This window comes from Mytilus edulis, chromosome 1, assembly GCF_963676685.1.
Source record: "Mytilus edulis chromosome 1, xbMytEdul2.2, whole genome shotgun sequence".
In the NCBI taxonomy this organism is placed as follows: Eukaryota; Metazoa; Mollusca; class Bivalvia; order Mytilida; family Mytilidae; genus Mytilus; species Mytilus edulis.
In genome coordinates, this window is record NC_092344.1 from 6,370,971 (window position 1) to 6,443,059 (window position 72,089).

Sequence of the window (72,089 nt, forward strand, 5' to 3'; positions counted from 1 at the left end):
ATGTTCAGTATTCGTACAGTTCCGTTCCCACACTTTCAATGAGATGCCAGTGGTTAGAAAAGTATAACATTTAACCATTCATTGTCGAAACCTGGCCGTCCATTAAATATCGGTATATGCCATCGTCGAATTTATACTCTGGAAAATAATTGGTTACTCTATAAGAATAAAATAAGCAATAATAACACTGTACTTTAATTTTCAAACATCCATCTACTTTTCCTCTCGTATGGATCGTACCTGTTATTTTCAATCAATACGTTTTATTGACGTCTTGTCGGAAATTGAAAGAATAAAGAGTTTTGATTGAAAATAAATTATTAATCATTGTATATAAAATATCATATTTCGTTGTTACAAACTTTGTATCAATACAGTTACATGTCCGTACCTGAACGTCTCTGATTCACTCGAAATAAATTCCATATACAGTAACAGCACACATAATATTGTCTATTTGATAATTGTACACTGCATAGCTATCTAACTTGTCATCCCAAACAGATCGACTACAAGTTATAATATCCTGATTTTTCTTTTCCCCAATTACAACAGAGGATATTATTTTGTATCTGTCAAAATGGAGTGCCTTAACTTTATCACGTATTTCTTCACTAATAACTTTACTCATTACAGCACAAAGTTTAGGGTTATACTTGTATCCTCCCAGTTTGTCACTGACTACACTCTTAATCACTGCCTCAACTCTCTGTGGGTCGAATTTCTTATAAGGTTCCATACGATATGTTGGCTCACGTCTTATTCCCATTCCAGACAGTCTGGAGCTCATCACACTCCCAGTACGGTTATTGTGAATCTTGTTGCTTAGCCTTTTTGCCAACCTTTTAGAAGCCAGTAATCCAACGAGAGAAGCACCTGCAGCGAAACCCTGTGGGGGAGTTTTCGACGCTGGCGTAGAACTTAAAGCCATACTACTTTCCCGTCTGAACAGTTCTGCATTTGGTGATTTGACTTGGGATTTTCTCAAATCCAGTCTTGAACTTTCCTTGCTTAAGGAATCCCCTCCTGAAGATGTCGAAGCTTTACTAAACATTGTCCCTAAAATCTGTTCAATTCTTCTCCTTATCCAAGATGTATGAAATTGGAGAAATGTATCCGGATGTATTAAATGTTTATTGGAAACAAATCGATATGTTTCACTAAATATGTATCGATCTTGGCTAGATGTCTTTTGTCCGCAGTGATTGGTTCAATGTCAAAGAAGATGAAAGTGTTTATAGCCGATCAATCTTACTTTTATGTATCTTTTTATTCAGTGAATTCGCACCAATACACAATGACAAATATATTAATCTAGTAAGGGTCCCATGGAGTTAGAAAATCAAAAATTCGATTCTTATGTTAATGAAAGTGGCTATGGAATCCAAATTGTTGAAGGATACACACAAAATGAAGTTAATTTGGATGTTTAGCTGTATAAATATAAATATTTTGCAATATAAATGCCAATTAAATCCCAAGTATTGAAAGTTTAAATTTTGATATTTACACAGAAAACAATACTGAGAGCTATTAAAGCCAATTAAGATGATACTTTAAAAATTGAAATTTTTAAGTCGGAATAAATTATTGATAATTCTAAAGAAAATACAGTATAGAATACCTTTTAAGATATAAGGATTAAATTTATTCGCCACAGTTCTACTTCCAGTATTTGACAAAAATCACGAAGTATCAATAATTAAATCTCTCTAAAATCTCGATATTTTAATCCCCTTGGAGTCTGTTCTATAACAAATATTACACGTTTGTATACATACGTTTTTCCACTTCCATGATTTTGCAAGGTATATACAAAAATATTGGTATACTGAAGGAGATATAAGCTGAATCACCTAGACTAAACAAGGGTCACTGGAGAACTCGTTTAACTTTTATTGTTATTTTTAAACTGTAATTGTGTTCTTGAATTGCTGTTTCTTTGACGCATACCCACATCTATTTTGTTTTGTTTATTATCAATTTAGCATACCGGTATATGATTGATTCAGGCTATTGGGAACTTCTTGTTTATTATTAATCTTGATTCGGGCTATTGGGAACTTCTTGTTTATCATTAATCTTGATTCAGGCTATTGGGAACTTCTTGTTTATCATTAATCTTGATTCAGGCTATTGGGAACTTCTTGTTTATTATTAATCTAGCATAGATGATTGATTCAGGCTATTTGGAACGTCTTGTCATTTACTATCTTCGAATTGAGATCTGCTATTTAACTTAAGAAGTGAATACACATTTTACATGTCAATAACATTATAATTTGTAATTAAAACAAATAACATTCAATAACAAAAAGTGATACATAGAAATGTCTTAATTAATTATTTACATTTAAGCAGTGGAAGGTTTTGATACTAAAATAATAAGATACCTTTGTGTTATTAACATTTCAATACAACCACTGTGCTTAAACGGCTGGGGGTAACTTAGGTTTGTAAAGAAATGAATGCTAAGTATGGTTCAGCAAAGTGACTCGACTGGGATGAATGTCTATCGAACAAATGAGACTGAATCTTGCAACGGATAATCATTCACATAATAGACTGAAATTCAAAACAGTGTGGCTGTGGCCATTGATTGACACATTAAATTCATCCATTGACTGGGACAATTTACGTGAACGTTTGTCTGTAACGACCACTGTTCACGACGTACATACGATAGACATTTAAACTGTGGGGTCACCAAAGGTTTCTTAACGCCTTTAATTATAAAATAATTCGAAAAATCAATCAGGAATAACCTTTATGTTTTGATTTATATAATTGATATAAATCAAAACATCGTGTTATTTCTCATTAATTTTTCGAATTACTTTATTGAGGTGTTGAGAACCTTTGGTGACCCCATAGTTTAAGTGTCTTTAAAAAGTACATAGTGAGCAGTGGTCGTTACATACAAACGTTCACCTAAATTGTCCCAGTCTATGGATGAATTTAATGTGTCAATCAATGGCCACAGCCACACTGTTTTGAATTTCATTCTAGTTATCAAAGCCGTTACCAGTCTTATAATTTGATACACCAGACGCGCGTTTCGTCTACATATTAAAGACTCATAAGTGACGTTCAGATAAAACTAGTCATAAAGCCAAACAATAAAAAGATCGAATGAAGAGCATTGAGGACACAAAATTCCAAAAAGCTGTGCCAAAATATACGACTTAGGTAATCTATGCCTGGGATAAGAAAATACACATGTTACTATCAACGTCAAAAGACGGAAATAAGTATGCAATACAATACAATACAATACAATACAATACAATACAATATTTTTATTTTCCAAATTAAAGGGCCCATTAAGAGCATAACATTAACTACAACATGACATAAACATTACAGAGTGATTAAAAAAACATAAAAATGCATGAGGAAAGAATCAGTGGTCAAGGGGAGATAATTATATCTTTTAGAGTATTTAAGTTAACTAATTTTCTGATTTTCTAAGTTGCAGGCCATTATCGAGGTATGCACATGAAATAGATAAACATCTGCTATCTTCATTTATCATGATCCATGAAAAAAGATCTTTTCTGTTTGAATTATCTAAACTGGGGTATTTTTTTTTATATAATCAGTCACATCTCTTCTGAGGTTATTATAAAGTGGGCATTCCAGAAGAAAGTGCATTTCATTTTCAATACAATTTGAATTAGTATGGAAGTTTTAATCAAACAGAATCAAATATAAATTTGTAACATATTATCAGAACTTTCTGAAATGTTTGAAACTTTTTTTAAGTATTTGTTTGTCCAAAATTCCTTCCGAAATGAAACAGGATACAAAAATATGCACATGATAAGCCTACACTAACTGTCACAAATAAAGAAGCCTACACTAACTGTCACAAATAAAGACAGACACAGCTATAATGATACAGAGGGAAAATATTCAATTGACATCACAAGTATTGAAACTTATTTTCGCCGGGGTTGAATTGAAGCATTGGAATGCAAACGCCTTAGAGAGATCATAAGTTGATATCTGTCGTAACCTTATGGACCTTTTTTTTCCAGTGACAGTTCTAATTTCCTTCCTTAGACTCTACAGGAATTACAATAAATTAAATTAAGTGTGCTTGTCCCTGATTTTCTTGAAACATTCGCCACTGGACATTAAGCAAACACGAATCAGTCAATCAATCATAAATAAATTTAGGTTCAAATAAGTATTTACTAACCTGTTCATCTAAGGTCGTTAGTTTTCTCGCATGAATAAGTTCACATTTGTCATTTTGGTGGTTTTTATAGCTAATATACTACGCGGTGTGATTTTTGTTCATTGTTGAAGACCGTATATATGCGGTGATCAATAGATCCAGAGGAGGATTTAAGAGGGTTTTCCTTCAAAGAGCTTCATACATACTAAATATACATTTGCATGTGTGTTGTTGTAATTACCATCAACACAGAGCAGAGGTACACATTACTCGCTGCAAGCTAAAGATGCCTCTTCACTGGTTTTGGCGAAATATTTGGCTAGATACCTTTAAGTTAACGCTTCATTTTTCAACAAAGAATAGAGATGTAAAGTAAACTTCAAACAGGCATACAGATCTAATAAACTGCTCGCAATGTCGAATAAAACAAGATCACATCAGTGTACCTGCTATAGAAAATTTAAGTTTAATTTTTATTTATTTTTCATTTTTTGTGTACGTATCGATCTGATGAGGTGGCTTTTCAGTGGATTTTCATAGTCACAAGTTGTCATAGTCTAATATGTTGTACTGTCTCAGGCTTTAAGGAGGGCTTGGCGCCAGCAATCATATCTAACTCTGCCACATTAAGTATGTGGCTGTCCCAAGTCAGGATCGAGCCTCAGTTCAATGGTTTCTTTCATTGTCGTTTATCATATTTGTTTTGTTGACAAGTATCAATCCAAACTTTGGCTGGTCAATGGTCCCGATTTTTCAAAATACTGGATTCTTATTTCTATAAATAATTAGGAAAGATGCAAAGGAATTTCGAAAAAAAGACGGGTAGTACAAGAAAAGGTAAGTTCATCGGATTTGTTTTCTCTCTATCGATTTAAAACAGCAGTATACTACTGTTGCCTTTATTTACTCTTTAAGTTGCCCGAGATGAATTATGACTAATAAAACATATTCAAATCTATTTATTTCATTTAGGTAAAATCGGTTTTTACTTGGGTAAAATCTATAAAGTTATGACTAACAATAAGAGATCATAATCCAAACACCGTGCAATAAAAAATCACACGGCTAATTTAAGTTTCTTAATTTACAAAGTACAAAACGCGTGAAGACAGTCACTACTGTGTAAATAAAATAGCTGGAGCCGGCAAAATAGACCTCTTATTTGCTATTTTACCGGTTAAGGCAACATAGTGCTTTATATATATTTTACTATTTTGCCGGTCTTATTCAAGAGATTATTGTAAATAAAATATGAAATAATCGCAATGACTCATAAAATTATGAAGAGCTAAAACATGTTTTGGAGAACTATGAAAAAAATATCTACTTGCAACGGTGGAAACGTGATTATAAAATTTAAGTAAACAACACCACCAAACAAAACCTTTATGATAACGATATATATAGTCTGTTGTGCAAGTGAGAAAGTGCTGTATTCCTGTCACAAAGACCACAAATCTTCACCGGTTGTTTCATCGTTATTCAATATCTCATGCAGTTCAATCAATTTAAACCAAAATTGATGGACACAGTGCACTATCAAGTGCTTTTTAATTTAATGCATACATATTACAGACTTATAGAGCAAATAAAAAGTGATTGCGTTAAAATCGCTGATCAACAAATAATAAACAACATATTCTTAACACATTATCAACACTGAAGTATTCATTCATGATATGATCTAATAATATATGCAGTTCTTGTCTGCGGTGTCAGCATTGACTTAAAATGCACCAATTTCTAACATGCAAGCATTACTAAAATATCAAATTAAAAACAATAATTTGATTGTAATCAAACTTCCAGAACTTATGGCATATTATTAAAATATAATGGCAATTTTGCTTTTGAATAAGTTTTAAAAGAGAAATATTGTTTTAACTGAGATATTACTTATTTTAAATACACGTTAAAGTTTATGTTTCTGCATTACTTTTTCTTTTTCGTAACTTATATACTGAAAAACCCTATCGGCGTTAAAATATGGAGCAAATAAAATCCAAGTCAAGTTGGCCTAAACGTGAAATTGGTCAAGAATTATCTCCCTTTCCGATTATTTCCCTTGACAAACAAACAAACCCAAAGCAGAATGGAGGTACTGGTCAAAGTCTATAACTATTTGTCACTTTTTTAACACCTTCATTTTCATGCAAGGAAATAATTACACAAAGTAAAATGCTGTCATACAGTTATTCCAGTAATAATGACTAATTTCGATGACCCATGCGAGATGAAAGAAGTTTTCTACTTTTTTATGTGCCACACTCAGTGACTTGTTTTTTGTCAAATTATACGGTTAACTATCCGCACCCGTAGAAATCACAAGGCTGTGGTCAGTAGCTAATTAGCTGTGAATTCCGTCCTGTGAAGTTGAATAGACAATGGAAATTGTGCAGTCACGCATATTTGAAGCATCTTTCAAGCCCGTACGGTGCAGTCCGGTGTATCCGCACACCTAAGACTTGTGACTTAAACATGTTAAATAAAACAAATTTTATTTGATGATGTAATTTTTTTAATGGAATTTGCCTAATATTGTAAATCACAGGATTGCAGATATTATTTAACTCTTGAACTTTATGAATTTTATTCTTTTTTATCCTTTCGGAATGCTAAAACAATAAAAAGAACAATTTTATTTGTGTTACTGTGTTGATATGACGAAATCAGCTAATGCGCAGTATCACCAGCCGTGTGTACACCGGGGACTCCACTGTACATTTCTCATTTAGGAAAAGGAAAAGAACTAAGTGGATTCCAGTTTTCATTTAGAATGCTATACATTGGAGCACTTGGTATAGACTGAGACTACTAGTATCGTCGTGTCATATGTTTTCGTATGTCATATGTTTTCGTATCAACCACATTTCGTCGGTTTCGACTGCATACGTGTACATTGTGGCATGTTTTTCTGTTTCTATATTTAGAACAACAACACCACTACAACTTGATATATTTAAAACATATTCAACGTCGCTTTTTAAAGACGTTAGAACAAATTAAATAAAACTGACCTATTTAGCCATTTTTATTTAATGTCAAAAATACGCATCACTAGAATAGTTGTGGAAAAAAATTCTGAAGGGTTAAAATAAAGTCAAGATATGTTTTTTGCAAGTCAGACACCGGATCTTCAAGACGTATGACTGTCATGTGTTTTTTTGGCCGTTTTAATTACAAACCATCGAGTTAAAATTAGCAGGGTTCTTATATAAAATGGTTGTTCAAAATCTAACTATTCAATATTTCATTGACAATTTTTTTTATACATCCTTGATACATGAAGATGAAAACAGTCTTAACTTTTTATATTTAATCATAAATTTTGAAAACTGCATTTTATTTTAGAAAAAATAATGTATTTTGTACAAACCAGGTGCCAATCTGAAATTAATCAAAATCTAAAAATTTCATCACACGAAACACCAACCTTACACTTTTTACTAGTAATTTTTTGTACTGAAAAGTATTTAATACTTTTTTTTAAGATTTAAGCGATCACCCGAACCACGACTTTAGAAAAAATGTATTTCCGGATTTTGTAGTCATTTCCTGTCCGTGTACTGATCCAATTTTTATTTCATACGAAAACATATGACGCCGTTTTTTTGACATACAAAAATCGCAAAGTAATCGGAAACAGTAAAAAATCGTAGAAATCATTGACAAAAAAACTAGATACCTAAAATCAATCTACAGGACATGCTTTTTAAATTTGAGTAAACACCTAAATAAAAACTCAACAGTAAAAACTGTAAGCAGTGAAAATTGTTATTAGTACGAAAACACATTACACGATGATACTATATTATAGTATTCTCAGGTTCAGATGTGTAAATTAAGATTCAGCAGGTGTTTTAGCATTTGCAGAATTTTATAAATTATATTTAAAAAAAACTTCTGGATATGATAGTGGGTCTAATTAGAGGGTAATAATGCCCTTTACAGTCAGGCGTCAAATGGTCATTTTCAGCTACAGTTAGCGTCAAATTGGTTAAAATTTTACCGTGATTTGTCTAAATATCATTATTGTTATTCGTCAGAGGTCTCAAACATTTATCGTTACCGTAATTTTTTGTAAAAACTTAACGCGATTCGTTAAAATCAGTTGATTATTTTAGCGTCTAAAAGAAAGTGTACAATTTATCGTCAGGCACTAAAAATTACTGTTACCTCATTTGGCAAGAATTTTTAACGTTATTGGTCATGAAGGTACCCACCGGTTAGATTACCTGAGTTATCTCTCCTTTTATGGCTAAATTAAAAAAATAAAATTCAATGAATCAAAACATATTTAGTATTTGTAAAAAACAGCTGTATCAGCAAGATTAAACGCATACATTTTATCATTCAAATGAGAAGTCTTGCCAATGAATTGCATTCCTTTCTCAAAATTTTCATATTTCTTTAAACATCTCAACTAATTGTTTTCTGCTATTTAATGATCAATGATGACAGAATTGCGTTTTTTAACCGTCTATGTAAGACTCTAATGGGTAGTCATTGAACATGTTGTAGTTAAGCGAATGTTGTTTGCAAGTGAATAATGTCAATATTGGGGAAAGAGGACATGCTTTAAAACTTTTGACTGCTTGATGCAGGTTTTTCTAAAATATTGCTACACAGAAATGAAAATGCACAATTGGGAAATATCTATTGTTGTAAATGTCAAAATAAGTAGTGGCGGTATGATTGCTAATGACTTCAAGACCCATGCTAAATAAAAAGTCATGTATCTACATGAAAACAACATTAATCAAAGCTTTTGTCATTTTATAAAATATGAAAAGTATGAATGACTGATTGGTAGTTGATCACTTAGCATCCAGTGGCAACTATGTTTTTTTCAGGATCTGACAACAAATTAGCAATAAATTTGATATGTAGGTCCTGCAAGGAAGGTTGACCTTAACTAGGCAAGAAACTTGGACTGCCATTGGAAAAATGATGACCTTTCAACAATGAGCAAAACATATCATGTAGGATGCAGTATCAGGTAGGACCCAAGCATGACAATTTGTAAAACAAATGGCCTGATAATATTATATTTATATGATACTCTCGCCAAATTGGATATTAACATGGTTGTATGAATATGATTGTACCCATTGATGACAAAACAAATAATATTGCATGTTATAATACTAGAAATCAGAGTGATGATATTGTAAAGAGTAAGGACACATGACTTTATGATTTGTATCAATATTCAAGGCACCAGTCTCATGTTGAATAGACAGATTCTTCCTTCCAACTTGTGAATTCAATAAACAATAGCTATTTTTATCTGTAGGTTACTGTGCTACATGCAAAAAGTGGAAAGGCATTGACAAAATTACAAAATGTGAGTATAGTGTTTATTATATACTTAGTAGTAATTACAAGTAAATGTGTCATAAATTCAATGACCATCATTCTGTATTAGTCATTCCAGATGACATTGGTACCCGTCACATGCTTTATTAAACCCCAGCAGATATCATAAACACCTGTTATAGTTATATACATGTGTATAATAAAGCGTATATAAAGGCTATTTCAAATATCAAACTCTTTATGAACTTTCAACCAATGTAATCCCTTCAGCAAAGCTCTCGTGGCTAATACAGAAACAGGATAACAAATATTTATTACATGTTTTGGACATACTATGTTCCTTTATAAATTATAAAGCAGAAGAATAGACATGTAACTACAATTCATGTAAATAAAGTAAAAGAATCATGTTACTTTGTATGCTTCTTCTTCTTCAGCTAAATGCAAAATCCACAATAGCAGATGTCAAAAAGCTGTACCAGGCTAAAAGTAAGTTCTTATACATTTTTATACTGCTTCTGACAAAAATCAAGCTCTATCAATGCAGGAGATTTTTTTTTAGTTTTAAATTAGCATATTCAATGATAAAGATTCATAACTAATCCTAGGGTATACACTGTTATCAAATATGTATGAAGCTTTTAAATATTTAATTCCTTTTATTTTTTCTCCAGATTCCAAGTTATATCCAACTAGACAAGCATTTAAAGCTGATCCAAGTAAGTAAAAAGAACTACCGGTAATATTTATTTATTTAAGTAGTGTTAGCATGTACATAATTTTCAAGCCTAGCTTTAAAAAAAATAGTTTCCAACTCATATGTTTTAATTTGTGAAACAATAAGCTCTATAGAAATAAAATGCATCATTAAGTGTAGAAAAAAGTCCATTATAAAGTAACTAACAGTTGTAACTGTTGTGTGTGTAACATAGTGGAAAAATAAAAACATTTTGCTGAGTAATTTTTTTTTTTTTTTTTTTTTTTATGTCAGAAAGTTGTTGCTTCAAGGAAAACTTTTCAGTAAATTTGTTATTTCTAGACATGTTACTACTTTGTTTATTATTTCTTGCAGAAGGAAAGGTGTTGAAGGATGAAGATATATTGGGAGATCTTGGACTAGCTAGTAAACCAACATTGTATTTCAAAGACCTTGGACCTCAGATAGGATGGTCTACAGTAAGTTTGATTGTATTGAAATTTTTTAATTTTGGCGATTCTATTATAAATTGGGTGAAAGTGCTCTATCAAAACATTAATTCAGCAGTCATGCAGTCATTCAGGGAGGGAATCTTTCAGACTTTTTCACTGTTGAACGGGGTTGTAGGCAAGGTGATCCATTATCGCCTTATCTTTTCATTCTTTGTGCTGAAATTTTAGCGTTAAAAATAAGAGATAACAAAAATATAAATGGAATCAAAGTTCTTGATGTTGAACACAAACTCTCGCAGTTTGCTGATGATACATCACTACTTTTAGATGGTAGTGAAGAATCTTTAAATGAGTCATTATTGGAACTAGATTGGTTTGCTAAAATTTCTGGTTTGAATATAAATTTTTCCAAAACTCATGTCATTTGGATTGGAAGTAAAAAGTACAGCACAGAGACACTTTGTACAAATCAAAATCTTACTTGGGGAAGCACATCCTTTAAATTATTGGGTGTTAATTTTGATGTTGATTTAGAAAAACTAGTTAAAATCAATTATGATGAAAATATTGTAAAAATAAAAAGACTAGTCAAACAATGGTCTAGACGTAACATTACTGTTATTGGTCGAATTACTGTTGTAAAGACACTTATGTTGCCAATTTTAAATCATTTAATATTGTCACTACCTAATCCAAGTGAAGATATTATTAAACAGATAAATGAACTGATGTATAAGTTTATTTGGAACTCACCAGTTCATAGAGTGAAAAAAGATGTAATACAAAAAGATTATTGTGATGGAGGCTTAAAAATGATTAATTTACATGCTTTTATAAATGCTTTGTAATGTACTTGGATTAGAAGAATTTGTAGAAATGATTGTAAATGGCGAAATATATTTTTGTCATATGTTGATAAAGATAGATTATTTAGTTGTGGTAATAGCTATGTAAAGCAACTACAGCAAAGTATTAAGAATAAATTTTGGAAAGATGTACTGGGTGCTTGGCAAATGGTAATTGAAAAAGAAATGAATTTGCACGACTGGGAATATTTTCTTTCCAGTCCAATTTGGATGAATAACCTATTCCAAATTGATAACAAACCAGTTTTTTTCAAAGACCGGCATAGTAAGGGTATTTTTATATGTAAATGATATTGTGGGGGAGAATGGTACCTTTCTAAATTTTTATCAATTTCAGGAGTGTTTTCAGATGGATATAGACATCATGAAATATAATAGCATAATTTCTATGCTAACTAAGACTTCCAAAAAAATTAAAAGGGGAGATTATAAATTAGTATCTCCTTTCATACCATCAGTTATAAAGACCATTCTCAAAAGCAAAAAGGGATCAAAAGATATGTATTTGGTGCTAAACAAAAACAACACTGTTCCTACAGGAGTAAAAAGATGGGAAGCAATTTTAGTTTTAGAGAATCAAAACTGGAAAAAGATTTTTCAACTACCATTTGCTATTACAAAAAATACTAAGCTACAATGGCTTCAGTATAGAATTAATCATAAAATTCTGGCAACAAATACATTTTTAAACAAAATTGGGATTGTGCAAAACCCATATTGTACTTTTTGTAAGACTGAACTTGAATCAATTGAACATATACTGTGGGATTGTTATTGTGTACAACAATTTATTGAGCAAACTGAAATGTGGTTTCTCCATAACGGTATTAGTATACCATTTACACAGGATATTTTTTTGTTTGGAAATTTATCACGAATGTACAAAGGTGACCCTCAAAACAATATTTTTCTCTGGATTAAACAATATATATATAATACACGATATTTTAAAGGAGAATTAAGTTTAACAGCATTGATTGAAAAAATAAAGCATCATTATATTTTGGAGAAGAAGATATCAGTTAAAAATAAATGTTTTGAAAAGTTTAATCAAGCTTGGTGCATTTACCAAGAGGCTTTACAGGATAATTTGGTGGATTAGCAACTATGAAAAAATTAGCAGACATCAAAATGATTTTTTGTTTTTTTTTATATTGGTTTTTTGTTTTTTGTTTTTTGTTTTTTGTTTTTTGTTTTTTGTTTTTTGTTTTTTGTTGCTTTTTGTTTTTTTTCTTCTTCTTAATCATCTTTTAATTCTTTTATTTATTAATTCTCTATATTTTTTTTTTGTATGTCCTTTTTAATAAGATACAATTATAAAATCCAAACAAAATGTTATTTTCAAGTTCTATACATTTTCTAATAGGTTGTATTATATTACATTTATATATATGAACTTATTGTTTGATAACTGTACTGTTGTATATTATATATGTTGGATAAAAAAATAAAAATAAAAAAAAAAAAAAAAAAAGTTTGATTCATTAAAAAATCATTATCTTAATTCAGAACAAAATATTAATTGATTTAATTTACTATGATTTAGTCGGTACATGTAAATGTTGTAATATTGAATAAAAAAAACAACAATAAAATTGACTAAGAGTTTATGCATGGTATAAATATTTCATAAAATTGCGAAATAAAGCATAAGTTCTCATTGAAACAAGATTTACAGAATATTGCTGAGCACATGCATTATTAAATAATAATCATAATAATCATAGGATAGGAATTCCTAAGAGACTACAGTTTTTACTTTCATTTGGGCAAGGACATTTTAGTATTATTCTCATGTAATAAAGATCTATATTTAGTATGTTTAATTAAACTCCACTCTGGATGAAACTTTTAAGTAATATATGTTTTATTTATACATCTCGCCAAAAGTTAAGCAACACCTAAATGTTTTTGATTCTATTTTTTGTTTTATAATTAAATTTGATACTGCTTTGATTCCATATATTTCGTTAATCTAATGTTAATCGATGGGTAAGAATTCAGGTACAAATTCTATTCCTAGGTACCTTAAAAAACAGGTTTTAGAAAGCTACATACAAGTATTATCCTTGCAAGTTTCGTGCAATAAAATGTAACTGTTAACCGCAGACTAAATTGTGTCAATTTACATGCCCGTAGACCAGTCAAAAGACTATTGCTGACTCGTAGACATCATCAAGCTCGATATCAGTGGTCACTCGGTCACCGCAATAGGACTTTGAGATAGTGGTGTTATGTCCATTGGTCTGACGAGAGAAGATTCCTCCAACATCATATTGATGAGCGCATGCGCATATGGTGTCCTCGGAATACAGCATACAGGAAACAGTACATTCTTTGAACTACAGCGTTTGGTGGTAAGGGTTTGACATTTTGTAGATGCTTTTCATTTGACTGCAAAATGGACCTTTATGTTCTGGATGGGACTATGATGTGTCAAAAATATCGCGATAAAATACCCGGTATATCGATGTGCCACATTTTGACTATCACAATCCTGCAACAAGACCAATATTCATTGATGATAATGCTAAGACACACAGAGCATGCATTGTTTCAGATTATTTACACAAGAAGGTAACTGACATTATCTCTTGGCCACCCATGCCACCTGTTATGAATCCCATTGAGCATGTCTGGGATGATATTGGTCGAAAAATCAACAACAGGATTCTTGCTAGTAAGAATGAACAGGATTTACGAGCAGCATTGATTGAAGAATGGCAAAAAAATCCTGTTAGAACATTACGACGCTTAGTTCAGAGCATGAGACGATGTGTAAATGAACTTGTCTGGAAGCGTGAAGGATACACTCGCTAGTGAACTAAATTTTACTTTAATGTATTCACAAATTGTCACTCTCGAGTTTTAAAAAGAATTTTGTGTATAGTGCAAAGCAAATTTTCAAAAACGTCAGTATAAGTTGAAATTTTATCTTCTATTTTATTTTGCCATTTTACAACCATTTGTCCAAAATGAAAAAGTAAAAAATTCAATCATGAAAACAGTCCAAACTTTCACTTTTCAATTGATATTATATATGTTATCTTATAAAAACACAAATTTAGTTCATTGTATCGATATATAAAAAGGATTCTGGAAAATTATCAGGTGTTGCTTAACTTTTGGCAAGGTGTATATATCATATATATATTGTAGGTTTTTATGTGTGAATATGCTGGACCTTTAGTAGTATACCTGATATTTTATACCAGACCAGCAATTATCTATGGAGTAGCAGCAGCAGCAGAACCTAGAGCCAATGTAGTACAGTTAGTAGTTACAAACTATAGAAAAAAAAAGATTGAAATTTTTTCTTTTTCAAAATTTTTAGGGGGCCTCCGTGGCCAAGTGGTTGTAGCCAAGTGGTCTAAGTAGTTCTACTTCTGTAATCACTAGCCAGTCAACACAGAGGTTGTGAGTTCGAACCCAATCTGTGTGGGTGCTCTCTTTCCTAATCTTAATTGACAAGGATTGTCAGTTTTCCTATCGAAGGTTGGTGGTTTTCACCTGACACTCCTTCTTCCTCCACCAATAAAAACTGTCCGCTGTGAAATAGCCAAAAAGTGGTGCTTTAAAGTGGTGTTTTAACACCAACAAACAATCAATCAATCAATAATAGAATTTACTACAGTAAATGATGGCTTTTGGATCAGATTATTCAAAAAGAAAGTTTTAAGAAAATGGACTATTTATGCTAAATATAAGTTATGTATGATGGCTTTTCGAGTTACTAATAGATTTTATTTGAAAAGTACACCCAAGTTGGTAATTTGATGAAAAAAAAATATATTTTATGAGATATAAATATTAAAAAATATTGTGATTGTAAATAAGTTGGTTATTTGTCTTCATGTAAACAACTGACATTGAGTTAAAAGATTGGATAATTTAAAAAAAAAGTTATTTTTATATCTGAAGGACCTGCTATTAAGGGAGATAATTCAAAAATATTTCATCAACAAAACAGACAATTCTTGAAGACTGTCATATTCTTTGTTTTGTGTTAACAAAATTAATTTAACCTTTTCTGTCATGATCATGTTTGTGTTCTACAATTCATCTGTCCACACAATGATTTTTATCCTGAAATATTTTTTAAAAAGTATGTCTATTTTTTAATTTTCCTGAATAATTTGAATGGTTTATCTTAAAAAAAAAATGTCTGATTTAAATTCATATTTGATCATTGTATATTTCAGCATTGCAGCAGCATGTTATTCCTTCCATTATATCAAAAGATTACTAGAGACAGTATTTGTACATAGATTCTCTAATGCCACAATGCCTATTATGAATTTATTTAAGGTGGGTTTATACAGTTCTATATTTAAAATTATTGCATCAAACTACAATTTCACTGAAATGGACCTTGCTGAATATTTCACGATTAATATATAGACAATCTTTGCTGGTGAGACTATTATTTGTAAATAGTTAAGTTTATTACACAGCTTTAGATCTTTCTGTGTTACTTTTTCATTCTAAACCGTTCTAGCTGGAAAGTCAAATATATTGTAACGCCTCTGGTATAGCATTACGTCGCACATATTTAAATGTGTGTGTATGTTTACTTGCTTAACACTAGAACCTTGGTAGCAGGCCTTTTATAAACTTTCACTGGTAATCGTGAAACATGCAATGGTAACTTGCAAACCTTGGTAGCTGGACTGAGTATTCTAAGACACTGGTTTCTTATTCAATTCAAGACAAAATATAACAAAAACAGTTATAAGTTTAGCAATGACTATTTAATCAGTCAATAAATCAATATATATATGTTATAAATACATATCCATAAGCAAAAACGGTTCAGAGCCCCCCTTGGATGTTAATCGTCGTGCGTAAACATGGGAAAGTGGTTTTACTATTTATAGTATTGTAGTAAATAATATAGGTCACTTGTCAGGTCGTAAATATCCTAAAAATCGGGGTTATCATTAACCTGGTAATGGTTCACAAGTGGTATAGGCTCTGGTAATAATGGTAAAGCTATCAGAATGGTCAAGGTAATGTGAGCTGAGCTCTCCAGAATCGTCTGCTACAACCGTTTATATAGTCCGGAAGTCTGCGGACACAGAAAGTGTGTCCGTTACTATAACGATAAGTGTGTCCGTAAAATTAACGTAGCGATTGGTTGTAATTCTGAATATACATAATACCGGGTTCTGGAAACTAGGTTATCTCTGTCTATTCCGATTGGTCCTTAAAACCGGAAGTTCCCACGGCAATAATATGGAACATGGCGCAAAAACAAATAGAACTACACAACTGTCGAGGGAAAAGGGGAGATATGGGCTTATCAAGAATAACCCTTAGTGGGAACGTACCCTGGTTACAATATAGACCCTTAACGTGATTGAATAAAACAGGTGAGCAAAAGGGACAAGCGATATACAGGTCAAACTAAAGCTGGGATCATGTCAAAGTACCCCCCCTGGTCAAACAGTGAGAACGAACCCTGTCCTATCAATATTTCCCATAAACAATAATATAATACATACAATACAATACAATACCTGAAATATAAAGTGTTCATAGGCATAGTCCTTCCGTTCATAATATAACAGTGCAGCTCAGAGTAACGGAACACGAAAGTGAAAGTAGAAATGAACTCTCTGAGCAACACAAGAAAAGAATGAAACATGATACATATAAACCTATCAATCTTAACTCCTACCCTTAGGCATAACAATATCATGCATCTGATATGTACATTTTCCTATGATTGTAGATTATTTTTGGTCCCATCCTTTAATGTGTAAGAGTCAAAGCCTACATTTGTAGTTTTCATATGTGTGCAGTGTGCTACACATATATATTTGCACATGTTTTTACTTTACATAACTGCAGTTATTACTGGGGGCTTTCTATGTACTTCATATGTATATTTGCATATGTTTCTACTTTACAGAACTGCAGTTATTTCTAGGGATTTTCTGTGTATTACACATATATATTTACACATTTTTCTACTTTACAGAACTGCAGTTATTACTGGGGATTTTCAGCTTTTATCAGCTATTTTATCAACCATCCTCTGTATACTACACCAGGTAAGAATCAAGAGTTATATACACACCAAAAAGAAATATCTGCATTGTAATGTCATAACACTTGAAATGTGACTAAATGAAAATAAAAGATATTTTTGCATGTAAATTAACAGAAATATTTTTTGAAGTTTGTAGGTCTTTTTACAAGATTTTCTTTCATATCTCTTTTAAAGAAGACATTATACAAAATGAGAACAAAGACTGAAAGAGTCTTGAAGTTGATGAAAAAATACTATTTTTTTTCCTGAAAATATACAGATTTTGTTAGATTTTAAAATTGATTTTTAGCTATCAAATTTTGTTTTTTAATCGGTTCAAAACTTGAAAACTTTTATATGAAGCTCTGCTGTGTGGTAACCAACGATGACTATGTTTGGAAAAATGAGTTGATGTTTCTATTATTTTCATGTCTATTTTTCCACATGATATAATTTGATTTTCTATCTATAGGATATGGAGATCTTCAGATATATGGTGGATTAGCTGCATTCTTGGTAAGTCTTTTTGAGCTCTGACAAAACCAAAAGTATCAAATATTATTCACTGCACTACAACTGACGAAATTATTGGTTTGTCCTTATACAAGATATGTTAAGGATGACATTATATTTTGTCAGCATCACAGTAATATTTTGTAAAGTTTTAGCTCTTTTGGGATCTTTTTAGTCACCATTCCATGTTTGCTGATACTTCAAATTTCAATATGTTGAATGCACTTAATATCCCTCAAAGATTTAGCCAATACATTTGTACTACAGACCTGATGACAAAATTATACTTCATATTTTGTTGAAGCTTGACAGTGAGTGATGCATTGAATCATGCCTGACACCTACTTCCTATTTGAAGATACTGTAAACATTTTGATGTGTTGAATAATCTTAATATTTCTGTCACATTTTTCAAGTGTAACTGTCCAGAATGACCTAATATTTGGTCATCATTTTACAAAAGATGAATGTCATGCTATAGTTATAAATTATTGGTATGTGAACCTGTTGAGCAATGAATTCCTTTAATGCCATGAAATTCTTAAATTCAGCTTCCATCAATACACATATTAGTACAGAGAACATATTAAATGAGATCCATTGTCTTTACATTACAGTTATCTGAAATTGGAAACTTATCTGTCCACTTGTGCTTTAAGAATATGAGACCACCAGGTATGAAGTAGAGTTGTAGATGAAAAGGTGGTATTTTTATTATAGTGAATTGCATATAGTCAACTCTTGTTGTCTCAAAATTCCGCTTAAGTCCAAATTTCACTTAAGTTAGTACTCGAAAATGAAACCAAGTGATTCATATTTAGTTACTCTTTTCAAGTCAAATTGTGATGTGTCTAAATTTTCCATAACTCTCACTCAATTGTCAGTCAAAACATACACTTAGTCAAATTTTTCACACCTGTCAAAAATTGCTTGCATGGATTATCCACCAAAAGTCAATACACCTTATATTCAATCCGATAAGCAATGATTTGTTTATAAAAAAGAAGACGTGGTATGATTACCAATGAGGCAACTCTCCTCAAGAGACCAAAATGATGCAGAAATTAACAACTATAGCTCACCGTACAGCCTTCAAAAATGAGCAAAGCCCATACCATATAGTCAGCCATAAAAGGCCTGAAATGACCATGTAAAACAATACAAACAAGAAAACTAATGGCCCAATTTATGTACAAAAAATGAATGAAAAAAAAAATAGGTTACACATAAACAAACAGCAACCACTGAATTACAGGCTTCTGACTTGGGCAGAATGTGGCGGGGTTAAACATGTTAGCAGGATCCCAACCCTCCCCTAACCTGGGACAGTGGTGTAACAGTACAATATAAGAACAAACTATAAAAATCAGTTGAAAAGGGTGTAACTCATCAGATGGATTAAAACACACATACTACAAATACATGTGGATGAGCCAGATACTTGTACATGTTAAGACTAGTTTGTTATCTACCTCTCTCTTTCTCAATGAACTATCACTAGGTTGTTAGGTCATACCTGCCAACTGTCACTATTTGCGGGGGATTTTCCCATGGAGGCTCCCAAATGGAAATTTTGAAAGACCAATTTTGTCCACAATTTAAACAAAACAATAAATTTTACAATGGCTAGAGGCTTGTAATAGTATGAAGAAGCCAAAAACCAACATCAAAATATATTTGAAGGCCCCCTTGGTGGTTTTGTAGAACTATAGGATCCATCTTGAACGTAAAAACCCCATGGGCATTTTGAAAAGTTGGCAGGTATGTTAGGTTCAAAGCAATTGTCTTAATTTCATGCCATTACAGGTGATAAAAGTTTGAGTCATTATATACATGTAGCTGATACTTTTAAAATATACCCACTACTTATTAAAATTGGAGAAAAAAAACATTATTCTATGCACTTTTAACAGTATTATAAGTTATGGTAGGTTTTCAAAATAGGAAAGTGTGGTCTTACGTTGAAAGGCATTGAAATCATTCCCTTTGCTTTATTCCCCTTTGTAATAAACAAGGCATGTGCATACAAAATACCAGTTGATAATTTTACAACCTCCACATTGAAACAACAACTACTTGTATCCTATTTAAGCTCATTTTTGCTTTGCATTAGGGAAAAGATTCTTTCATACACAATAATTTTTTACAAAGAAAATGTGAAATGAGATCAGCTGAACGTGTTCTAAAGTTTAAACTTTTTATTTCAGGTACCAAAGTCCGAAAGATTCCACAACCAGACTCAAATCCCTTCAATCAGCTGTTTAAATGTGTATCTTGTCCTAACTATACCTATGAAGCAATGGCATGGATCAGTTTCAGTGTTATGACTCAGTGTTTACCAGGTAACAATTTTATTTAACTAACTTCTTAAAACTTTTCACTATGTGGTTTTCTTCAAATACCTTGAATAAACCAGCAAATACTTCAGATTTAAGGGAAATTAAAGTAATATATGATTTGAAAAACTTAGTGAAGCTATTAATTATACAGCTTTTTATGTATGATTTCTGCAACAGTACAGTTACACTCCAACAATTTCAAGTTTGATCTTGCTGAAAAAAGGCTCAGGAAATATTACTGACTGACCCACAATCAATTAAGGCTGGGACTCTGTTTATGAAATTTCAATGGGTTAAAGAATGTCTAACTTAATCTAAAATACACCAACCCTTTATCAGGCCAAACTGCGTTCAGCTGATTAAGGTTATCATGGAAGGAATAAGAACTAATAAAATTATCAATCAAATACTTGAGTACTTTTTGAAATTTGCATGCTCTTACCAAAGTCTTTGAATGATGAATCATATCAAAACAATATGCGAGGTGTATGAATATGTTTTCATTTGTGCTGGAAAATTCAGGTATTTCAACTAGCCCACTAAAGTTCTTTCATTTATCATATTTAACACACAAAAAAAGTTGTTTTCTTCTTTGTTTATAAATATGCACTTATTTTACATGTAAAAACTTATAACCAAATATTTTTATTTCAGCTGCAACCTTTGCTGCTGTAGGATTTTACCAGATGGCTGTATGGGCAATAGGAAAGCATAAAAACTACAAGAAAGAGTTCAAAGATTATCCAAGAGGAAGGAAGAGTATTGTCCCTTTTTTGTTGTAGACTTTCTATTTTTAAAGGAGAGAATGAATGAAGTTTTGAGAGATCATAAAATGAATTCTTTAATCTTGTACTTAAACCAGTTGAATGCACAGTGCTTGTTGTTTTGATGTGTCAACACTTTATTTATTGTCTTGTATACAATTTTATTTTTAATTTTGATATTAAATGCGATCAAAATGAATTTCTTGTGTTTAAGATTTGTATGCCCAGTAAAGTTTTGAACAGATCTCTATTCAGCAGACAGTAATTTGAATTAGAGATATCAGATACTAGATGTTGACATATAGGGAATTTACCAACTGCTTATTTAGTTACACTTTATAGAAATAAGGTGGTATGATTGCCAACGAGTTTAATTCACCAAAGTTTAAATAAAATGGATGTAAGAAGTTATAGGTAACTGTATGACCTTCAACAATGAGAAAACACAATAGTAAATTTTCTACAATTGATATTAATTGTGAAACACTCAGATTCATGTCCATCCCTGATTTCCTCAAACATGCATATATTAGGTAGCACTCCACTGTTAGAAAATAAAATAAAAAATGAGCCACAAAATGTTTTATCATCTCCTATTCCTGGATTTCTAATACATTAACCTAACTGTTTATGTTGTACATGTGCATATTTATGTAATCAGTATCTTCGATAGATTTGATTTTCAAAAGTTAAAAGGGTGAAAAATAAAATCTTTTTATGTGTATCCATGGCAACATTCTGCATTTATTTACTATAAAATATTGCAAAATGGGGGATAAACATGTCACATATCCCCCCAAAATTTGGTTCAAACTAGAATTTCAATGCCTTTTAGTGATACCTTTTTAGAAACTTGACATTAATCTTCCAAATGATCAAATAAAAAATGGGTGTCTTTCGCCTCATTTTTTTGTAAAATCTAATCGCAAAGATTGTCTGACAAAAAGTTGGAAAAACACATTACGATAATTGCCAGACCAATGTATGGTATGGACATACAAATAGAGACTGTCATACAGAAAACAGCCTATATTACATACATTATATAATCTTGATGTTCATATTAACCCAATACGAAGGCTATTTTAATACTCAGCTATCCAAAAATTAATTTTATTGTATGGCAATATAATATTTCCCACAGAAAGTAACCAAAAGTTAGCGTGCAATAAATTCCAATATTGCACTAGTGCAATAAATCTTCAAAATTCATGACGTCATCAACGACAAAATCTTAGTTTAAACCAATTTTTACTTTCAAATATTATATTACTATACAATAAAAGGGTTATTGCATGAATATTGGTAAATATTGTCCCTCGTAGAACATATATTGCACTCGCAAGCTCGTGCAATATAAAATTCTACTCGGGACAATATTCCCCAATATTCATGCAATAACCCTATATTATTGCACACTAGCTCTCATATTTGAAAAGTCCACAGGGGTCAAAATGTGATACTACACACCTAACTGTGGAGTGCTACCTTAGGTCACTGAACTGCAAAACAACTAGGTACCAAAGAACCCCAGAAAGAACATCTTTCCAAACAAAAATTTTCCAAGGTGTCCAATCCCCAAAAAGTGTCAAAACATAACACAATACAAATAAAAACTTTAATACCAAAAATCCCTATCAAAAGGTATGTCCCTCTAAGCAGGGGAACTTTCTTCTAGAAAATTACATTTTCCAAAGATTTGAAATTTAAAGGACAATGGTCAAAATAGACATGTTTAGGGGAATCAGACACGTTTAGGGAATTGGACATGTTTGAGAGAAGAACATATATGAGAGGAGGGATAAGTTTTCACAAACTTGTTTAATCCTGATATATGTTTATAAGCTAATGTTATTATTATAACTGTCAGTTTATGTTTCTTGATTAATGATCCTGGTGTTGGTTTGTTAATTGAGACTTTGGTAGTGTTTTTCATTGTAAAACCAGTGACTTCTGTTGCAGAAGCTTTACTTAGGGATAGTGATCTGGCAAAGGCAGCAGCATTAACTAGGTCTCTAAAAGCTTTATATTTTAGAAGTTGGAAGAACTAGCTGATTAATTAGATCGTTTAAATATAAATGATCTTTTTTCATGGATCATGATTAATGAAGATAGCAGATTTTTATCTATTTTATGTGCATACCTGGATAAAGGCCTGCAACTAAGAAAATCAGAAAATTAGTTAGATACTCTAAAATATATCAAAATTATCTCCCCTTGACCACTGATCCTTTCTTCATGCATGTGAATTTCAATTATTATTTTATGTTTCTTTAATCACTCTGTAATGTTTATGTCATGTTGTAATTGATGTTATGCTCTTAATGGGCCCTTTAATTTGGAAAATAAAAAAATATTGTATTGTATTGTATTGTATTGTATAACTTGTATATAGATGCCATATGTTACCAAGTTTACTACTGTCATATGCTCATTGTCCCTGATCTCATTTACATGGTTCAGTGACTATTTGAAGTTCAGATTTTTTTTGTTATGTTAAATTCTCTCTCACTATGAGTAATAGGATAGCTTTATTTAGTATGTTCTTACTTTTCAAGGTCCTTGTGCCTGTCAGACAGTTTTCATCTGACCTAGACCTCATTTCATGGATTAGTAAACAAGGTAACGTTTTCCTTGTCAAGTTTATATCTCAGATACCTTTTGCAATAGGTCTTCTATATAATATATTTTGTGTATGGATTGATTGTAAGGTTTAGATTCAAACTGTCAGGTGTCATCTGACCTTGGCCTCATTTTCATGGTTCAGTGGTTAAAGTTTTTGGATTTTGGTCCTAATAGGATATGCCATAGGTCAACTATATTTGGTGTATGGAAATATTTTATCATGTTCATGTCAGTCTGGCAGGTTTTATTGATGTTAACCTCATTTTTATGGTTTATTGATCAGTGTTATATATTTTTATGTTTTTCTCTGTGATGTTGGTTCGTCTATTGAGACCTTGGTTTTAGTTTGTTTTTGGGAACTTTTGTGTCTTGTTTGTTTCTTGAGATTATTGTATGGTTTTCTTTGAGAGATTTTAATATTGATTTGTTAATATTGAGACTTAGGTCTTCTGTTTATTGAGACTGTGGTGTTGATTGTATATTAACATTTTGGTTGTGGTTTATCATATTTCATTCCTTTAGCAAACATTATTTGGAAGAGGTGACATTATACTACTGTATATTCAGAAATTATTGAGTGCATTTATTATTGCGATTTTGTCATTTTAGACTTAAATGCGATTTTAATTTTTACGATTTTGAGTAAAATCCTGTTGAATTCATATAAAATATTTCAAAATGCGAGTTTAAATTATTGCGTTTACAATACGTCGCATTTTTCGCAATAATATCTGAATTTACAGTATGTAAGCTCTGCTGATTGGTTATCTGTTTCTTCTTGCCTGTTGTTACATAAAAAATAAGGTTGTGTACTTCAAAAACTTATTTTACCCTACACCATGCTAACGTGCATGTTCCCAGTCAAAACCTCTCAGTAGCTGTCACTTTAATATTAATTGAAAGAAAAAGAAGGGTTGATGTGCATGAGATAGAAAACTATTGAATGCACAAATACTGCAGATACCAATTTTGGGTACCTCAACCAACTTCATGTATAAATAAGCAGATTTTTAACCTGATTTCCAGTGATGTATTTTATTTGCTTGATCATGTACGTTGTCATCCTGTTAGTAAAACTGTATGGTAAACAAAGATTTGAAATATTTGTCTTCTCTGTATCAATTACTTTGAATTGTTTTACATTGGTCATTTCAGATCTTTTTATAGCTGACTACGCATAATGGGCTTTGCTCATTGTTGAAGGCAGTTTGATGATCTATAGCTGTTTATTTCTGTGTCATTTTGTCTCTTGTGTTCACATTGGCAATCATAACACATCGTATTATTCTATAAATGTAATTTATATCATTCTATCCATAATCTCATATCAGGACATCTCATTCTGCGTTTAATAACTATGACCTGAACTAATCTCTGACATAATAATGATTCAAACTAAACTGGTTCTTACAACTTCACTTATTAAGTCTACTAGTAATAAATTATTCACTATCATATTTTTTTTGTAGTGATATTGTCAAATATAAAAAAAAGTTAGAGTTTAATAGTAACCAGCGTCTGATGGTCCTTCACCATATTAATAAGCATTCTAAGAGAATACAAAGTTTTTACTTTTATTTGTTTTATTCGATTGTACAAATAAAATATAACATTTACTTCTATTATATTTACAAATTTACAAATAAGATATCACACAAAATATTGTGAGAGCTTTAGCACTCAATAAAATCAATAAATATATATAAAAGTCATTAAAATAGTATCACAGTCTGAAGTAGTCTATCTTCTGGAAAACAATGGTAGAGCTTAAAAAAACCTTAGAAAAGTAAATTTCTAAAAATAAATGATTTCAAATAGATATACCAAAATTGTTTAAACGGACCAAAATAATTCATCTACCATTTAAAGTGTTGTAGAATAAAAAGCGGCAGTAGAAAGAATTGTTAATTTCCATACAATGTTTATGCCACTTCCATAGGTGGTAGTTTAGGATTAGATGAGGGTCTAGAAGGTGGTCTTGATCCTCCTGAATCATATTCTTCTCTAAGTCTCCTTATCTCCATTCTCTGCATTTCAATGATTTTATTTTTCTCTTCAAGCTCCTGCTCAGCCATTACGGATGGTGCTTTAAATGATATGGTCTGGACAGAATTTGGATCTTTCTTAGCTTTCTTACTATGAAGTCCCATAGCTGCTTCTAAGTCATGTATTGTTGTTCTAGCTATCTTTAGTTCTCGTCTCAGGTCGTTGATTTCCTTGATTAAGGATACATTTTCCTAATAAAGATAGATTAAAAACTTTATTATTAGTTTACAAACAATTTAAAAAAATTACAAAGTTTTTCATAATGTCTACCATAGAAAAGGTTTAATTTTCCTGGGAATAGGAATACTTATCTCTGTCACAAAAAAAAAGGGCAGCTACTTTTACAGAAATAAAATATAAAATATAATTTGTTCCCATAAAAAACTGAATTATAATATTCGAAGGGTATGTGAATAAAATTGTTGAGATAAATACCTGCATAATCCTAACATTATCTGCTCTGTGGATACCAGAATCCTTTGCTAACTTTTTACGTAGAGATGCGACAGATCTTTCTAGATGTTCTCTTTGTCTACTGTATTCTTTCTGGATATCAGCATCGACACTGGCTGATTCAGTCTGAAACAGATATATTGTGTGTTAACATAGATAAACAGATGTATTGTTAGAAAACATAAATAACACAAATAAAATGTGGATCCCCTGTAGCCCTTAAAAAAAATTGTGTGAAAATAAGTCATGTATTTGATCACTTCAATAAATTAATGTGTACACTTTATTGCCAAATAAGGACAAAATGTCAGTTTGTTCTCATTCTTCTCTCATCTATAGTGTGTTTATTATCTTGCGTTTTGAGTAAACAAAACATTAAGTATCATGTGGTTGCAATCAAGATTAGAAGTTTATATATATTACTCGAAAAAGATGCAAACCTTCTAAGTTTTAAAGAAACAACTTGCACTAACATAGTGACATCCTCTTATTATGTAAATTTTGAAACCATATTTTAGACGGTTTGCTTTCAAACAGTTTTTTTCTCTCATTTGGTAGTTTTCTAGCCTAATATTTTGTTTGTATCTATACATTACTTTTATTTTGATATTGTAGTTTTCAAGCTTTATAACAATAATAGATTTTAACACTTACAATGTCCTCTTGTACATGTTTTGAATACAATGCTTTGATGCTCTCCTTCAACATCTTAGGATCTTGTATGTAACCAACACAGTTGTGTAAATCTGTCTTAAATCTCTTCACAACTGCTTCAACATCTCGCACCTATTAAATACAGGATTATATAATCACATATTTTCAATTATCTTCCCTTAATATCAATATTCATTCTTTTTCAAAAAATTAGCTTGGCTTAAACTTCTTGATGAAATCAGTTTTAAAGAGCTTATATATATTGGACACATCAATTCAAAATTAAATAGTAATATTTACTGCACATTGGCCTGAATAAATATTTTTTTAAATCTTATTTGCTTTTAGATTTTTTTAAGCAATGGTTTCATAAAGATAATTTTACACAATGCAATCTTACCTTCTGTCTCTCCTGGTGCATTTCTTTGTCTGTAGCTTTCAATTTTTGTGTCAGTTCCTTAATACTCAATTCTAGTTGTGTGTTCTGTTTGTTGAATCTCTCCAATTCACTTTCCATCTACAAATATTAATATCTAGATTAGGGACATTTATTATAGTATATAATACCTTATAAATACAAATATTGCTAAAGCACTACAGCGTTGGTTTTGCTTGAAATAGAAATGTGCTATACATCTTTATTAAATATTGCTTAAAACTGATCACATTGACATACAATATTCGAGTAGGTATCTATAGTGTTTTACATGCAATGACCATTCTATTGTATTTTGTTATAAAGAGTTATATACAATACCTCTTGAATTTGTTCCTTCATTTTCTTAATATCTTCTTCTCTTGGTAAGATCTGTTTTCTTAATTCTTTTATCTTGTAGTCCAACACAAACTTAAACTTCTCTAATTCTTGGTTCTTCTTCTTCAGATCATATATTCTTCTTTCCTGGAGGAAAAATAAATATCATTTTATCTATCATCATAAGTTTAAAATAAATCTTCATTTGTTTGCTTTGCAAATTAAAACATAATGAGTTAATTAAAATTAGTAACTAAAATACAGTTTTCAATTATTCTTTTATTCTATTTCTATGACATGTTTCCCTTTAAGAACTTCTGTGTATTCGCATTTACTACATCAATAACAAAATGTTTAGATATAACAATTACTGAGCATTTATATTACAATGTTTAATTTATCATATAAACATTATTCCTATAAATGCAAATAAAAAATTATAGAACACTAAAATATAGCACTCCCGTCAAAATCCTGTTAGACATACCTTATCTTGAATGGTATCATCTCTCTCTTGTTTTTCTTTAATTTGATTTTCAATTTCCTTTGTCATATTCTGGATTGTATTTTCATGTTTCTTGTTCTCTTGTTGTATGGTCTTGATCTGTTGTTTCTGTTCTTTAATTTCCTTTTGTACACCTTCATACTGAAATTGAATTTTTAATTGTCTTAATTATCTTTGCAATATATGCATAAAATGGGACATGTGTTTTATATATGACACAATAGTTTTAAACAATATGTCAGTCTCTAACTGTCTGTAAACTCAATTGCAAAAAAGACTATCAAATATCAGCCATCAACACCAAAATAAATAAATGTCAAAATTGTTTTGATTTTATTTGAACTAATAACAATAGTATGTTAAGATCAGCTGCTGGTAAATAAGATATTTATATTGTTGGCATTAGAACTTTAAGCTTTCTAAAATATTTTAAACTTGTATTCACTTGTATGAAATGATGACAATGTATATGTATCTTTACTTCAAAGCAATCTGTACAAGCAAACTATTTTTTAAATAATATAAATACCTTCTTCTGTGTAATACCAGCTTCTCCCTTCAGTTTGGTGTGTTTATCTTTTTCTTCTCTCAGAGCCATTTCATACTTATTTTTAATGTCTAAGATTTCTCTGTCAGAGTCTTCCTCTATCTGTTTCTTTGTTTCCTCATATTCTCTGGCTGCTTGCTGAGCTTCATCATGTGCCTGCAATGACATAATATTTTGGCATTAAGAAGTTGTAAAGAACTTTTTTCTGTGCTTTTTATCTATAATCAATGCTTAAACTTTTATTGAATCAACTTTAAAAGCTTCACATATTCATTAAAATGATATCAATCACATTTTTTTTGTACTTGATTAATTGTAGGTTGGGATCCTGCTAACATGTTTAACCCTGCCACATTATTTATGTATGTGACTGTCCCAAGTCAGAAGCCTGTAATTCAGTGGTTGTAGTTTGTTTATGTGTTACATATTTGTTTTTCAATCATTTTCTTATATAAATAAGGCTGTTAGTTTTCTCGTTTGAATTGTTTTACATTGTCATATCGGGGCCTTTTATAACTGACTATGCGGTATGGACTTTGCTCATTGTTGAAGGCCGTACGGTGACCTACAGTTGTTAATGTCTCTGTCATTTTGGTTTCTTGTGGACAGTTGTCTCATTGGCTTATTTAACTTATTTAAAAGGACATACCTGTTCTAACTTAGCAGTCATATCTTGGACTCTGGTCTCAAAGTATTCTGTTAGTTCTTGTAGAGCTCTTTCCTTGCTATCGTCCTTCTCTTGGAGGCGTCGGTCATATTCCTCCTGTAATCTGTTCATTTTGGCTTGCATATCTTGGAATTTCTCATACTCTAACATTAGTTTCTGGTTATTGGCAGATTCTGCAAACAAAGTAATGAGTTGTTACACCATGTATTATGCCTACCAAACAAAAATCTTCATTAATTTGTAAAAGAAGCTTTGTTTATGAAATAAGATTTTTTTTATATAGAATTGAGAATGGAAACAGTTCATGTTGTCAAAGAGACAACATGAACTATTTTTTTTTTAAAGAAAATGATGATTCGTTAAAAATATATTTCAAAGTTGATGCTTTTTGTAAAAAGTCCAATCATAAATTGTTTATAAGTATGTTACCTAAATCCTGAAGTTCTCTTGAGTGGGCCTCTAGTTTTTCTGTCAGTTCCTCTTCATGTCTGGCTTCTTCCTTATCTTTTTCAGTTTTCAGCACCTGAAAAGATGATTAAGACATTTATAGCATAAAACTATTAAATCCTTTAACTTGCTGAAAAAAACATTTCTGTCTTCAAAATATAGTTGAATCACTGAAGAAAAAAACAAATTGTCCAATTCTTTCTTTATTTTTTCTAGGATAATTTCAATATTTAAACCTTCAACATATAGTAAAACATCCATTTATGTTTATTTCTAACCTTTCCTTGAAGTACATAAAAGACTAACTAATGCAATATTCTAAAGATTGTACACTTAATTTACCTGGTTTTTGGTTTTTAATGCCTCCATTTCTTCAATGAATTTCTCAGTCAATTCCTTGATTTTTTCATTGTAACTCATGTCTTTCAACCTGAGCTGATACTCATTTTCTGTTTGTAATTCTTGTACCCTCTGTTTCAACTCAGCCATTTGGTTGTTCTGTTAAAATAAAGTCATTTGATAAATGTCAATGGTAAAGAATCTCATTGATATACAAGGAAATATTTATCAACACAATCTATCTGGTAAATGACTGAAATGTATTCCAGCATTTTAATTGTTATTTGTAAAATATATTCTTAAAATGAAATTAAATGAAAAGATTTTTAGTGAAACCTTTATCACCTTACCGAATTTGCACAGTATTGATGCTATATGATAAGACATATTTGTAAAATATGTTGCCAACATACCTTGTCTTCCAAATCACTCTTAGTAATGAGAATTTCTTCAGTCCAACCAATATCTTTATCACGTTTAGATACTCCTCTTGCTTCCTGGTCTCTTAGCTTCCATAACATTACACAGGCATCTTCAGAAACAGTCACTAAAAACTGGTCATCATAAGTGATCTTCATCTAAATATGAAAACAAAAGCATTTAAAATATATTATTAGGTAACAATTGAAGGATTTGATCTGAAGCTGATTGTGATAATTATTCCATGTGAAAAGTAGTAAAGATAAAACACAGAAGTTATGGAACACTCATATTAATAATAAATTTCATTGGGAAGGGAGACAATTCATAAAAAAACCTCCAAAACAATAAATTGCCATTAAAATTACCTTAGTAATAGCCATGCCATGACCTGGTTTCTCTTCCCATGTAGGTTTACCATCAACAGGCATAGTCAATGGGAATTTGAATGACCAAACAGATCCCCTTGCTGTACCTCCAAACAACATACGACCAGAATGTGACAGGGCAACTGTTGTTAGAGATATATCACCAACTGGTATGTTCCTTACAACCTAAATAAAAAGCAATTGGATAATTTATTTATATTCTTACATATCTAAACCACATTTCTTTCAATATATGTAAAGATTGAATATTCAATAAACATTAATGATTTGTGCATTAGAGTTTACTCTTTTGATTTCTCATCATTAAAGCAGAGATAAAAGTCTGTATTAGGAAGACTCATTTTGATTATGGTTCATGAAATCTTTTTAAGACATAATATGGTACAAATGTATGATGCTTACAAAATTATAACATGTTCCACTACAGAACTGTTCAAGCGCAAGAAAAATCTAACGAAATACACATGTATGTTTTCTCTTGCAGTGTGATAAAATCAAAAGTATAAAAGGTCAGCATTTTTAAAGTTGCTTTTTTAAATACTAGACAATAACTAGGAAATCAAGTGTAGAAACATTTTTAACATATAAAGCCTTGACTCTATCATCTTACCTCAAAATCAGCCAGTTCTTTAATTCTCTTGTCTGTTCCAACTGTATATATTGTTTTGTTGTCAGCTGTTACAGAAACCCCAGTATAACTACAGGCCTTCTCTACATTCTCACGAATCCTCTTAGATGTAAAGATGTTCCATTCGTAAACAGCTCCCTCCATACCACATGACACTAGCTTGGTGTCATCATTACTGAATGTTATAGATCTGACCTTGCCATTGTGACCTCTGAGGGTGGCGACATCTTCAAAGGTTGTTGTGGAGAAGATCTGGATGACATTGTTACTAACAGCAGCAAAGAGATGGCCGCCATTACTGAAGGTACACTGTAAAATATCATAGAATAAATTGTTGACTTATTTGGGATACAGGTTACATTTCTGCCGAAAATAATGTTAAATTTAAAAAAGACAAGTTTAAAAGAAAGTATTTAACACTTTTTGAATTTATCATAAAATTTATTTACAATCTATACAGGAAAAATAAAATAAAACCCAAGTTCTTTTTCTTTTAATCTTCTTCAAAATGTCTAAACAAAGTAATAATTTGCATGCAGGGTTCGCGCTAAGACGAGTCCATGAGTTCTGGACTCACCATTTTCAAAACTGGTGAGTCCACAGATGCATCAAGATTGAAATATTGTGTACAAACTGAACCCAGTTAAACACAAATATCATCATTTTATAGCAAAAGTTTAAAAATATTCTGAATTTAATGTCATTTCATTGGTCTGTTAGGCCATGGAGACTAAAATGTTACAATAAATTGCAATAAAACATCTTGTTCTTGCTGTTGGACTCACAATGGCCAAAAATTACAAGTCCCTGGACTTGCCTTCAAAAATCCTTAGCGAGAACCCTGTGCATGGATACATTTTAGTATATGTTAATAATATGCTTGTAAAACTGACAAAAGCGAACACCTTATTTTTTTTAGTATATTTACCTCCCTGCAGCCTCTGATGTTGAATTCTTTGAATGTCCTGATGTCATCTATTAACAGGTTCTGTAACCTCAGTTTGTCATTGAAACCAACAAGAATATAAAGACCAGAGGGATGGAGGGCTATACTAAACAACTCTTCAGGAAATTCTTTATACAGTTCTAAATTACTGAAATTAAAAACAATTCAATATAAAGTCTATAAAAAATATTAAAAGTATAACTACAAGTAATTATATCATTACACTAGAGCTTGAGGTGAAAGGTTTTATGATCTTGGGTTGTATGAACTGTTAAGATTGACAGACATGCTAGCCATTGCAAGGTATCAAAATATGGTTATCTCCCCTTTCAAAAATTATATTAAATAGAAAAGGGATAACTAGACTGTTTACAATGGATGACTTAAAACTTTTAGAAGTTTATAAACTTCTCTTCTTTTAAAACTTAGATTGAAGAATATAATTAGCCACTAATTTTCTTTCTTTATCACTTATTTTTGATATATTATATGTAAATTAAAGGTATTCTAAAATCTGCATGACAGTATTATTTACAAATATTAATAACTCAATAGATCCATGAACTAATATCATAGTGTTGACTATATACACATTAATCTTACCATTTTTCATAATTCCATATTCTAACAGATTTGTCTAAAGAACATGTAGCTATCAGTGGTTTACGGATACAAATATCCACACCTAAAATCTGTCCGCTATGGAAGGATTGTGATAGAGTTTCAAACTGGACAACATCACCTTCACTCTGAAAAAATATCACAAATAAGCGTTAATAAGCAGACAAATACATGAATCTTACATTGGAAATAAGAATAGAAACATACAAGTTAATATATTTGTATACAATGAAAATATGTGTTTATACATTTTGTACATTGAACAATAATCCAAACAATCATTAAACATAAAAACAACACTTAAACTGTTTTTATGCCCCACCTACGATAGTAGAGGGGCATTATGTTTTCTGGTCTGAGCCTCCATTCGTCCGTCCGTGCGTCCGTTCGTTTGTCTGTCTGTGTGTCCGTTCGCTTCAGGTTAAAGTTTTTTTTGGTCAAGGTAGTTTTTGAAGAAGTTGAAGTCTAATCAACTTGAAACTTAGTACACATGTTCCCTATGATATGATCTTTCTAATTTTAATTCCAAATTAAAGTTTTGACCCTAATTTCACGGTCCACTGAACATAGAAAATGATAGTGTGAGTGGGGCATCCATGTACTTGGGACACATTCTTGTTTAGTTTCTAAGAATATTATCAACATGATATTTCTCCAAGAGAACAATTCCTATTTTTCTGTCAAATAAAGCTGTATTCTTTAGAAATCTTAAACAATTAACAATTTTTTAAAAAGCTTTCTGATAGTTCTCTATAAAATACTAAACATACTAATGTGTAATGTAAACTCCAGAATTACCTTTCCAAGATCAGCACTAGGTAACTGTATATGATATATCTGACTTTGGTCTGTACTAGCAACAAGAGTTTCTTCTGATGGACTGATGGCCAAACATGTAATTATTTGCTGTTGAGCCTTAGTAGCATAAGAACTGAAATTATCTTGTGGAATCTGAAAAGGTAATTCAATTTAAATGTAACAAATTTTTAGAACCATTTACCAAATAAAATTATAAACAAAAGGGAAAATATTTGACATAACAACACACTGATTTTTTTCAATACAAATAAATGAATATATAAACATAAAATAAAAATAAAAAATGATTTTGAAATTTTAATAAATTTTACTAAACTAGCATTTTTATTTCATATATATGAATAATATTTTATGAGAATGAATTACCTTAATTTGTTTAGACTTTTTGAACAAATCTTTATCATCTGTCTTTTCATAGAGATGTACAGTTCCAGGACCACAGGCACAGGCAAATCCTTTAGAATAGGCAACTATTGCAGTTACTTGTGGAATGGTTACAATACTTGAATCATCATCTGCCTGCTTCCTAAAACAGTTCAATATATATATATATACAAAACAGTTAAATATATATAAATACAAAACAGTTCAATATATATATATATAAACTGCCTGCCACAAAATAGGAATGTTCTTTAGTGAGTTGTAGATTTTTATATACATGTAAATAACTGGTTTGAGGCTTTCCTAAGTAATTTGTTTATTTATATTAATGGTCTCCAATAATTTATATGAATCTTAAATTGTAAAACCAAGTTATATATAATTTAAGGTAATAACGTACAAGAAACTATCTTTGTATGTGTTAACAAAACATATGGAAAATTGTATTTTTAACTTAAGAAATAAAAGATTATATCAATAACTTTTGAAATACATGTATCATGGAGAATTTGATGTTTTTTTCAAGAAAACCTACTTGTCTTGAAGTGATGCTCCTATGTTGAATTCATTTTTTATTTCTCCATTTTCAAACAACAGCAGTTTTCCTGTATCAGTTCCAACCACAACTCTTTCCTCTGACACCCAAGCATGACATAAGAAATTCTGTGGTTCCATCTTTTGGAAATTGAAAGCTTTGAGGTTACCCTCACTGTAGCGGAAGTTTCTAAATATTCCATTGCCAACTACACACAGTTGTGTATTATCTTGTGGGTTGAAGCTAGCCTAAAAAGGTAACAAAAATATGACTGATTGCAAAATATTTTTAAAAGATTTAAAGAATAATTAACAATACATTTTTTGTACCAATTTTAATATATTTATATATAGATTCCAACAAAATATAAATATAGATATGAGTAGAGGTCATTCATGGTACACTTGATTTGGTAAAGAATGGGATATTAAAGGGAAATTCCCATTTTTTCACAATGTTATTAACAATATTAAATACTGCATTTAATTTTTAAAACTAAACCTTCTTTGTTACAAACCCTGCAAAGAAAACCTAATCAATTCTGTTAATATTGTATTCTTTGGGTCATTTTAATATTTGGTATATGATCATTACAGCCTATTTCCCTAGACTTAAATTTAGAATGCTGCCAGCTGCTACTTCAAATTTCTTAATAATAAGAATGGAGTTTGAGCCCTGTACAATTGAATATATTTGTATTACCATTTCATGACAGATAACATGTGTAAAAACTTTGCAAAATTATCTAATCATTAAGATACCAAACAAATTTAAATTCCACTTTTCCCAATTACAAATGTATATAAAATTTCCATATAGCATGTTGATGAGAGTCAAGTTAAAACCATTGATTATAAATACCTGATAGACTGGATTATTGGTTTGTGGATTGGTTGTCTTTGTTGAAGCCAAAACTTTAGATTTTTCCCAGGTGTAATACAGTAAGGTGTAATCTGGTTTCCCTGTCAGTGCAATCAGATATTTTGAATCAGGTGAAAATGCAAGACTGACATATTCAGTGGCTTTGATATCTGGTGGTTGCACTAAAGATCTCTTCTTTCTGTTATTGTGCAAGTCATAAATGTTTATTACAAGTTTTTCTCCCTTTTCAGCTATGGCAACATATCTTCTGTTTGGACCTATTGCCAATGCTGTCATTCCTTCACTCTTCTCTGTTGGTAAAATGAATTTTTGTGTCTTCTGGTCAATGTTGTACATAACACAGTTGGCTCCTGATGGATACACAATTGTCTGTTCGTCATGGTAACAAACATTTCCAGCTACGCCTGGTTTCAAACCAAAGATGTGCTTGGCATCAAATTGGGCTGCTGCCATCTTGACAGATTTCTCAGATTCCTGAAAATATCAAATAAAAACCAGATGTTTAGCAAGTTACTCTTTATTTCCTGACATGAAAATAAACAGTACATTTAGATAAAAGAAAATGACAAATAACATTTGAACCTTTATACTTTTCAGGATTTTTATAACAACACTATTAGCATCTACATGTAGATAAATGAATACTGCAACATTTCAATTTGCACTGAAGTCTAAATAATACTTCAATATGTTGAATATTACAAGAGGGTAAAAAATCATATCAACACACCTCACTAACTTATTCTTTAGCAATATTTAGTGTCCTCGTTACTTAAAAAAACTTGCATATATAGTATAAATTGCGGATCTGTGACTATATTGAAGTACTTACAAAATGTATACATCTTATTTTAAGCCTAGAATTGTCATCTGATAATTAATAAAGATGTGATGATCAAAAGGTGAATAATTTTCTCTGCTATCAGAATCTTTGTTTGAACCTGTCCTGGTTTTCTTGCTACTACGGGAAAAACTATGTGACGATAGGATTTAGAAGTATAAATCCTGTGCAAAGTTCATGACATGAGTGACCTTATTATTTTAGTATTATAATTTTACAGGCAGAACATCGACTGAGCATGCACGAAAGCATATAAAACACAGAATGATAACAGTTTTCAAAATTTTATATTTACTTTAAAAAAAATGGTGCTTTACAATACAATACAATACAACATTTTTTATTTTCCAAATTAAAGGGACCATTAAGAGCATAACATTAATAACAACATGACATAAACATTACAGAGTGATTAAAGAAACATAAAATAATAATTCAAATGCAAATTTAGGCAGATAAAATATTGTTTCAAAAACAAATTAATTTGGTTTCAGAGGAGTTGAGACTCAATGAAATTGGGCTTTTCCTTTAGTAGTATAGTTATTCATCTAATAATTCGCCCAGTATAAAAAAAAAAAAAGGGTGCAAAGGGACCAAGAAAGAATATGTAGGAACAAATTTTTGTGAGGAGCAAACAAACCCAATACCAATAGATGTTAAAACTGTGGTCAATTCAAAAAATTCCAAACAGGTTCTTGAAAGTAAACAGCATTTTTTTTAAATTCGAAATTTGTATCTGTATAGTTTTAAAGAATCATACAGATTTAGTTTCACAGTTTAGACAATGCTGAAACAATTTAGAGTCGTGTACGACTCCTGGACATAATTTATTGGAAGATGATGAGATGTCAGATGAAACATATCACAGAGTCAGAAACACAGTTTTGTTTGTACAGATTGCAGTTTTGTGACAACTCAATGTACCTGAATGATTGTTCTAACAATGCAATATCTAATACAGCACTAATATATTTTTTACAAAAGATTGGAGCAAAATGGGAACATAAGTTACCTTTCTTGAGCTTTCTTGTATCTTTTCAATGAACGATGTATATACTGGTTGCTGTGGGAAACGGAAACACAGTTTACTTCCGCTTTCATCTAGTCGAATTTTGCGCTTGTAATCTCTGTAAATATAGCTTATATAAAGCGCAGCGCTGATACAGATTCCAAGATGGAGATTTTTGTCAACAACTTTCGACTTCCTAAATGTATTAAACGGTTGTAGGTCATCCCTGCTTAAGTAGAAGAAAATGCTACGGAGCTATAGAAGGAAAATGAAATTAAGAAGATTGCTTAAGCCATTTACAAAGGTCAATTTGACTAATCTGTTTTCAATGCGGATAAATGAGGGCGTAAATAAAACAATTTCAAGTAATATAACTACTTATTATGATACTAAGGATATCTCTTTAGAAAAAGAAATTCATACCAATATGTTGGTACAAGAAGATTTCCTTAGTGAAAACGAAGAAATGTCACTTTTTAATGAAGTTGACCCATATATGAGGAGGCTTAGATATGAATACGACCACTGGGACAATGTAAGTATTTGTCTATTGGGTACTTCTACTTCTATAAAACAATATGACTGGAAGACAACTTGTACCTTTTACAAAAATGACAACTCAGACTGTAATTATGACATGAACAGTTCATGTCATAAACTTTTTATTTATTATTTAAAGACAACTGTATACAGTCAGAGATATAACTCTATAGGGTTATTCCAGGAAATAACTTGCGTGTGTTATTACAGATACTTTCACCTTAAATTTTCTAAATCTGTAATAACATATGCTTGTTATTTGTAAAATTATTCCATTTATAGTGGGCTCTAGGGAACTCTTGAGACTTTGCGCAGAAACTAAATGCAAAGTCTTGATAACTAATTTTTTAATTAAATTAATACATTTTGATTGACCATGGTAAATCAATGAGTCGAGGCTATTAAGGGATTAACTTAGCTGTGATAACAAGGCTCAGTTATTAAAGGAATGTAACTTATTATATAAGACACTTGGGAATTACTGAGAAACTTGCGCAGAACCTCATTACATGCTCTGGTCATTATTTCTTACAATAAATCAAACTACATTGTAATTAAGCATGATGTTTGTCTGAGCAAATGCTTTGAAGTGATATAGAGAAGCTGTGATAACACCCTTTAGTTATTTCAGGCATATTTTTTCTGTAATAACATATAGGTGTACTATGCAAAATTGGCAAACTATGAACTGTTATATCTTTAAATAGTTAAGTATACATATAGAAAAAAGTAATATTAATAGAACTTTTATACATTTTAACTAAACTAATGATGTATATTGTCCCTTTGAAACATGTAACATACACATGTTATCACAGTTCTTTGATTTTTTAGTCCACAATAACAAATGTATGTTATTTTCCTGTAATAACCCTATAGAGTTATATCCCTGACTGGTATATGTAAAGCAAAATTATATCTGGGTGAAATTTGATCCGGAGGAAAAAATGTCACAGTAGTTGTTGTTATTTTTTTATCTGGAGGAAAATATTTCCCTGGGATATTTTTTCCTTTGCCGTGAAATTCTATCTGGGTAGTTAACTTATTGAATAGTTATTAGAAAAAAAACTTGTCCTTTAAGGAGGCTCAAGGGTATAAAAATTTCAGAAAAAAATAAACATAACAATATATTGGAACAAAAGCATGTTTAACAGCTGGATAGTTTTTACCTGTGAAATTTTATCTGTCGGCTTATTAAAAATCAAGTTGTAAGTCATCTTTTTATATAAATGAATATATAAAAAATAAGATTCAAGTAAAAATTTCACTATAAAATAGATTCAGAAATATATTATACTAATATCTTTTAAAATATAAATTGCTCATAATTACCTCCCTTTGATAAATTATGCAAATTTGGTCTACCTTTGTGAAACATTTTATAATTATAGTCGGGTATATATTGATTGTGAGTAACTTACATAGTAGTTAATGGGACTCTATTTCACACGGTTCTGTGAAATATAGTACGGCAAATATATACCGGTACATACTATCCGCAAAACACAGATAGATTTTCACTTCTCTGGAAAAAATCAACCTGTGAAATACCATGCCTGGAAAAAAATTACCGGGACAAATTGTCCTCAGGATAAAATATCACAGAGGAGGAAATAAACTGTTACATAACAACCTTGTTCAATATGGAAACATATACAATAGGAACTTTTTTTTTTTATGAGTGTCACTATTCACAGTTGTAAAATTAAAAGGATAAACCAGATTGGGAACAAACCTCTATATGGTGATTATACCTGTATAGATCTAGAGGGATAACCTTTCTTTAGAGGGATAAAATTATACCCCTAGTGGCCTCTATGGAGGGGTATTTTTGTTTAGGGGATGACCATTCGATATTATGGGTGGGGGGGATTTTGAAAATAAATAACTCAGCCTTGATAATCACAAAAATAAATGGTTTGTTCTGTGGTAGTTTGAAAATAAATTACATGACTTGCAATGTATTGAAAATAAATACCTCAGCAGGTCTAATCGAAAGTATGAGATGGCACCAGATTATTCATAAATTCATCTTTTTACCCAAGAATAAATCTGGAAACACTTCCAATTTTTTTTAATAATAAAAGTATAAATATTATTTAAATATATTACTTGAAATGTATGAAAATTGGTTTCATTTAACTTGAGGTATATTGTCTCAGGAAACCTTACCTCACTTTTATTTTAACAGGGCTGTTACATTGAGGCAAATTTTCAAAACCAAACGTTTGTCTCCATATCAAATTGTGTTCATGGCAAGTGCCTTGCAAGAAGCAAGTTCTGTTTTCCCTCAGACGTAGTCCTGATTTTTTCGGGATCAATGTTTATTATTTATTTGTCTTTTGTTCATTGATTGCCCTTCTGTATTCTGCTCAATAAGAGTTGCATTCCTTTTGTAATTTAATAATTTTGTTATGAACTTGATCATGAGTTTAAAAAAAACAGCAGCCAAAGACTTAACTATGTGAATTCCATTTTTGCTTTATCATGCACATTGGTCTTTTGATGTTGTCCATAGAAACTTAAGTCTTACACTGAATTTTATACATTTTGCCTTGAGACCAAAATATTGTTAAAAAATTATTAAAACAAAACTTGCATTTTCAGATTATGAAAGGGTCTTGGGAACATCCAGAAAGCATGATTCTGCATCATTAATGATTTGTTCTATAGCTTCTTGGACCTTCAGTGGCTCCAAAACCCTTCAAAAAAAAAGGTTGTCAGGACATAAGCTAGGGTTACAGTGGGTGCTAAGCCTAGCCCTAAGCCTAAGCCTAGCCCTAAGCCTAGCCCTAAGCCTAGCCCTAAGCCTAAGCTCGACCAAAAATGTCTGCCAATACTTTAAAAAAAGGCTAGTTACAACTAAACTTTAATACTATGTATGTACATGTATGCAATACATGTATATGCAGTTGGGAATATAAAAGATTCATTTCTGCAGAGGAGGAGGATTAATTCTGATTAAATGGTACATTTTTTTACATAATGACTTGACTATCCATGTATTATTTATAATAAACAAATCATTTAAAAATTGTATGTTTTCGAATATCATAAATATAGTTGTGAAAATGAATAATCAGTCCCTTGCTTTAATGAAAATGAAAAATCTTGCTTCAATAGTGCAGAAAATGAATAATCTGTCCTCTTAGTTTACAAAAATTAATAACCGATCAAAAACAAATCCTCCTGCCCCCCCCCCCCCCCCCCCCCCCCCAGAATATCAAATGGTCGTCCCCTTAGACTGGATTTAAAGCAAATTAGGGCAGAATGGCATTTTCTAGTTTTTATAGGCTATAATCTCTAGCATCATATGCATCAATAATTGCACTTTACTAAAAATTAGGATGACCAATTTTCTGCTTAAGTGACAAAACTTGCAATCTATTGTATACCTATCTGAACAACAACAAAAGGGATAGTTGACCTTTAAATTTGATGTTAAATCTAACAATAGAAATTCTGTTCAGTGAGGCATACGTGAGTGGAATTTACTTGATTATCACAGCTTTCAATTATGGTGAACAATAAACTCATCATACATGTAGATACCAGGACTAAATTTTTTATATGCGCCAGACGCGCGTTTCGTCTACAAAAGTATCATCAGTGACGCTCGAATCCCAAATTTAAAAAAAAAGGCCAAATAAAGTACGAAGTTGAAGAGCATTGAGGACCAAAATTCCAAAAAGTTTTGCCAAATCCAGCTAAGTTAGTCTATGCCTCAGGTAGAAAAGCCTTATGTTCATATGATGAAATCATAATCTTTCAGTCAGTTTAATTGAAGTCTGGAGCTGGCATGTCAGTTAACTGCTAGTCGTCTGTTGTTATTTATGTATTATTGTCATTTTGTTTATTTTCTTTGGTTACATCTTCTGACATCAGACTCGGACTTCTCTTGAACTGAATTTTAATGTGCGTATATTGTTATGAGTTTACTTTTCTACATTGGCTAGAGGTATAGGGGGAGGGTTGAGATCTCACAAACATGTTTAACCCCGCCGCATTTTTGCGCCTGTCCCAAGTCAGGAGCCTCTGGCCTTTGTTAGTCTTGTATTATAATATTAATTTTAGTTTTCTTGTGTACAATTTGGAAATTAGTGTGGCGTTCATTATCACTGAACTAGTATATATTTGTTTAGGGGCCAGCTGAAGGACGCCTCTGGGTGCGGGAATTTTTCGCTACATTGAAGACCTGTTGGTGACCTTCTGCTGTTTTTTTTTCTATGGTCGGGTTGTTGTCTCTTTGGCACATTCCCCATTTCCATTCTCAATTTTATTAGTATTTCAAAAATTCTAAATTTTGTAAACAAGTTAATTTATAAATATAACCATATCACTGATAATTCATGTCAGCACAAAAAGTGCTGACTACTGGGCTGGTGATACCCTCGGGGATATAAATCTCCACCAGCAGTGGCATCGACCCAGTGGTTGTAAATAAACTCATCATAGATACCAGGACTAAATTTTGTATATACGCCAGAAACGCATTTAGTCTACAAAAGACTCATCAGTCATGCTCGAATCCAAAAATTAAAAAAAAGGCCAAATAAAGTACGAAGTTGAAGAGCATTGAGGACCAAAATTCCTAAAAGTTTTGCCAAATTCAGCTAAGTTAATCTATGCCTGAGGTAGAAAAGCCTTAGTATTTCAAAAATTCTAAATTTTGTAAACAGTTAATTTATAAATATAACCATATCAATGATAATTCATGTCAGCACAAAAAGTGCTGACTACTGGGCTGGTGATACCCTCGGGAAAATAGATTGCATATATTTTGTTAGATGGTGCATCAACTGTTGCAGGTTACCGTCATAATAAGTAGAAAATACCATTCTGCCCTATTTTGACTTAAATCCAATCTGAACGAAAATACCCCTCTACAGAGGGATAATTTTATCCCTCTATAGAAGGATTATCCCTCTATACAGGTACAATCACCATATAGAGGGTTTGTTCCCAACCTGTAAACTAGAAATATTATTTTTTCCATAGATACCTAATCACAATTCCTTTATGATATATATAAATAGCAGTGCTGAATATCAATTATAAAAGAATTAATTTACCGAATAGTATGTGCAATTTAGCATTGTCATTTTTTCCACCAATCGCTCAACAAAGGAACAGAAGTGACGACGCCCCTAAAATGATGTTTACTAAAACCAAACTTTTTGACGGATTTGCAACGAACTCAAAAGTTGTCTATTGAATGCATACTGATTGATACATGTTTATGATGTTATACATGTAGAGTCTTAGAAGGCAATATACTCCAACCTGCCTGTCCATCACTTTTTTGTAATTTAAGAATTTATTTATTTATCAATTGATAAAAAAACAGATAAATTGGAGATGGCTTGACAAATTATTGTGATGATAGAATCAATTTATAATGATTAATTATTAGTTGTCAACTATATTTGAATTATACATGTACATTAAAATGAATAAGTAGTGTATGTTAATGATTAAAGAGTCACAATATAATTTTTTTTTAAATTAATACTAACATGACTAAGGAGAAAAAGTAATAATTTAATCTTTAAATATTTTCTTTTGTAAGTTATTAAATAATCATAGCAGTTTTTAACTAACCATTGCTGACAATGAATTTTGTTCAAAAAAATATTTTTAATACATTTACATGTACCATGCATATCATGTCTGTAGTTAAACAATGTTAGATGTTATAGAGAAAAAGTACAAAAATTTTGCAAATAATATTTCATTTTATCATGTTTATAAAGAAAGATCATATTCAATGATTCTTTGTCAATGTTTGGTTTTTTTTCGGGTCTTGACATGTAGTTTTTTAAAATGTAGGCAATCCACGGTTTTAGAGAAACAGAAAGAAGATCGTGGAATGAAGAAAACCAGAAAATTTTGAATAGAGTTAAAGATATTGCTTTCCCACCAGAGGTTCCAAAGTTAGCATACGTACATATTTTAGACCTAGAAAAGAAAGGATATATCAAACCACATATTGATGCAGTAAGGGTGAGTTGTTCCAAAGATAACATACATGTGCATGTACGTACATTGTAATCTTGTCTACGAACAGAAATGATATATCAAACCCTATATTGAGGCAGCCATGGCCCACAGAAGGGATATGTTTATGTTGGACAGTACGTTGATGCTGGTATTTTGTTTAACTAAAGTCCAAAGTAAGTGACAATACTTGACCTGAACTTCAATATGTTTTAAAACTTTTAAAAATCCTAAAAAAATAATTTTGTCAAAATGTCTTGAAAATTGGTTTATTACTACAATAAAAAAAGGATTATTTCGAATTCAGCTACATGTATCTCAGTGTACATGTATGTTTATATTTTCAACTAAACTGAAACTTTTTAATTGAATTTGTGCAAGCTTTCAGATGCTTTCTTGTTACAAGTTGTAATGTAACCATATGAAAGGTACAAATTAGTTTATTTTCAACTTGGTGATTGTAAGCAAAATAAAGGAGGGAAACAGTTTAGGTATTGTGAAATATTTCAGATTTTAGATTTAAACCTTTTTATTCCATCATAGCGGAGTGGGCATTAAGTTTTACCCTTCGTATATCCATTGGTACATATGTCCCAAAATTGGTTTCCATTCTCAGACTTTAGTTTGCCTCGTCCAAATGTTATGAAACTTATACATAATGCTTATTACCTCAAATTACAGATCAAGTTTCAATTTGGGTAGCTTCACTGTAACAATTCTAGAGTTATGCCCTTTAACAAATTTATTGTTTCTATTCTCTAACTTTAGTTTGCCCAATAGCAAATGTTGTGAAGCTTTGCTTATTACATGTACAACAAAACTCAGATTAAGTACAAATTTGGGTAGTGGCACTTTTACTGGTCCCTTAATTACTTTAAATCCAAGCAGGGGCATCATCTGTGTCCCATGGACACATTTCCTATTTATTTTATGTAAAACTAAGTAGTAAATCGGATTGTATTTATTAGATCAAGTAGAATGTGAGATCAAATTAAAGCTACTGTATGTGGCTGTCATAAAAATATATATCAAAAGTATTACAAATAAAAAAAGATCTGCTTCTTTTTTTTTCAACCTACAAAAAGCACTATTAAAAATGTAATTTTTGACAAAAAAAAGTTTGGCCTAGATTTTTATTATGCCCCACCTACGATAGTAGAGGGGCATTATGTTTTCTGGTCTGTGGCTCCGTTCGTTCGTCCGTCCGTTCGTTCGTCCGTTCGTCCGTCCGACTTCAGGTTAAAGTTTTTGGTCAAGGTAGTTTTTGATGAAGCTGAAGTCCAATCAACTTGAAACTTAGTACACTTGTTGCTTATGATATGATCTTTCTAATTTTATAGCCAAATTAGACTTTTGACCCCAATTTCACGGTCCACTGAACATAGAAAATGATAGTGGGAGTTTCAGGTTAAAGTTTTTGGTCAAGGTAGTTTTTGATGAAGCTGAAGTCCAATCAACTTGAAACTTAGTACATTAGTTGCTTATGATATGATCTTTCTAATTTTAAAGCCCAATTACACTTTTGACACTAATTTCACGGTCCACTGAACATAGAAAATGAAATTGGGAGTTTCAGGTTAAAGTTTTTGGTCAAGGTAGTTTTTGATGAAGCTGAAGTCCAATCAAATTGAAACTTAGTACACTTGTTGCTTATGATATGATCTTTCTAATTTTAAGCCCAATTACACTTTTGACCCCAATTTCATAGTCCACAGAACATAGAAAATGAAAGTGGGAGTTTCAGGTTAAAGTTTTTGGTCATGGTAGTTTTTGATGAAATTGAAGTCCAATCAACTTCAAACTTAGTACACACGTTCCCTATGATATGATCTTTCTAATTTAATTGCAAAATTATATTTTTCATCCCAATTTCACGGTCCACTGAACATAGAAAATGATAATGGGAGTGGGGCATCCGTGTACTATGGACACATTCTTGTTCATAATAAATGTAGGGGAGTTAATTTTTAAGTTAAGCTGCATTAAGTTTATATGCATTAAAACTAATCTGCTCAAAACATTAACATTTAAACAATATATTCTTCACTGTCTTAATCCTGACTTTGTACAGTTATTTGCAAATGATAGAATTAGAAATAAGAAGATGCTGTATGAGTGTAAATGAGACAGTTCTCTCCTTCCATGTCAATTGGTTAAAAAGTAAAAAATTATAGGTCAAAGTACCACCTTCAACACAGAGCCTTCGCTCATATCGAACAGCAAGCTATTAAAGGCCCCACAATGACTAGTGTAATGTAGTGATAAAATTGAGAATGGAAATGGGGAATGTGTCAAAGAGACAACAACCCGACCAAATAAAAAACAACAGCAGAGGGTCACCAACAGGTCTTCAATGTAGCGAGAAATTCCCACACCCGGAGGCGTCCTTCAGCTGGCCCCTAAACAAATATATACTAGTCCAGTGATAATGAACGCCATACTAATTTCCAAATGCTTTACAAATGTGTTTACCCTTATAACTTGTATAATGGTAAATTTAGTTCAAATTAACCATGCAGCTTTGGACAAATATACCAAGTCAGTCCAGAAGTAACTTCCAATATATATACTTGACTTTGTCTTATCATAGATGAAAACTAACCTAACAAGAAATGGTATTTTACAGTACAATCACCGAATTTTTTTATACCAATCTGATATACTAAATTATATCTGTGTGAAAGTATTGTTGTAATTTGTAAATGTGGAGTGAACACAATGCAAGAACGTCACTTAATTTCATATATTGTAAAGAGGAAACTTTGTGACTTAACACTTGTATACCTTGGCATTCTAGAAAGATTACATTTTATAACATGTATAAACTTTTCTTCATTTATTGACATATCCTAGAGAGGTATAGAGAAATAACTATAATAAATGTATTTATTAACTATCGATGGCTCATGGGTTTGTTGTTATATTGGGAACATGTGTTTATGTTTACAATAATATTTAAATTTTTTTAGCATAACAATAAGTCACCTTAACAAAGTTAAGAGTTTAAAGTTATTTGTATGATAGCACAGACTGGTCATTTGCGGTAAAAGTTAACATTGAAAATACATTTTCATAGCTTGGCCATTCGAAGCTCAGTCTTAGTGCAATGAAATTATGGTTTTGTGATATGAAAGATTCTATTTCATTATTTTTCATTGTAAATATGTTTGTAAGACATGTATGCTGCAGCGGTCTTAGTGTGCTGGCAAATTAAGTGATTCAAGGACAGTTGAATTATTTGATAATAAAACTTTGCTGCACTCGTCTAGGCGAGCTGTTTCCCATAGATATGTGTTTGAATTTTTGTTCATATTAAATACTTTATTTGCATTTGAGGGCATGAATAAGAAAATAAAGGCATTTAATATTAATGAATTTAATTTTACTTACAGTTTTGTGGTAATACCATTGCTGGATTAAGTTTATTGTCGTCATCTGATTAATTTAATTTTACTTACAGTTTTGTGGTAATACCATTGCTGGATTAAGTTTATTGTCGTTATCTGATTAATTTGATTTTATTTACAGTTTTGTGGTAATACCATTGCTGGGTTAAGTTTATTGTCTTATTTTACTTACAGTTTTGTGGTAATACCATTGCTGGGTTAAGTTTATTGTCTTATTTTACTTACAGTTTTGTGGTAATACCATTGCTGGATTAAGTTTATTGTCTTATTTTACTTACAGTTTTGTGGTAATACCATTGCTGGATTAAGTTTATTGTCTTATTTTACTTACAGTTTTGTGGTAATACCATTGCTGGATTAAGTTTATTGTCTTATTTTACTTACAGTTTTGTGGTAATACCATTGCTGGGTTAAGTTTATTGTCTTATTTTACTTACAGTTTTGTGGTAATACCATTGCTGGGTTAAGTTTATTGTCTTATTTTACTTACAGTTTTGTGGTAATACCATTGCTGGGTTAAGTTTATTGTCTTATTTTACTTACAGTTTTGTGGTAATACCATTGCTGGATTAAGTTTATTGTCTTATTTTACTTACAGTTTTGTGGTAATACCATTGCTGGATTAAGTTTATTGTCTTATTTTACTTACAGTTTTGTGGTAATACCATTGCTGGATTAAGTTTATTGTCTTATTTTACTTACAGTTTTGTGGTAATACCATTGCTGGGTTAAGTTTATTGTCTTATTTTACTTACAGTTTTGTGGTAATACCATTGCTGGATTAAGTTTATTGTCTTATTTTACTTACAGTTTTGTGGTAATACCATTGCTGGATTAAGTTTATTGTCTTATTTTACTTACAGTTTTGTGGTAATACCATTGCTGGATTAAGTTTATTGTCTTATTTTACTTACAGTTTTGTGGTAATACCATTGCTGGATTAAGTTTATTGTCTTATGTTACTTACAGTTTTGTGGTAATACCATTGCTGGATTAAGTTTATTGTCTTATTTTACTTACAGTTTTGTGGTAATACCATTGCTGGATTAAGTTTATTGTCTTATTTTACTTACAGTTTTGTGGTAATACCATTGCTGGATTAAGTTTATTGTCTTATGTTACTTACAGTTTTGTGGTAATACCATTGCTGGATTAAGTTTATTGTCTTATTTGACTTACAGTTTTGTGGTAATACCATTGCTGGATTAAGTTTATTGTCTTATGTTACTTACAGTTTTGTGGTAATACCATTGCTGGATTAAGTTTATTGTCTTATTTGACTTACAGTTTTGTGGTAATACCATTGCTGGATTAAGTTTATTGTCTTATTTTACTTACAGTTTTGTGGTAATACCATTGCTGGATTAAGTTTATTGTCTTATGTTACTTACAGTTTTGTGGTAATACCATTGCTGGGTTAAGTTTATTGTCTTATTTTACTTACAGTTTTGTGGTAATACCATTGCTGGATTAAGTTTATTGTCTTATTTTACTTACAGTTTTGTGGTAATACCATTGCTGGATTAAGTTTATTGTCTTATTTTACTTACAGTTTTGTGGTAATACCATTGCTGGATTAAGTTTATTGTCTTATTTTACTTACAGTTTTGTGGTAATACCATTGCTGGATTAAGTTTATTGTCTTCTTCTGTGATGAGATTGGTACATGATAAGGATAAAAATAAATATGCTGATATATTACTGAAAAGAAGGTCACTATACATAATGAAGTGAGTATGAAATTAAGAAATAGCTCATGATAGCCATGAATTTGTTATTGATTTTTTAAGTGCGATTCATTTATTGAGTGTGAAAATTAGTTTAAGACATTAACAAAGTGCAAAGATTTTGCATAATACGTTATTATAATAACAAATAAGTGTTTTAACAATCCATATTCTAAAAACCAAAGACAAAAGATTCTGATTATCATATCCAACTTTTTGTTAAAGTTGTATTATGATACGTCAAATTAAAAAATAATGTTGTATTAGTATTACATACTTGATTGGCTAAGTTTTACATGTACTATAAAACAAATATAAATGGACTTCCTTTATTTCAGAGATGCTATAAGGTATGAGTACTCCCATGAAGTTCTTGCTGAAGCAGAATCTAAATTTAAAGGACAAATTATACCAAAAGACAGAAGAATATCAATAATACTGCGAAATGAACCAAATGAGGAGGACACAAAATAAATCAATATTTTATTTGACCAATGAAATTTGTGATCAGGATTGTACCTGAATGCTTTCTATATCATAGTCCATCTGTACAAGCATTTCTGTACTTTATATTCCAAACCAGGGGATAATTTTACACCATACATGCTAGTATGACTAGTACAAAAAAGAGGAAGAAAAATAGCTTCTGGCAAGTCTGAAAATACCAAGAAATTTAGGCAGATTTTTTGTGATATGGAGATATTACAACACATAGAAAATGAAAGTAACCAACTTAGAGATTGATTGATTGTTGGTTGCTTAATGTCCAGTGGCAAATATTTCATGCATGTTCAGGACGAACCAACTTAGAGACACTGAGTTTTGAAGATACATACATACAGGACTTGACATCAAAATACAGCTTTTACTGGCTTTGTTTACAAAATGAAGTTATAAATGTTATTGTATCATCATAAAAAAGTGATTAGCATATCATAAATGCATTGAGTGATAGATACTTTCCCAGACATGTATGTTTTTTCAGATCCAGGTACTATTAATGAATAAACTGCTTACTCTATGTATATTTTTATCTGCAGTTAACTGATTGAAATGTTTTACTGTACAATAGTACATGTATATCCATGCAAAATGATTACTTACTTTTCTTTATCTGTTCAATACTTTTTAAAAAAGTCTATTAATTTGTGACAATGTTCTTAGCTAATAGACAGAAATGTTATAGTGACTTATTATATTATTAAATTTGACATTCAGAATATGATAGGATATTACATGCATATTGAGTAACTAAAATAGTGTTAATAATACGATATAAGAACATGCTGATTCAAAGTAAGATTTTTAATATGATTGATCACAAAGAAACACATGTCTTCCACATTAATAGGAGAGAAGAGTATTAGATTTCCAGTCATTGCATACTATTTGTTCATCTTGTAGCTGATTGTGTGGTTACAGTTTTGTTCTTTTTTGTTACATGTATAAACATTTTTACTTTGTTATAATAGATTGTAAATGTGACCATGCTATTAAAATGTATCTGATCAGTAAAATGAAATGTGTGTTATTTGAGTGACATTAAACCAACAAAAAACCCATAAAATATGTTTAGAGGTCAAAACACATTACACAAAAAATAACCAAGAACATAAATCAAAACAATGTTAGAATACCATCACATGTGTATCTTCTGTACAAGCCTATCAGGTACATTTCAAAGAAATTTTAGAAGGGGGACTTTACACTGTTCCACTAATTTTGAAATGAGAGCCATGGTGTAATGGTTAGTGCATCGGACTACATGTACTAACACAAAGGTTCCTGGTTCGATTCCCGTTCCTGGATGATGATTTCAGGGACTGAATTTTCGGCTCCCCTTGACACTATTTGTGAGTATGTTCTTGAGGAAACGATGATAGTCCGTCGGAAGGGGACGATAAATGGCTGACCCTTGTAAGAAGAGAGCAATATCTCTTGCACATAAAAGACACCCTTGAAGATTTCGAAAAAGAGCAGGCTAATGCCGCTACAAGGCAGCACTCGCACCCGCAAAGTGGAAAGGGATTAATAGAGGTTTCAATAACTTGTTTCCCAATCCACTATAAATAAATATGTTCAAACTAATCTTGAAAGTGTCATTGTTGAGGATGGTTTTCATCAACATTTGACTGGGTTGAACTAACTCCAAAATCAGTAGTACGGTGATGTAAGGAGGATGGACAGACAGAGAAAAGTTGGTACTTGATTTGTATAGTCAACTCCTCCTTCATTTTACATTCCAGATCCCTGAAACTTCACAGGAAAATTGCACATATGTTGAAGTTGAGCACCTGCTATTATGGGATTGTTTGAGGATTTTTTCTCATTTTTTCCAGACTTTGGAACTTGGTAATTTTTCAGCAAAATTTATTCACAAATGCAACCAAGCCATTTGAGACTTTGATCAAATTTTGTCTCGCCTTTCAATGTTAAGTTTTCTACTTTATAAGTTAGTTTGATAGCATCTACTTGTGATAGATCCATAATATCTATCTGTTTACCTGTCTCTGTTGTCTGTTTGTTCATCTGTCTCTGTTGTCTGTTTGTTAATCTGTCTCTGTTGTCTGTTTGTTAATCTGTCTCTGTTGTCTGTTTGTTGTCTATCTGTCTCTGTTGTCTGTTTGTTCATCTTTCTGTTGGTTGTCTGTTCATATGTCTCTGTTGTCTATTTGTTCATCTGTCTCTGTTGTATGTTTGTTCATCTGTCTCTGTTGTCTATCTGTTCATCTGTCTCTGTTGTCTGTCTGTTCATCTGTCTCTATTGTCTGTCTGTTCATCTATCTGTTGTCTATCTGTTCATCTGTCTCTGTTGTCTGTCTGTTCATCTGTCTCTATTGTCTGTCTGTTCATCTATCTGTTGTCTGTCTGTTCATCTGTCTCTATTGTCTGTCTGTTCATCTGTCTCTATTGTCTGTCTGTTCATCTATCTGTTGTCTGTCTGTTCATCTGTCTCTATTGTCTGTCTGTTCATCTGTCTCTATTGTCTGTCTGTTCATCTATCTCTGTTGTCTGTCTGTTCATCTGTCTCTATTGTCTGTCTGTTCATCTGTCTCTATTGTCTGTCTGTTCATCTATCTGTTGTCTATCTGTTCATCTGTCTCTGTTGTCTGTCTGTTCATCTGTCTCTGTTGTCTATCTGTTCATCTGTCTCTATTGTCTGTCTGTTCATCTGTCTCTGTTGTCTATCTGTTCATCTGTCTCTATTGTCTGTCTGTTCATCTATCTGTTGTCTATCTGTTCATTTGTCTCTATTGTCTGTCTCTTCATCTATCTGTTGTCTGTCTGTTCATCTGTCTCTATTGTCTGTCTGTTCATCTGTCTCTATTGTCTGTCTGTTCATCTATCTGTTGTCTGTCTGTTCATCTGTCTCTATTGTCTGTCTGTTCATCTGTCTCTATTGTCTGTCTGTTCATCTATCTCTGTTGTCTGTCTGTTCATCTGTCTCTGTTGTCTATCTGTTCATCTGTCTCTATTGTCTGTCTGTTCATCTATCTGTTGTCTATCTGTTCATCTGTCTCTGTTGTCTGTCTGTTCATCTGTCTCTATTGTCTGTCTGTTCATCTATCTGTTGTCTGTCTGTTCATCTGTCTCTATTGTCTGTCTGTTCATCTGTCTCTATTGTCTGTCTGTTCATCTATCTCTGTTGTCTGTCTGTTCATCTGTCTCTGTTGTCTATCTGTTCATCTGTCTCTATTGTCTGTCTGTTCATCTATCTGTTGTCTGTCTGTTCATTTGTCTCTATTGTCTGTCTCTTCATCTTTCTGTTGGTTGTCTGTTCATCTGTCTCTGGTGGTTGTCTATATGTATTCTGCTGTCTGTCATCTGTCTGCTCATCAGTATGTTGGCTATCTGTTCATCTGTCTATGTTGTCTGTTTGTTCATATGCTCTGTTGTCTTTCTGTTAATATGTCTCTGTTGTCTGTCTGTTTATCTTTCTCTGTTTTCTGTCTGTTCATTATGTCTCTGTTTTATCCTTGTCTCTTCAAACATGTGCCATCTGTCTCTGGTGTCTATCTATTTATCTGTCTTTGTTGTATATAAAATGGACATCTGACTTTGTTGTCCGTCTTGTCATCCGTATCTGGTGTCTGTTTTTTCATTTGTCTCTGTTGAATATCTGTTCATCTGTCCCTATTGGTTGTCTGTTCGTCTGTTTCTGTTATTTGTGTATTCATCTGTCCCTGTTGGTTTTCTGTTCATCTGTCTATGGTAATTGTCTATTCATATGTCTGTGTTGTCAGTCTGTTCCTGACCTCTGTCCCTTTTGCATACATGTTCAACTGTGTCTGTTTTCAGTCTGTTCGTCTGTCTCTGTTGTCATTGTTGTCTATCTATTCCTCCGTCTCTGTTGTCCATCTGTTCCACTGTCTCTGTTGTCAGTCTATTCATGCCTCTGTTGTCATTGTTGTCTGTCTGTTCATCTGTCTGTTGCCTGAGTGTTCATCTGTATGTTATCTTTTTGTTCATATGTCTCTGCTGTCCGTCTATTCCACTGTCTCTGTTACCTATTTGTTCATCTTTCTCTGTTGTCAGTCTGTTCCTCTGTCTCTGTTATCTCTCTGTTCATCTGTCTCTGTTGTCTATATGTTTATCTATATGTTGTCTATCTGTTCGTCATTCTCTGTTGTCCGTCTGTTCATCTGTCTCTGATGTCTATTTGTTTATCTGTCTCTGTTGTCTGTCTGTTCATCTGTTTCTGATGTCTCTCCATTCATCTGTCTCTGAAAAGTGTTGTCTAGGTTTATCTAGTATATGTTGTCTATTTGTTCGTCATTCTCTGTGGTCTATTTGTTCGTCATTCTCTGGTGTCTATTTGTTCATATGTCTCTGTTGTCTGTCTGTTAATCTGTCTCTGATGTCTATATGTTCATCTGTCTCTGTTGTCTATCTGTTCATCTTTACACTATGTCTGACAAAGATAAACAAACCTTGACAAAATTTTCATGGGTCTTCCAATTAAGTTTTCGACGCTATCAATCAAATATTTTTTATTCAAAATTTAAAACTCTAAGTATGGGGAAATTTAGATTCAGAAAATTGTTATTGTCATCTGCTTGGTCATTTTATCTTTTTTCATCAAAATGGGGATAGGAATATTTTTTAGGGAAAAAAAAATCTGATCATACCTCAGATTGTTGTCATTGGTCTGCGGTCAATGTTGCATTACATGATTCTTTTTTTTTTCGAAAAAAAACCCACCCCAACCAACTAAGTAATAGCCTAGGTCAATTATTGTTGGTGTAAATGAATGTATTTTGACTTTGGTCTTAAAGGCGTTCATAAAATTCAGTAATGATTTGTATAGAATAGACTATAGAATAGAATGGAATATTTGAATTTCCCAAATTACTGGGACCAAAACAAATGGCACATTTAAAAATATGTAACAATTAATTCTCATAATCAAGGATTTGTATAGTAAGATCTTACAATACAAATCATTGCCATAATTGATTATTACTAAAATAAACATCACAGTGTACATTTAAGTACTGGTGTCTGTAAGAATCAAGCAGACAGTGGCACATGAGGGATTTCAGATTTGGCTCATTCTCAGTTTTTTAGTGTAATAAGTTCTATCATTCACATTTTTGTTATTTTTTGGACCATTATCCATCTGGTTGCCATAGTAACAATTAGGTACTTGGTTAGGATGTAAATTCTGCTGATTTCAGGGCTAAACTAGTATGATTTCAACACTTTATTCTGATAGTTTAATATCTTTATAGGCATATGTTAATAGTTAGTACATATTGTTGGATATAGTTTATTGTTTGAAAACTGATATGATTAAGACATTTACAAAAAAAGCTCTGTTGCCATGGTAACCAACAAGAAATCACTGATTTCACAAATTTTTCCATATCAGAAAAAAATCATTATATTTTTGATTTTTTTTTGTACATCCCCCAGTACTATAAGAGTTTACCTATGTTTCTAATGAAAAAGTGTCTATTTCTCCTAAATAATCAAGAAAAAGGAGTGCTTTTTTTAAAATAAAATATTTTAGCCCCTATTGTCAATTTTGAGACAATTTCAAATAAAGAACTTGACCAAAGTTAATTTTCAATGCATTTTCAAGCAAAGAAATGCTATTCCCTGTGTAAAAAAAACATTTAAAAATAAAAAAAAAACAATGGTTTCTATGGCAAAAGTGCGGTTTTCATTCAAAAATACAAATAAACAATCTAAGTAAAGTCCATAATTTTTTTAAATATTTGAAAAATTCCCACAATTTTACAACTGTGAATAGTGACACTCATAGAAGAAAAATATGCAAATGTATCAGTTAGTTCCTATTGTATATGTTTCCATATTGAACAAGGTTGTTATGTAACGGTTTATTTCTTCCTCTGTGATATTTTATGCTGAGGATAATTTGTCTCTGTAATTTTTTTCCAGGCATGGTATTTCACAGGTTGATTTTTTCCAGAGGAGTGAAAATCTATCTGTGTTATGTGGATAGTATGTACCGGTATATATTTGCCGTACTATATTTCACAGAACCGTGTGAAATAGAGTCCCATTAACTACTATGTAAGTTACTCACAATCAATATATACCGGACTATAATTATAAAATGGTAGACAAAGCAGAATTCATCAAAGGTAGGTAATTATGAGCAATTTATATTTTAAAGATATTAATATAATGTATTTCTGAATCTATTTTATAGTGAAATTTTTCCTTGAATCTTATTTTTTATATATTCATTTATATAAAAAGATGACTTACAACTTGATTTAATAAGACAGATAACATTTCACAGGTAAAAACTATCCAGCTGTTAAACATGCTTTCGTTCCAATATATTGTTATGCTATGATTTATCTGATTTCCATATAATCAACAACTACATCTCTGTCCCCAGACCAAACTATTTATATAGTTAAAAATATCATCTTAATCAAATTCTTCTATTACTGTTAACAGTAGTAATGCAACTATATTTCTACCTTACTTTTAAATTTATATTTGTACTGAGATCTGAAAACAACTCACTTTTACATGTATTTCACTAACCTTATTTAATCATGATATTATTTTCACAATTACGATCTTTGAAATTAAATTACTTCTGGTTTTCTTCCCTATGTTGCATGATAATTTTCTTTTTAAAAGGATGATATTGACTTGAATATTTCAGGAAATTTTTTCAAGGATAATTTGAGAAATTATTTCCCATTATAATACATTTTTTTTTAACAATTTCGCTTTATTTCAAATACACTATTATTATTTCATAGCATTTTTAAAGGATAAGTTTTTTCTAATAACTATTCAATAAGTTAACTACCCAGATAGAATTTCATGGCAAAGGAAAAAATATCCCAGGGAAATATTTCTCTCCGGATAAAAAAATAACAACAACTACTGTGACATTTTTTCCTCCAGATCAATTTTCACCCGGATATAATTTTGCTTTACAGTTACAGAGTAGCAATATATACATTCAGGACCTTACATAATAGCCAATTTTACAACTTTTGAAAATTTTAATGGAAATAAAATGTATATGCAGAAAATTAGCATTGGTCAGAATCAGAACCTACAACAATATATATTGTGAATGCTCAATAAAAGAATAAAATTACATTCATTCTCAAATTTAATTATAAACTAGACTAAGTCTTAATATACAAATCCTTAAATTCATTCATATTCAGTTATGTGAACTCTTAAATATTTATAATCTTTAATTCTGTCTTCGTTATTTTTGTTGAATGTTTGTGTGTTTTTTGCTTGTTTTTATTTTAAATTGTGGTCTGGGTTCGGGTATTGTTACGAATGTTTTAGCATATCTTTATTGTGACCTTGACATTGAATGAAATTTTTACGGTTTCCGTTTGAGCATTCGCTTGAAGGGCAGTGGTAAAAACATCACTGCATCTCTAAACATGGAAAATAAAAACCTAGAAAACGTCCCAGGACGGGACGAAAAACCATGGGAGCTGGAAAAAAGAATGGAAACTCATTTTCGACATGCCAAGAGTCGATATCCTGCAATGAATATCGAGCCTATGGCTTATGAACGTGAACGATTGACAGGCAAAGGGATGACTGCAGAGGACCGGGCACTGAGAAAACAATGGTTGTTAGATCAACGTTTAGCACCACATGAACCCCCAAATTCAGTCGTTGCGTTGGAAACCATGAATCTTCCTGTCAATCCCATTAAACGTGCGTTTAGAATGCCAATGGATGCTACATTTAGAGCTTTGGCTCCAGTGCTTGTGAGTTACCAAATAAATCATACACAATTTAATTTGTACTGAAAATCTGGTTTTTCAAAATACCTGCAATTAGACGAAATCCAGTTTAAAGACAGAAAGTCCCTTGTTATTTCTCGTACTCACATTTGGCGAGCAGAGGTCGTTAGCGCTATCTTATATTAGATTATTACAGTAAACAAGTAATGAGATTGATTTAATAATTGTTATTTAGAGCTGACAAACATGTAGTATAAAAAACAAGGACATGACATTAACTCTTTTTAACTTACCCAGTCCTATGGTCTAATGCCTTTAAATATATATTTATATAGGATTTCTCTATATTTTTCTATAAACGAACTTTATCTGAATCCATGATATCTCGGCCTATAACAAAATCGGACTATAACAAACTCGGCCTCCCAAAATCGGACTATAACAAACTCGGACTATACCAAACTCGGACTACTATAAGAATATAAGTATAATGTTGATTGTTGCTGTCATTGGAAATTAATTTTCAATTCTTAATTTAAAATGGATTTTTATCTACAATTAATTAAATAATTTATTTTTGAACATTTTTGAAGGGGATAAAAAAAAAATACGTTAACAAGATATATATATATATATTCGTCAGTCAGATTCTGATGTTAAATGAATCATCTTAAAGTCTTCTTAGATTAAACTTTTACTAAATCTTGAAATTTATACAATAAAAAAGGCAAACCGAACATCAGTTAAGACGCTTGCACCATTCTAAAAATTTGTTGAATATGACATAGGTTATATGACTAATTACATCAGAGAGTTCACATATATGCTTTAAATAAAAATAATAATGTGCGATGTGAACTAGCACAATTTTAAAGCTTTAACGGTGTCGATATTATGATGTTATAAGAAAGATTGCGTCAATAAGAATTCCAAATAAACAGCACTGAACGGTCTAAATTTCTAAATATTTCAGATTTGACAACTGAGGTGTAGTTACATTAGAGTCTGCGATGTTTAAAACAAACGGCCGTTAAAATATAATAACAAATTTTTGTCATTCCAGTATTATTATTTGTAATGATGTCCATAAACTACACGAATCACACTGTAAGGCATGTTGCTTTGTTGTAACTTTTCTAGAACACTCGACGCAGTGTTCGGTACCCATGTTGAAAATGATGAGGGATTTTTTTTTCATGTTATTTTATAGAAGTATTTGGTAAGATCAAAGAAATCTCTGTTGTTTTTTCAATTTTACTCCAAATCTATTTTTAGATACATGTATAATAAATGTTTGCCTCGGCTTGCCTTTCTAAAAACATTGTATCCGTTTGATGTGACCATTTGAATATAATTACTTTTCAATTGCTGAAGCCATTAATAAAGAACTACAGATAAGTGAAATTGTTAAGAAGCCATTCACTGTCAATCACATTTCTCTTTGTTTATATACCAATCATAAACACCAAGGATTAAACACAATAAAAACACGAACACACGCCAATCATTAAAATATCTTTTGTCAATACACACAATAAATCACAATGATATTTCAAATAAAAGTTAATTATCCTCATTTAAACATATCAAATTCAACTCATATAACAAATATTTAATACATTCTATATATGGTCTTTTTTCAAAAATATTCATTATAATCTCATAAATTCGTATATAATTTTAATATGTACAGTGGTTTTTTTTTATTAAAGTAAAAAAAATAACCCATCTACTAATCGTAGTCCGAGTTTGTTCAATATATTTCTTCATATAAATAATGGTAGGCCGAGTTTGTTATAGTCCGAGTTTGTTATAGTCCGATTTTGTTATAGTCCGATTTTGTTTTAGTCCGAGTTATCCAGCAGCGCTTTATCTTATAGTTAATAGAAAAATAAAATAAAAAAAATGGAGTCACCGTTCATTTGCGCTCACAATCTGCCTTCGAAAGAAGCATAAATCTTTGTAAAAGTGTTTTTTTTCTGTTGAACTAATAGGAGAAATAAAGGTAATATCGAAATAAAAAAAGAAATTTATTACAGAAATCGCTCAAATTTAACAATAATTTAGTTTAAGTACAGCATATATCGAAATTATATTAAAAAATATAGGTCACCGATGAGTTAAAAGAGATATTTCAATTTTAAAGCCAAAAAATGGCATTTTTCCACCAAAGGGAGATAATTTGGAACTTTTTCAATGATGTTTACATTTTAAAAGTCATCTGGGGCCAACACGAATTAATTGTTTTGAATGTTTTTTGTACCATATGATAAAGTAACAACTACCAAAGGTAATAAATAAAATTTGTAATAAAAAACAAATGTTTAATTTTTTTCTGAAATTTTTATACCCTCGAGCCTCCTTAAATGAAAAACACATTAAACACTGAGGGTTGAAAGTATATGGACAATACAAGTCAATTTATGCAAAAATTATAAAATATTAAGACAAGACTGGAAGATATAAAAACATTTTAAAGAAAATAGAATCTGTTGTAAATGTAGAAAAAATGAGATAGAAATTGAATTACAATTAAATGTGGGTCTCATTGGGGTCTAAGCGTGAGGCGGGATTGCCGATTTTTTGTAAGCGTGACACGTGAAAGTCAAATTATTGTGTTGTGAAAACGGGAAATGAGGTCTAGCGGGACCCGGGAAATGACAAAAAAAATGAGAATTGCTTACGTACATAGTGTAAGCGGGATACGGGAATCTGACAAAACAGTAAGCGGGATCCGGGATCGGAACCCCCCTATGAGACTCCCTTAAATGTGACAAACGCCACATCATTGAACATTGAAAAATGATTGAAGAAAAGAAATTTTTAACTTCATATCTAGTAAAGTGAACTAAGCCTAATTTGCTCGCCTCTCAGTCCTATTATTTTCTTTTAAAATGATAAATCTGTATCAAATTTTAATGGTACAATTATGCATTGGTTTAAGAAGGAATCCAAACAAATAATTTATCAATAGTCTATAGCCAATTACTGATTTGTTTCTGTTATTAAACAATTTCAACATAAGCTATTTCCCTTTGTCAACTGGAGACTGTTTCTATAATGTCCCAAATGGACTGCTGCCCACTCAAATCATCATAGGTTGAACATAATACATTTGTATACATTGTATATAGGTTTTTTTTAACCAATATTTATTAAGATATAACTTGATACATGTATCTTAAATCTTTAGCATAACAAAAGATATAAAAAAAAAATTTGCAAATGATTCTCTTTCTGCTAGCTCTTCACTGATAATAAAATTTATTTCCCTTCAAAGCAATTCATATGGATGGATCTCTACAGGTCAATATATAACAGATTTGACAATAGACTATTATTTGAGAGAAAGGATATTATGGACACGTTTACATTCAATTATTAACAGATATTTTTCAAACACATGTATATGGGTCTGTGCTCTTGGGTCTAGAAACGAAAGTAATAAGGTTTGCTTTGAACATCCATTTTCTTAATTGATGATTTAGATGATGTCTGTAGGTCATGTACATGATGTAGGTGTTAACTTCTCAAATTTACAAAAAGCCAAAAAATAGTAACCTGAAATGAATTAACAACAAATATAAAGGATTTATTTAGTATTGATATATATAAATATATTGGTTATGAACTTCATTTAAAGCTTTTGGACTCAAGAGTTGATTAATATAAGGTGTCTTTGGACCATTGCTACCGGCTAGAAAAAAAAAATCCTTAAAGAAAATTCTGTTATAAATAACACAGTAATACAGCTGTGTAATAGTCATATCTATTCAAAACATGTACAGGTATGAAAGAAACAGTTGAGATTCTTTAGTTTGAAATGTTATAGGCTTGGTATTTTATTTATTCTTTGCAGGGTCAGGCCAATGCCACAGGTCTGAGAGGGATTGTCCCAAATGTTCTCAAGGTTTCAGCTGTTATTTTGGGTGTATTCTATTATGCCAAATATGCAGAACATGTAAGTTTAAATAGAAATTATTCTTTAAAATATACTGTAATTACTGTTATAACTGTTATTACCTTTACAAACTTTCATCTAGTTCACTTTGTCATATACATAATTTTATTGGAAAAGAAGAGGTATAGGGTAAGTGCACTTAAGACAAAATTCTTATTATATGATAGCATGAAATACTAGGAAATAATCTGTATACAAAATAAATCCTGTAATAGGATAGTATGAAATACTCGGTAATAATCCATGTAATCAGTATACACAAAAAGTAATACCATAGGACAGTATAAAATACTAAAAAGTAATCAGTGTATACACAAAAAGTCGTACCATAGGATAGTATAAAATATTTCAGAAGTAATTAGTGTATACACAAACATGACAAAAAGTCATTCCATAGGACAGTATAAAATACTAATAATAAATCAGTGTATACACAAAAAGTAATACCATAGAACAGTATAAAATAGTAAGAAGTAATCAGTGTATACACAAAAAGTAATACCATAGGACAGTATAAAATATTTCAGAAGTAATTAGTGTATACTTAAAAAGTCATTCCATAGGACAGTATGAAATAGTAAGAAGTAATCAGTGTATACACAAAAAGTAATACCATAGAACAGTATACAATATTAAGAAGAAATCAATGTATACACAAAAAGTAATACCATGGGACAGTATAAAATAGTAAGAAGTAATCAGTGTATACACAAAAAGTAATACCATAGAACAGTATAAAATATAAGGAAGTAATCAGTGTATACACAAAAAGTAATACCATAGAACAGTATAAAATAGTAAGAAGTAATCAGTGTATACACAAAAAGTAATACCATCGAATACTATAAAATATTCGGAAGTAATCAGTGAATACACAATAAGGCGGGGGCCTCAGTGGCCGAGTAGTCTTGAGTTGTGACTACTGTAATCACTATCCATTCAACACTGAGGTTGTGAGTTCGAATCCTGCTCATGAGGGCGCACTTGACTCCAATTTAAATTGACTTGGATTGTCACTTTTCCTATCAAAGGTCAATGGTTTTCTCCTGGCACTCGGGCTACCTCCACCAATAAAAAGTGACCACGAAATAGCCTTAATGCAGTGCTTAAAAGCGGCGTTAAAACTCAGAATAAATCACAAAGAGTCATAGGCCAAGGATAGTATAAAATATTAGGAAGAAATGAGTGTATACACAAAAAGTAATACCATAGGATAGGATAAAGTACAAGGAAACCCAGAAATAAAAATGATATCTGCAGATAATGTGCAATCATTCTTTTAATAAAAGCTTGAAAACCTCAAAAAAAGAAAAGAATAAAGATTATTTAAAGTGTTAATACATTGTATTTGTAGAATTGGGAATCTCTTCGTGGATGGCATGTTTATAGCAGTAAACCAAGACAATTATATGTAAGTACAGTTTCCATACTCTACAGTACTGATTTTGTGTGTCTCAATGGTTGAATGGTACAGGAAGTTGATTGGAATTTATTTGGCAGATACATCTACCATTATTAATGAGAATCAAGTTGTACTCATGTCAGCTATGTGAACAATTATATTTGAATTTAGGTGTAATTCAAATGTAATTGATTACATTACATTTAATTAGCAAACTAATAGCAAAAAGTAAAATCACAAAAATTCAAAACGGAAAGACCCTTGTCTAATGGCGAAATCAAAAGCTGAAACTCACCAAACGTATTGATAACAACTGTCATATTCCTGGCTTGATACAGGCATTTTCTGTAGAAAATGGTGGATAAAATAAATCCTGGTTTTTATAGGCAGGTAAATCTCACTTGTATGACAGTGGCATAAAAATCAAGTTATTTAATCTATTTCATTTTGAAGTAATCAATATTACTTGCATTATCTCCTTTATAAAATCTGGATCAAAACTTTTATGCTTAATGGTGATTGTCAGAAGCTCCAGTGAACTTTTCTGCAGAATTCTTGCAATTATAATACAAACCTTTCACCTTGAGCGCATGATACGCCGATCGCTTTTACAACACATAAAGTTCTATAACTCCTAAATGTTACACAAAAAATTTATCAAAAAACTATAAAGGGAGGTTATTTTAATAGATATAAAAAAGTCACTACAGTTTCATGCTCAAAGCACTTTTGAGTATTGTCTGAAAACTGGAAATTCCTGTTAACAGGGGTATAAAAATTGAAAACATTACATAGACATGCATATCATTATATATGATATAAATGATGAAATATTGCCTTATAAATCAAACAGTTGAACTTGAAATAGAGTCCCATAATAATAAATTTAGAATGACAAACTGGAATATCTTCAAATTGGAAGGAACCTTATATTATACAATAATTATTTGTACCTATCCAACCAGATATAAGAAGATGTGGTATGAGTGCCAATGAGACAACTCTCCATCCAAGTCACAACTTGTAAAACTAAACCATTATATAGGTCAAAGTGCGGTCTACAACAAGGAACATCAATACAAGCATTCATATGTTAGTATGTCACTTGGGGAAAATTGCCTTAAAGAAGTTCTGACTGTCATAGTCCTTAAATTATATCACAAAAAACAGAACATTTTTAAAATTGATGATATATAGATGTAAGAAGATGTGGTATGAGTGCCAATGAGACACATCTTCTTCAAAGTCACAATTTATACAAGTAAACAATTACAATAGGTCAAAGTAAGGTTTTCAACACTGAGCCTTTCTTCCCAATTAAAATATATTCAATATAGAAATGTTTTTTAATGGCATTCTCTAGTTGTTGTATGTTGTGTAAACGGACAGATAGATGGACACACCGAGAATGATATACATTATAATACCATATGTCCCATCTATGAAGAAAGCAAATTAATTAACCCAGTAATTGTGGTAAATTCTTTCTGATACCAGTATATTAATCCGCATGTATCTTTTTCAGGGACGTGAGGTACCTGTGAGAGATCATAATGATTTTGCCAACCAAGGATTTAAGGAAAGGAAAGTACTTCTAGGAGGAAAAACTAGTTTTAACTCTGATGTTGTCATTTAATTATTGACATAGACTAGATTGTATTTAAAATTTATAATTGTTGAAGTATGAGTGTACAATTAAAGTATGTTATTAAAAGATATGCTACAATTCTCCTTTATATGATAAGCTTTTGCAGCTTGATATATTGTATTGATAACAGTGTATTTTGGCATCCATGTATCTTGTGTTCTTGTATTATTGGGTTGCTGTCTGATCGAAGTGTCTACCCCACATTCATTCCAAAATGTATTTATAAAATGGGTGATCAGAGATTTGTTACTTTTTATGCCCCACCTAGGGGCATTTTTTTTCTTTGGTCTGCATCCGTTTGTCTGTCCTGCATCATGTGCATCAGGTTTAAGTTTTTGGTCAAGATAGTTTTTGATAAAGTTGAAGTCCAATCAACTTGAAACTTAGTGCACAGAATCACTATGATGTGATTATTTTACTTAAAATTCCGAATTTTGACCCCAATTTCACCATCCACTGATCATTGAAAATGATAGTGCGAGTGGGGCATTCATGTACTATGGACACATTCTTGTTAGTTTTTATTCTTAACTGTAAAAAATGACAAGAACATGTTATTATCAATTTCCTTGCAGATAAAAATGTTGCTAAATTAAATCAGTCTTTAACCAGAAATAATTATCCAAATACAGTAACACCACTTGGGAAATCTATTTTATTAGAATGTCAAGGATACGTTATCCATAGTCATATACAGCTTATGAAACCTTAAACTTACAAAAAGTATAAATATATTTATTAAACAGCAACCCCATGAAAGAGAAAACCAAAAGTCACACATCTATTGTGTAAAGTAGGTGCAAATTTATTTCGGTTCTTGTAGAACATCTAGAATTACAATGTAACTAGAAACAGTGTTCATATTAAAGATAAAAGGCACACCTCATGCTTATAAGCTGATTAATATTACATTGTACTAACGTCTATTCATGACATCAATAGAATGACATATAATACTAGAAGGTCTACCCATGATGCTGATAGGACAACCAACTATTGGTAATTAAAACTCCTTCAACATGGTTTATTGTATTTACTTGAACCTTATTACATTTTTGAATCCTGAAACAGATGTCCATGTGCATATTTTGTGGCAGAAAGCTTGACATAGGGATAGTATAGAGGCCGCATTAGCAAACTTTATATTTTAGAAGGTTAGCGACCTGCATGTTATATAAATATTATTTAGATGTCTCATGTTATGAATTTTCTGTCTGTTATATATGTTCATTGTCCTTGGCCTAATACTGAATGCAATAGGTCAACTATATTTAGTTTATGAAAATATTTAACAATGTACATGTCAATCTACCATGTTTTATTTTAAGTTGAACTCATTTTAACGGTTACTTGCTCAATGTGTAGTTTTTATACGACCGCAAAAATTTTAATTTTTTGGTTGTATATTGCTATCACGTTAGATCGTCGTCTGCGTCTTCGTCGTCCGAATACTTTTAGTTTTTCGCACTCTAACTTTAGTAAAAGTAAATAGAAAACAATAAAATTTTAACACAAGGTTTATGACCACAGAAGGAAGATTGGGATTGATTTTGGGAGTTTTGGTCCCAACATTTTAGGAATTAGGGGCCAAAAAGGGCCCAAATAAGCATTTTCTTGGTTTTCGCACTATAACTTTAGTTTAAGTGAATAGAAATCTATGAAATTTTGACACAAGGTTTATGACCACAAAAGGACGGTTGGGATTGATTTTGGGAGTTTTGGTTTCAATAGTTTAGGAATTAAGGGCCAAAAAAGGGCCCAAATAAGCATTATTCTTGGTTTTCGCACAATAACTTTAGTATAAGTAAATAGAAATCAATGAAATTTAAACACAAGGTTTATGACCACAAAAGGAAGGTTGGGATTGATTTTTGGAGTTGAGGTCACAACAGTTTAGGAATTAAGGACCAAAAAAGGGCCCAAATAAGCATTATTCTTGTTTTTTTCACCATAACTTTAGTATAAATAAATAGAAATCTATGAAATTTAAACACAAGGTTTATGACCATAAAAGGAAGGTTGGGTTTGATTTTGGGAGTTTTGGTCCCAACAGTTTAGGAATAAGGGGCCCAAAGGGTCCAAAATTGAACTTTGTGTGATTTCATCAAAAATTGAATAATTGGGGTTCTTTGATATGCTGAATCTAACTATGTATGTAGATTCTTAATTTTTGGTCCCGTTTTCAAATTGGTCTACATTAAGGTCCAAAGGGTCCAAAATTAAACTTAGTTTGATTTTAACAAAAATTGAATCCTTGGGGTTCTTTGATATGCTGAATTTAAAAATGTACTTAGATTTTTATACGACCGCAAAATTTGAAAAAAATTTTCGTCGTATATTGCTATCACGTTGGCGTCATCGTCTGCGTCGTCGTCCGAATACTTTTAGTTTTCGCACTCTAACTTTAGTAAAAGTGAATGGAAATCTATGAAATTTTAACACAAGGTTTATGACCACAAAAGGAAGGTTGGTATTGATTTTGGGAGTTTTGGTCCCAACATTTTAGGAATTAGGGGCCAAAAAGGACCCAAATAAGCATTTTCTTGGTTTTCGCACTATTACTTTAGTTTAAGTTAATAGAAATCTATGAAATTTTGACACAAGGTTTATGACCACAAAAGGAAGGTTGGGATTGATTTTGGGAGTTGAGGTCCGAACAGTTTAGGAATTAGGGGCCAAAAAGGGGCCCAAATAAGACTTTTTTTTGGTTTTTGCACCATAACTTTAGTATAAGTAAATAGAAATCTATGAAATTTAAACACAAGGTTTATGACTATAAAAGGAAGGTTGGGATTGATTTCGTGAGTTTTGGTTTCAACAGTTTAGGAATTAGGGGCCAAAAAAGGGCCCAAATAAGCATTATTCTTGGTTTTCGCACAATAACTTTAGTTTAAGTAAATAGAAATCAATGAAATTTAAACACAATGTTAATGACTACAAAAGGAAGGTTGGTATTGATTTTGGGAGTTTAGGTCCCAACAGTTTAGAAATTAGGGGCCAAAAAGGGACCCAAATAAGCATTTTTCTTGGTTTTCGCACCATAACGTTAGTATAAGTAAATAGAAATCTATGAAATTTAAACACAAGGTTTATGACCATAAAAGGAAGGTTGGTATTGATTTTGGGAGTTTTGGTCCCAACAGAATAAGGGGCCCAAAGGGTCCAAAATTAAACTTTGTTGGTCCAAAATTAAACTTTGTTTGATTTCATCAAAATTGAATAATTGGGGTTCTTTGATATGCCGAATCTAACTGTCATGACTGTGTATGTAGATTCTTAACTTTTGGTCCCGTTTTCAAATTGGTCTACATTAAGGTCCAAAGGGTCCAAAATTAAACTTAGTTTGATTTTGACAAAAAATGAATCAGTTAGGTTCTTTGATATGCTGAATCTAAAAATGTACTTAGATTCTTGATGATTGGCCCAGTTTTCAAGTTGGTCCAAATCGGGGTCCAAAATTAAACTTTGTTTGATTTCATCAATAATTGAATAAATGGGGTTCTTTGATATACCAAATCTAACTGTGTATGTAGATTCTTCATTTTTGGTCCTGTTTTCAAATTGGTCTACACTAAAGTCCAAAGGGTCCAAAATTAAACTTAGTCTGATTTTAACAAAAATTGAAATCTTGGGGTTCTTTGATATGCTGAATCCAAAAATTTACTTAGATTTTTTATTATGGGCCCAGTTTTCAAGTTGGTCCAAATCAGGATCTAAAATTATTATATTAAGTATTGTGCAATAGCAAGTCTTTTCAATTGCACAGTATTGCGCAATGGCAAGAAATATCTAATTGCACAATATTGTGAAATAGCAAATTTTTTTTTAATTAGAGTTATCTTTCTTTGTCCAGAATAGTAAGCAAGAAATATCTAATTGCAAAATATTGTGCAATAGCAAGATTTTTTTTTAATTGGAGTTATCTTTCTTTGTCCAGAATCAACTTAAATCTTTGTTATATACAATATACAATGTATATTCACTTTTTACTACCAACTGATAAATTAAAATAATCTTTACCATTCAGTGATAACAAGCAGTTTTTTTACATCTTAATATTTTATGATGTATTTAAATGAGTAGTTATTGTTGCAAACTCCATTAGAAATTTTAATTGAGATTAGTTTTGGAATAAGGGAAAGGGGGATGTGATTAAAAAAATTGGGTTCAATTTTTCTCATTTGAAATTTCATAAATAAAAAAGAAAATTTCTTCAAACATTTTTTTGAGAGGATTAATATTCAACAGCATAGTGAATTGCTCTAAGAGAAAACAAAAAATTTAAGTTCATTAGAACACATTCATTCTGTGTCAGAAACCTATGCTGTGTCAACTATTTAATCACAATCCAAATTTAGAGCTGAATCCAGCTTGAATGTTGTGTCCATACTTGCCCCAACCGTTCAGGGTTCAACCTCTGCGGTCGTATAAAGCTACGCCCTGTGGAGCATCTGGTTGTTTTTTGGTCTGTTTTTATTAATACCATGGGCAATATGTCAACTATATTTGGTGTATGAAATGATTGTTCGTGTATATGTCTGTCTGACATATATCATCTGACCATGAGTCAATCTACCTTTCATGGTTCATTGGTCAATCTTTAGTTTTCCTGGTTAAGTTTTTTCTAAGATGCTGTATTTAAAATGTCAACTATATTTAAAGCATGTAAAAATGGGAAAATTTGGAGGGTGAAAATGTCTGTCAGGTTGAGTTCATCTGACCTTGGTCTCATTTTCTAATTCATTGATCAATGTTAACTTTTCCTGGTTAAGTTTGTTTCTTAGATGTGCAAAAGGTCAACTATATTTCAAGCATATAAGGTTCATTTGTAAGATTTATTATGTTTTGTGGTTTTGGTTTGCAGATATAATTTTGTCATAAATGAGAAACTTAGATCCAGAAAAAGGTTGGTTGACTAATGCATTTTGTGAAGGATGAGACACTATTAGTTTTTATGATACTGTCAAAGATTTTAACTCTATGCAAAGTTGACATAAGATGGTTTGTAGGTGTACTTCTACAAATCTCTGTAAGCTTCATGTTACTGTTGAAGTTGATTTAAGAAAATTTGTATTCAAGGACAAAAAGTTTGTTTGTTTTACCATAACGATTGAAGATTGTTATTTGACATGCAGTAGATGTTACCTGCAGATCAGGATAACATATGCCGTCCATCAAGAAAACTATCATAGATACTGGTCAACAGAATATATAAACAGCAAAGACAATCATCAATAAAAGATATACATATTTGTCTATAATATATACGTGCAGTAGATTCATAATTGATTTTGTGGTTTTTTGGGTAAAGGTATACCATATATTTAAATGTTCAATGAAGTAACCATTTTCTAAGGCATGTGTGCAGATTTTGGCAAATCCACATATTTAAATATCCAATTAAATACAAGTTTACATCAATCCACAATAAATTGCTTTGCTGAGCACAGCTGGATACGACCACAGAGGTCCAACTCGAACAGTTGAGGCAAAAATGGACATGGCCCCAAGTCAGGAGCCTGTAATCCAGTGGTTGTTGTTTGTTTATGTTTTTCGTTCATTTGTAGCTCACCTGGCCCGAGGCTAAAAATAGAACATAGGGGTAAAATGCAGTTTTTGGCTAAAACTCAAAAACCAAAGCATTTAGAGCAAATCTGACAGGGGTAAAATTGTTAATCAGGTGAAGATCTATCTACCCTACAATTTTCAGATAAATCGGACAACCCGTTGTTGGGTTGCTGCCCCTGAATCAGTAATTTTAAGGAAATTTTGCTGTTTTTGGTTATTATCTTGAATATTATTATAGATAGAAATAAACTGTAAACAGCATTAATGTTCAGCAAAGTAAGATTTACAAATAAATCAAAGTGACTGAAATGTTCAGTTGACCCCTTTGTAGTTTAATATTGCCCTTTTAAGTCAATTCTTAACCATATTTTGTAAATCTTAGTTATCTTTTACAAAAATCTTCTCCTCTGAAACTACTGGGCCACAATCATCTTTGGGGTATCTTGTTTAAAAAATGTGTCTGGAGATCCGGTTATCAAATCAAGATGGCTGCCACTGCTAAAAATAGAACATAGTGGTAAAATGCAGTTTTTGGCTTATAACTCAAAAACCAAAGCATTTAGAGCAAATCTGACATGGGGGTTAAATTGTTTATCAGGTCAACATCTATTTGCCCTGAAATTTTCAGATGAATCGAACAACCCGTTGTTGGGTTGCTGCCCCATAATCAGTAATTTTAAGGAAATTTTGCTGTTTTTGGTTATTATCTTTAATATTATTATAGATAGAGATAAACTGTAAACAGCAATAATGTTCAGCAAAGTAAGATTTACAAATAAGTCAACATGAACTAAATGGTCAATTGACCCCCTAAGGAGTTATTGCCCTTTATAGTCAATTTTTATTAATTTTCATAAAATTTGTAAATTTTTATTAGCATTTTCCACTGAAACTACTGGGCCAAGTTCATTATAGATAGAGATAATTGTAAGTAGCAAGACTGTTTAGTAAAGTAAGATGTACAAACACAATACAATCACCAAAACACAATTTTGTCATGAATCCATTTGCTTCCTTTGTTTAATATTCACATAGACCAAGGTGAGCGACATAGGCTCTTTAGAGCTTTTAGTTTGTTAGTTTTCTCGTTTGAATTGTCTTACATTGTCATTTAAGAGCCTTTTATAGCTGACTATGCGGTATGGGCTTTGTTCATTGTTGGAAGGCCATACAGTGATCTATAGTTGTTAATTTCTGTGTCATTTTGGTCTCTTACAGAGAGTTGTCTCATTGGCAATCATACCACATCTTCTTTTTATACGACCGCAAAACAATTTTGTGTTTGTATAATGGTATGATGTCATCTGCGTCATCGTCCGAAGACACGTTGGTTTTCCGGACAATAACTTAAGTTTAGGTGAATCAATCTCTATGAAATTTATTAAGAAGGTTCAATACCACAAAAGGAAGGCTGGGATTGATGTTGGGTGATATGGTCCCAATGGTTTAGGAAGTTGGGGCCAAAAAAAGGGGCCCAAATAAGCATTTGTGTAGTTTCTAGTCAATAACTTGTCCGGACAATAAGTTTTGTCTAGTGAATGGATCTCTTTGAAATTTAATAAGAAGGTTCAATACCACTAAAGGAAGGTTGTGATTGATATTTGGGGTTATGGTCCCAGCTGTTAATTAGGGGCCCAAAAAAGGATTTTTGTATTTTGCAGACAATAACAATATCTCTGAAATAATACCACAAGTTTCCATACCATGAAGGGATGGTTAGTATTGACTTTGGGGGGTTATTGCTGAAAATGTTTTGAAATTAGGGGCGAAAGGGCCAAAAAAGGGGAAAAAAACTTGGTCAATGGACAATTAAGACAATTTAAAAAAGAAGTGTAAGGGAGGTAACTCAAGAACATTTAACATACACTGTTGGGTATGTTCAGATTTACCTTCCTTACCCTTCTTGTAAATTATGTATAAAGAAATGTCATGTTTTGGACTAATTGCA

The 72,089-nt window shown here is 31.3% G+C and overlaps 5 protein-coding genes across 5 annotated transcripts; 3 read left to right on the forward strand and 2 right to left on the reverse strand.

Moving 5' to 3' along the window:
* Positions 1-179: 179 nt before the first annotated feature.
* On the reverse strand, positions 180-1,409 carry LOC139522721 (dynein light chain Tctex-type protein 2B-like). The gene has a single exon (XM_071316220.1). The coding sequence runs from the start codon at positions 1,052-1,054 to the stop codon at positions 407-409; it is 648 nt and encodes a 215-aa protein (XP_071172321.1). The 5' UTR covers positions 1,055-1,409; the 3' UTR covers positions 180-406.
* A 4,817-nt stretch (positions 1,410-6,226) lies between these two features.
* LOC139522728 (very-long-chain enoyl-CoA reductase-like) lies at positions 6,227-21,366 on the forward strand. The gene is made up of 12 exons (XM_071316231.1): positions 6,227-6,281; positions 9,480-9,530; positions 9,940-9,991; positions 10,177-10,221; positions 10,575-10,678; positions 14,677-14,789; positions 15,720-15,825; positions 17,501-17,573; positions 18,024-18,067; positions 18,682-18,739; positions 20,272-20,406; positions 21,058-21,366. Exons 1-12 carry the CDS (start codon positions 6,276-6,278, stop codon positions 21,183-21,185), a joined length of 915 nt encoding a protein of 304 aa, XP_071172332.1. The 5' UTR covers positions 6,227-6,275; the 3' UTR covers positions 21,186-21,366.
* Positions 21,367-25,352: 3,986 nt separating this feature from the next.
* Positions 25,353-37,781, reverse strand: LOC139522734 (cilia- and flagella-associated protein 57-like). Its single transcript, XM_071316244.1, has 20 exons — positions 37,682-37,781; positions 35,808-36,302; positions 34,947-35,194; positions 34,394-34,553; positions 34,007-34,159; positions 33,191-33,336; positions 32,570-32,735; positions 31,624-31,950; positions 30,993-31,178; positions 30,618-30,782; positions 30,208-30,363; positions 29,848-29,941; positions 29,401-29,591; positions 28,734-28,907; positions 28,187-28,345; positions 27,703-27,846; positions 27,346-27,462; positions 26,946-27,077; positions 26,274-26,417; positions 25,353-26,029 (listed from the first exon to the last, which is right to left on the reverse strand). The coding sequence occupies exons 2-20, from the start codon at positions 36,279-36,281 to the stop codon at positions 25,715-25,717; spliced, it is 3,651 nt and encodes a 1,216-aa protein (XP_071172345.1). The 5' UTR covers positions 36,282-36,302; positions 37,682-37,781; the 3' UTR covers positions 25,353-25,714.
* Positions 37,782-37,825: 44 nt separating this feature from the next.
* On the forward strand, positions 37,826-50,866 carry LOC139522745 (alpha-ketoglutarate-dependent dioxygenase alkB homolog 7, mitochondrial-like). The gene is made up of 4 exons (XM_071316254.1): positions 37,826-38,213; positions 44,048-44,221; positions 49,228-49,352; positions 49,688-50,866. Exons 1-4 carry the CDS (start codon positions 37,923-37,925, stop codon positions 49,821-49,823), a joined length of 726 nt encoding a protein of 241 aa, XP_071172355.1. The 5' UTR covers positions 37,826-37,922; the 3' UTR covers positions 49,824-50,866.
* Positions 50,867-57,163: 6,297 nt separating this feature from the next.
* LOC139522757 (uncharacterized) lies at positions 57,164-64,651 on the forward strand. Its single transcript, XM_071316262.1, has 4 exons — positions 57,164-57,586; positions 61,422-61,523; positions 62,878-62,934; positions 64,451-64,651. The coding sequence occupies exons 1-4, from the start codon at positions 57,251-57,253 to the stop codon at positions 64,559-64,561; spliced, it is 606 nt and encodes a 201-aa protein (XP_071172363.1). The 5' UTR covers positions 57,164-57,250; the 3' UTR covers positions 64,562-64,651.
* The last annotated feature ends 7,438 nt before the right edge of the window (positions 64,652-72,089 follow it).

Excerpts from the sequence above, each read along its gene's own strand:
- LOC139522721 (XM_071316220.1), bottom strand. The coding sequence starts at position 1,054 with ATGTTTAGTAAAGCTTCGACATCTTCAGGAGGGGATTCCTTAAGCAAG.
- LOC139522728 (XM_071316231.1), top strand. Across the intron at positions 9,992-10,176 it reads AAAGCTGTACCAGGCTAAAA|ATTCCAAGTTATATCCAACT; the intron begins GTAAGTTCTTAT and ends TTTTTTCTCCAG. Across the intron at positions 15,826-17,500 it reads CTATTATGAATTTATTTAAG|AACTGCAGTTATTACTGGGG; the intron begins GTGGGTTTATAC and ends TCTACTTTACAG.
- LOC139522734 (XM_071316244.1), bottom strand. The coding sequence starts at position 36,281 with ATGGCAGCAGCCCAATTTGATGCCAAGCACATCTTTGGTTTGAAACCA. Across the intron at positions 35,195-35,807 it reads CCAATAATCCAGTCTATCAG|GCTAGCTTCAACCCACAAGA; the intron begins GTATTTATAATC and ends TTACCTTTTTAG. Across the intron at positions 32,736-33,190 it reads ATATGGAATTATGAAAAATG|TAATTTAGAACTGTATAAAG; the intron begins GTAAGATTAATG and ends TTTTAATTTCAG.
- LOC139522745 (XM_071316254.1), top strand. The coding sequence starts at position 37,923 with ATGCTACGGAGCTATAGAAGGAAAATGAAATTAAGAAGATTGCTTAAG. Across the intron at positions 38,214-44,047 it reads AATACGACCACTGGGACAAT|GCAATCCACGGTTTTAGAGA; the intron begins GTAAGTATTTGT and ends TTTAAAATGTAG. Across the intron at positions 44,222-49,227 it reads CACATATTGATGCAGTAAGG|TTTTGTGGTAATACCATTGC; the intron begins GTGAGTTGTTCC and ends TTTTACTTACAG.
- LOC139522757 (XM_071316262.1), top strand. The coding sequence starts at position 57,251 with ATGGAAAATAAAAACCTAGAAAACGTCCCAGGACGGGACGAAAAACCA. Across the intron at positions 57,587-61,421 it reads GAGCTTTGGCTCCAGTGCTT|GGTCAGGCCAATGCCACAGG; the intron begins GTGAGTTACCAA and ends TATTCTTTGCAG. Across the intron at positions 61,524-62,877 it reads ATGCCAAATATGCAGAACAT|AATTGGGAATCTCTTCGTGG; the intron begins GTAAGTTTAAAT and ends TTGTATTTGTAG.